The following is a 72089-nucleotide window of genomic DNA, read 5'->3' as shown; positions in this document are numbered from 1 at the left end:
GGTCCCCAGGCCCCATTTTTAGCACCACTGCTTAGACCCTCCAGAAAAATGCGATTTACCGCATAATCAGCAAAATGACGCATAATTATGCGGGGGTAATGTTTTTTCAAAAAGGCTGCATCGCATGATATGCGCATGTTTCAGTATTTCACATATTGCCGCATATTTCACAACTTTCCGCATATTTCGCAACACACACACACACACACACACACACACACACACACACACACACACACACACACACACACACACACACACACACACACACACACACACACACACACACACACACACACACACACACACACACACACACATACACACACACATACTCACACACACAGTGTGTCAGAAAATCAATGCTTCGATACCATAGGCCAGTGATTCTCTGCTTCTCAAAGTGTGGGCCGGGGACCACCAGGGGTCCCTGAGGGGGTTCCAGGGGGTCCCCGGCAAAACAAGTTAATACAGCATCACAATCAGTTTAACCACTTTAACCCTATTTTATACTTCAGGATATTCAAAAAGAGCAGATCTACAAGCTTGATTTTCAACAACAAAAAATTATCTTGAAAAATGTGGAATATCTTTAAGCACAGTATACTGTACAAGCAAATAATTTAATTATTTGGGGGGGGGGGGGTTCAAAGTGTAGAACTGTGTTGGACACATCATCAGTGCTGATAGTGTGTAAACATGTTGATATAATATTGATCTAACTTAATGGATCTATATTTGTATTCATGAGCTGGTGACATGTCTCTGCTTTGTCCTGTGGGTCAGGGGTCAACACTATTATTATGCATTATAATTACACTAACACTATTACATCATTATTATATATTGTCACTGTTGGGCAATATACACATTAATGGTCAAAAACCTTGGGTACATTTCGGTAAAGTGATGATAATATAAGGACACGTTCAAGTATCTGACAATGTCTAAAGTCGGGTTCCTAACACCAAATCAAATGGGTTCAGATCCCTGAGGAGGCGCGTCTGAAGCCTGTCCTGGTCAGAGGTCTCCGGACGTCAAAACGCATGATTGCAACATTGTGATTGTATAGCAATGATTTGTATACAAAGGTCAACAAAAATGTAAATAGTGCGTGCGTGTGTGCGTGCATGTGTGTGTGCATTTATTGTTTATTGACGACAGACAGACAGAGACACAGACACACTCATCAATCATCAAACCTACAGCATCACGTTTGATGATTGATGATTTAATTGACAAAAATGCATAAATGACTCACAAAGAGTTGTCTAAAACACTCATGCTCTGTGCAAAACAATTACACAACAACACTAGAGTCACATTATAACGTCATTTGCATTGTTTATATAGGCTAGGGCGGCTACTCTTAAACAACTTTAGAAACGACATCTAGCAAAAGCACAGGACAAACCTCATCTCCCCCACACAGTCTGGAGGGCTGTCACGATTACAAAAGTTGACGATTAAATGTCCTACAATTGCGATTATCGATTTAAATTGTGTTTTTGGCATTGAACATTTGAATACATACATTTTATTCATATTATGAATATTTTTTCTATTTCTGTTTGCCTTTTAGGCTTTGTAATCAAAAATTGTACAGGGCAGATGTGACAAATAACTTAAATGATACAAAGAAATAACTGTACATAACGTGTCACTAAGTGACACGTTATAAGCTTGTAGATCTGCTATTTCTGCTATTTTTGGAAAATGTTTGAAAATGTATGAACTTTTTTCAACATGGAAACTAATATGACGATTATGGAAAATAATAATTGCGATTATCTCAAATATTTGCGATTAGGCGGTTATGTAATAATTGTGACAGGCCTACAGTTATAGGTATGCTATATGACTCCAAAATAAACTGGAATAAAATAACATACTGTATGCATGTGTAGCAGGATGGGCGTTGGTTCCCATTCTACCCACGGCCCATCCTCCGCCCACTCATCAGTGGGCTGATTGACAACAGTATTAAAGCCACGCACCTCCAAACACAGTTAGCTGTCTGTCCCCACACTGCTCATACCATTCTTTCCAGGCTGGCCTGTTGGGCTCGCCTGTGTGTCTGCATCGCGCATCAGCGCAGGTATGTCTCTCCGTCTTGCTGTTTATGCTATTGTTTTATGCTGCGTAGGGCATGGTCTTGAACTTGACCATGACCGTTTGTGTCTTTGTAGCCCCGGTGTGTCTACCCAGCTGGTTGATGTTTTGCACTGGGCGTGCGTGTTGCTTCATGCTGCACAACTGGTATGTGGTGGTCCTCCTTCTCCGCAGTATAACCAATTAATTCTATGTCATAGCGGCACTATAATAATCATGGCCTTTATATTACTACAGTTATTCCTACCAGTGTCCGCCGCTGCAAGCGGGCCATCAGGGCTTCCGCCTTTGCTGCATAGCGGTACGTCCCTGTGTGTCTCTCTGCTCCTGTCTTAGTGAACATTAGTATTATAAATTGGTAGAGTGACACGGCCACTTATCGTTTCAGGCACTGTGATACCACCTGCTGCTCTGCTGCTTTTTGATTCATCCACGCCTGTATTACAACCCCTTCCTATTGACGCTCCTCGCTGAGGTTCTCCTCTCCCCGTTTCTAAACGGCGTGGACCAACTGGCTCAGCTGAGCGTACACCCTCATACGGGTTTAGACTAGAGTATTACTTCCCGACGCAAATGTCCCCGCTCAGGCTCTCAGCCAGCCTTATTGTTTATTTGTTTATTATTTAGCGTTATTGCCTTTTCTGTTTATTTGCTTATTCTGTGTATTTGTTTATTATTACTTATTTGGTTATCTGCTTTTGTTTATTTGTTTATTATTACTTAGTTTGTTATTTGTTTATTACTTTTGTTATTTATTTTGTTTATTTAGTGCTTTATGATTATTGTTTCTTTTGGGTGAGACTAGGCCTACAGACGGCATTCCATTATAATATAATAATATATATACGATATAGTAAATATATATATATATTATATATTATACATAGCTCCCCTAATCCAAGTCCAATGTTAAACTATAATTGTCCGACACCACTAAAACCTACTCTCCGTCTTGCAGGCCTTTTGCTGGGGACCTCTTGGTGTGTGGAAGCAGGTGGCGGCCGCCCAGTCGGGTTGTGGTAACCCCCCCCCTTTGCTGTGCTTTGAGTGTGAAACCGTGTGCTGTGCCGGGGTGCCCTTCCTCTGGGTCGGTCGGCCTGCTCCTCCTCCTCCTCCCCCCCCAGCATCGGCCCTACCGGCACCTAGGTTTTATTATTGATTGCATTGTTACTTTGTTTTAGCTATTAATTGTTTTGCCCTTTTTATTATTGATGCATTTACACTGTTCTTAATTATAATAAAGCTTTTTGTAGATTTGCCTATAGCACTGTTTCTGCCTTTTAATTATTTGATCTTATAACGAACTTGTGTGAGGAGCAATCTTTGTTCAGGCGATTGGTTTACACTGTAATCATTTCCTGGGGTGTAATTCCCCAGGTGGCGTAGTTGGCTATAATACATATTTACCCATACCGCCCTGCTACAAATTGGCGTGGGTCGGCAGGACGTACAGATCAAAGGCAGAGACGTGTTTAGTTTTATTTTTGTATTTTTCTGTTCTGTTGTTAACTTGTTGTTTCTTTTGTTGTAACTTGTGTTTCTTTTGTGTTTTAAGGCAAAGCAGAGCAGCAGTGGGTATCAGTGGACGTGAGAGGACCCATTGGTCGCCTAAACGGGGCTCCCTGGTTTCCACCTCAGTACCTGGGTCGTGTTTTCAATTTGGTTGTAAGTGTGGAAATTGTCTGTCCCCGCTATGGAGGCTGAGCTGCAGGAGCTCAGGGAGCTAGTGGCTCAGCTAAGGGCAGATAGTTGTTCATTGAGACAGGAGCAGAGAGATACACAGCCAGGTACTAGTATAGTTCCCTCTGACGTGTCAGTCCCACCTTCTCCGGTACCCCCGTTGGGTGGGGCCAGGGTTATTTCACCAGGAAGATTGGTCTTTGTGCCGCGAGATAGAAAGTGCCCATATTTCAGTGGCAAGTCTGGTGTAAGTATAAATGAATGGGTGGAGGAGGCACAGGCTTGCATGCGCACTCGCTATCTCTCGGCCATAGACCAAGCTTTCTTCCTATTTGACCATCTAGAGGGACAGGCACGAGAGGAGATAAAATATCGCCCTGCTGCGGAGAGGGAGGATCCCAATAACATCATTGGCATTTTAAAAGACCTGTATGGGTGTTCACAGTCCTACGTAGTGTTACAGGAGGCATTTTACAGCAGAAAACAGCAGGATGGAGAGACATTGCAAGAATTCTCTCTCGCTCTGATGAGCTTGATGGAGAAAGCCAAACAGCGGGCTCCGGCCAGCATGTTTAATGCAGAGGTTGTGTTGCGGGATCAATTCATAGAGCACGTCATGGACCGAGCCCTTCGACGGGAGCTGAAGCAGCTGGTACGCTGTCGTCCCGCCATGACGCTGCTGGAAATTAGAGAGGAGGCTGTTCATTGGGAACGGGCAGGCAGGCCCGTTTGTACAAAGCGTGGTAACGATTCCGTTCCATCGACGCATGGTACCCAGTGTGTGATTCACGGCAGGGCACACCCGGCGAGCGGTGACTCGCCGCAGTGTTCAGAGTTGGGTGCGATAAGAGAGATGCTAAAAGGGCAACAGGATCAATTGAACCAGCTAATGCAGGTTGTGGCTCTCGTACCAAGTACTCGTCACCCCCCCCGTGCTGGTCCTGTAATATGCTGGAGGTGTCAGCAACCTGGACATTTAGCCAGGAAGTGTAGGGGTCGACGGGTTCCCCTCTACCCGGTACACATAGCAGTCCCACCAGAGCCAGTAGCTCTTGCTACTCAGGCCACCATCACAGCACTGCCAGGCCATAGCTTGTCTGACTTGCAGACTTTACAGACTGGGGACGCGGTCATCCAAGAGGTTCTCGGGTACTGGAGGCAGGGGACACGTCCAAATCCTACGGAGCGTAAACAGCTGTCAAAGACAGCGTTAACACTGCTTGGTCAATGGGACCGCTTGGTGGAGAGGGAAGGCGTACTCTACCGTAAAGTTTTCCGCCCGGATGGAGCGGCAGAGTCATTCCAATTGGTCTTGCCTATCGTCCTGAAGGACACTGTCTTGACGCAGCTACATCAGGAACATGGGCATCAGGCAGTCGAGCGCACCACCGAGTTAGTGCGTCAGCGCTGCTATTGGCCCGGCATGTCCGCTGATGTGGCCCGCTGGTGCCTAGAATGTGAGCGGTGTCAGGTGGCAAAGGACGCCCGACCGCCTGCAAGAAGTTACATGGGTCCCTTACTGGCTTCCCAGCCCAACGAGATTGTGGCTGTTGACTTCACAGTGTTAGAAAATTCTCGGACAGGGTTTGACAATGTTTTGGTTATAACCGACGTGTTTAGTAAATACACTTTGGCGATCCCCACTAGGGATCAACGGGCGTCCACTGTTGCTCAGGTCCTTGTAACAGAGTGGTTCTATAAATTGGGAGTCCCTGGGCGCATCCATTCTAGTTGGGGCCGAAATTTTGACGCGTCTCTATTTCAACAGCTGTGTAGCCTTTATGGAATTGAAAGATCCTCCACTACTCCGTACCACCCTGCTGGTAACGGTCAGGGCGAGCGCTTCAATCGAACTCTACATAACCTCTTGCGCACTCTGCCCTCTTTCCGTAAGAGGGACTGGGTCGATTATCTTCCCCAGATGCTATTCTGCTATAACACCACCCCCCATCAGGCCACAGGTGAGACCCCTTATTACTTACTGTTCGGGCAAGAACTGCGTCTACCCGTGGACTTCCTGTTGGGGAGGGAACCGGTAGCGGGTAGTGTAAATGCCTGGGTCATCGAACATCAGACCCGGCTTCAGATAGCTTTTGAGGGGGCCCAGGACCGTTTGACGGTTGCGGCAGACTGCCGAGAAGCACATCATGGCCGCAGGGTAGTCAGAGCTCCCAGGCCCGGTGGCGCCATGTACACCATGGCACCGGTGAGCGAACCAAGCAGAGTGAAGCATGTTCATCGCACCTTCCTCAAACAACGGGTTGGGCGAGAGTCTCCGGTCGGGACCTCCCCAAATGACCAACGGGTCGAGAGGTCACCACCCTTGGTGGGCGAAGACCAGAACGAGGGTGACTGGTTCGTTCTTCCTTCAGAAATGCTCCAGTCCCATCTGGCTTTGCCTGCAGATCCACTTCTAGCGGGGGCTCCCCTGCGTCCCTCTGGCCATCCAGACTACGCCTCGGTTGGGCCTGTGAACCCAGATGAGCACCCTACTGCACTAGCAGTTTTACCTTCGGGATCCTCCGTTTCTCGGTTGGATGAACCACCCGGCAACAGAGACAGTGATCCACAGATGAGTCCAGAGTGTGGGGAATCTTGCGATGATGATTCGGTCCCCATTGTGCTGGTGGCTCTTCAACCATCTGCGGTAGTGCCGGTGGACTCGTACACCCCTGGTCAAAGGGACCATCCCTTGATCATACCTTCCATCTTAGTCGAGTCCAGCATGGTACTGCCACTCTCTACATCACTGGTCTCTCAACCTGATGACACATCCGGTAGTAGTGAAGTTGTCCAACGGAGAACTTCGAGGTCTACAGCTGGCCACCATTCCAACCCTTACCATCTCCCACAGGCAGTAGAAAGGGGGCTTAATGATTCCCCTAGTTTGGCATTGAATGCGGTCTCGGCCTTGTATAGACCCTGGAATCAGGGTTTGGATGTAACTTGTCATCGTCGGGCCGATGATGCAATTGGGGGGGATGGATTGTAGCAGGATGGGCGTTGGTTCCCATTCTACCCACGGCCCATCCTCCGCCCACTCATCAGTGGGCTGATTGACAACAGTATTAAAGCCACGCACCTCCAAACACAGTTAGCTGTCTGTCCCCACACTGCTCATACCATTCTTTCCAGGCTGGCCTGTTGGGCTCGCCTGTGTGTCTGCATCGCGCATCAGCGCAGGTATGTCTCTCCGTCTTGCTGTTTATGCTATTGTTTTATGCTGCGTAGGGCATGGTCTTGAACTTGACCATGACCGTTTGTGTCTTTGTAGCCCCGGTGTGTCTACCCAGCTGGTTGATGTTTTGCACTGGGCGTGCGTGTTGCTTCATGCTGCACAACTGGTATGTGGTGGTCCTCCTTCTCCGCAGTATAACCAATTAATTCTATGTCATAGCGGCACTATAATAATCATGGCCTTTATATTACTACAGTTATTCCTACCGGTGTCCGCCGCTGCAAGCGGGCCATCAGGGCTTCCGCCTTTGCTGCATAGCGGTACGTCCCTGTGTGTCTCTCTGCTCCTGTCTTAGTGAACATTAGTATTATAAATTGGTAGAGTGACACGGCCACTTATCGTTTCAGGCACTGTGATACCACCTGCTGCTCTGCTGCTTTTTGATTCATCCACGCCTGTATTACAACCCCTTCCTATTGACGCTCCTCGCTGAGGTTCTCCTCTCCCCGTTTCTAAACGGCGTGGACCAACTGGCTCAGCTGAGCGTACACCCTCATACGGGTTTAGACTAGAGTATTACTTCCCGACGCAAATGTCCCCGCTCAGGCTCTCAGCCAGCCTTATTGTTTATTTGTTTATTATTTAGCGTTATTGCCTTTTCTGTTTATTTGCTTATTCTGTGTATTTGTTTATTATTACTTATTTGGTTATCTGCTTTTGTTTATTTGTTTATTATTACTTAGTTTGTTATTTGTTTATTACTTTTGTTATTTGTTTATTTTGTTTATTTAGTGCTTTATGATTATTGTTTCTTTTGGGTGAGACTAGGCCTACAGACGGCATTCCATTATAATATAATAATATATATACGATATAGTAAATATATATATATATTATATATTATACATAGCTCCCCTAATCCAAGTCCAATGTTAAACTATAATTGTCCGACACCACTAAAACCTACTCTCCGTCTTGCAGGCCTTTTGCTGGGGACCTCTTGGTGTGTGGAAGCAGGTGGCGGCCGCCCAGTCGGGTTGTGGTAACCCCCCCCCTTTGCTGTGCTTTGAGTGTGAAACCGTGTGCTGTGCCGGGGTGCCCTTCCTCTGGGTCGGTCGGCCTGCTCCTCCTCCTCCTCCCCCCCCAGCATCGGCCCTACCGGCACCTAGGTTTTATTATTGATTGCATTGTTACTTTGTTTTAGCTATTAATTGTTTTGCCCTTTTTATTATTGATGCATTTACACTGTTCTTAATTATAATAAAGCTTTTTGTAGATTTGCCTATAGCACTGTTTCTGCCTTTTAATTATTTGATCTTATAACGAACTTGTGTGAGGAGCAATCTTTGTTCAGGCGATTGGTTTACACTGTAATCATTTCCTGGGGTGTAATTCCCCAGGTGGCGTAGTTGGCTATAATACATATTTACCCATACCGCCCTGCTACACATGCACCCCAAAACGATCTATTGATGAAACCATTACAAATAAAGGTGACATTTATTTTTACTTAGTAATAATTAATAATAATAGTTTTTGGTGGAATGCATTAGATATTATGAGTATGACTATACCTATTAACATATTTTGCTGGGGACCCCCTGGACCCCTGAGGTGTCCCCGGACCCCACTTTGATAACCACTGCTCTGGTTCTGTTCACATATCTACCACCAACATGCACTCATTCTGCTGGGACAATGCATATATGGACACATTACCACACGTAAATGTCAGATGGAATCAAGAATGTATTAATTGTTTTATGCCAGGTTGATGCATGTACACAATTTCATACTTTCACAACTTTTCAAAAATAGCGAAAATAGCCAAATAATTTTGCCTCTGTATTGGGAAATGAGTTTAAAGTAATGATATAGGCCTAGTAAATGCATACATATTTCATATCAATGTGTAATAGTAGCATACAGTATATTGCAATAATAATGCATGGTTTTACACATGGACCTGTTGTCATTCCACAAGTCCCTTTTCAGCTGAAAAAAAGTATATAGCAATAAATACATAAAAATCAATAATAAATAAAGAAAAATAAAACATTTGTGTCTCTACCAACTCTACGGGACCCAAATGTTCAAAATTTAAAAAAAAACAATGTGAATGAAATTCTTTTGAAAAACGATTGACAATTTATTTCTTCTTCTTTTTCTAATTGTTTTACAATATTTTAGAAATAATGTTTCAAAATGTTATATTTACTCGTGACCCATCAGAATAGAATAGTAGAATAGTAGAATAGAATTGTTTAATTGGCATCAACAATGGGTCAGTGTTTGGGAAAAAGTGCCAAAGTGCACTACACTACACTACAGAACCCAAAGTACCTGTACTCAACTCCAGTACTTGAGACAAAGTATAGATATTCCTAATACAAATATTACTTCATTGCAAGTGAAAGTTGTAGAGTGAGTTAAAGTACTGGAGTACTTGCTTTAAAGGTTTCATGACATTCAGTTTTACAACACATTAAAAGTATTTATCATGGTCCTTCAAACGTGTATTAAAAGTTTTAACTGAAACATCCACTCCAGTGATCCATGACAGGATTTTTTCTCTCTGATTTCTAAAGCCTTTTCAACTGCAATGAAAAAAAAAATCTTTGCCTGCGGGTGTCGCTGTTGAGGAATTTTGACTGTCAATCATCACCTCTGTCCCGCCCCCCCCCCCCCCCAAAGGAATGGATAGTGGAGGGGAGGGGCGGAGAGGAGAGGGGGCGGGATTAATGGACTGTGACATCAAAGTCCAGGGGCCAATCACAGATTTCTTTTCAGCCTAATTATTCAGAAAACCCCAGACCACAGAAAATCCACTGAATGTTCAAAGTTTAGTTTTTTGGGGTCAATTGAGGTCATAAAACCCCCCAAAAAAACATTAAAAATAAAAAAAAGTGAAAATGAATGTCATAGAACCTTTAAAAAATAAATACTTGTTTAAAAACTGCAGATCTACTAGCATTGCGAATTGCGATGTGTTGTGAGCTTGTAGATCGGCTATTTTCACTATATATTTGAAATAGGTTAATTCACAATGTACTTTTTCCCTTCCTAGAAATGTATTGGAGTGAAATTTGTCTCTAAAATGTAGTGGCGTGAAAAAAGTCATACAGTAGGCTATCCGAAGAATACAGTACAGATACTCAAAATTCTTTACTTAAGTACAGTACTCAAGTAAATGCACTTTGTTTCCAGATGAGCACAGCTCAAAACATGTCAGCTTGAGCCAAGAGGAGCATTTTGATTGGCCGGTAGCACTGCGTAGACGGGAAGTCACTGAGCACGTCGCAGCATTCTGACGACCCTCTCGTACAACTGCTGGACGATCGACATTAAGTTCCTGAAGAGAGAGAGTGAGAGAGAGAGAGAGAGAGAGAGAGAGAGAGAGAGAGAGAGAGTGTTTTTATGTTTTTACCAAATCTTTATTCAAACAATCTCTCAACAAACGTTTTACAAAAAGATCAAACCGTCTTTAAATATGGATAAATATTCCAATAAATAAAATCTTAATACATTACAGCATTTCCAGTGAGAAAATAAGTTAATCATATATTACAGAATACAACACATCACCATAGGTCCAAATCATACTGAATTGATCAATATCCTTCGATGCTTTATAAAAATTAAAATTAATCATTATTCTCGCTTTCACCATCCTATTAAACAATAATTCTACATCAATGTCCACTGAGTCATCAATCTTCTTCTTTCTACTAACATAGATAGCTTGTCCCAAAATAATATTCAAGTTGAGACTTTTGTTTTGTATTCATTCTGTATCTGAACCCCAGAATGAACATTTGCATAGAGAAAACCTCTCCCACCCTACTAGATGACTGGCCTGGTTCCAGACAAATCTGCCATTGCAAAAACAATTAGTCTGGCCATGCCACGCTACTAAATAACCTCTCCAGCAACATGAACAAAGACACCAGGCGTTTACACTTTTAAAAAAAAGTGGAACACAGTCTCTCTGAAAGGACAAAAAGGACATTTATCAGTTACATCTTGATTCATGACAAATAAAAGCATTGACAGCTATTATCCCATGTAAAACTCTCCACTGTAGGTCAGCTATACTTTTTTTTAATTTCAACCCGTTGTGTGCCAGTACTGCTCCCGATTCGGCTACAATGGGAAAACATGGCACAGGCTGACTAAATAAGCGATTTAAACTGGGTTTTTTTCAACCCCGTCGTAAAAAATATAACTTTCCGGAAAAACCTCAAACATCTGTAGGTGTCTGGAACTAACTTTACTTTTTGGATGCGATGTTGCGAAAAAATGTGATCGTCACTGCGTTTAGATGGACTCTACCTCTGCCGGGATCCGGTATAGCGGGACCTCATCTCGGAGCTATCGTGGAGAGTGAGGTTCCAAACCAGGACAAGAACGAATTAAATGCCCCTCAACTCCACAACCAAAGTATTTTAAAGCCACCGACTTTGAAACTAAACGTCAAATTCAAATCATTGTTTTCCTTCAAGATCATATAAACCTGCCTTCTGTGACACACAACATGTTTTAACCATGGTGATACAACCCAATAAAACCATTTTAACTGGAGACACCAACCGTGACAATTCTTTGCCCAAATCCAAATTTTTAATGAACAGAGGAGAGTTTGAAATGAGAATCTTTTTAGCTGGACTCACCAGCGGAAGAACAGGTGTGAATGTATCACAGACAACAATCCCATTCTCAATAACTGTCTCAACTTTAGTTACATCGTCCAAGAATATAACAACAGTGCCGTTCATGCGAGAGGCAGATTTCACACTTTGAAATCCTACAACCTCTCCAACAGCATAACTAACCTCCTCCACCGACACGCCAACATTGGCCATAATAACTTTAATGGCATGTTGGCGTGTCAGCCTCTCAAAATCTTCATGGCCACTAACCACGACACTACAACACTATAACAGCAATGGGAGGAACTAGTTGGTAAAAAAATTGGTTAGATCTCGTGAGAGTGTGTTGCTGGGACAGATGCTGGGGAAAATTGTGTGGCTTGTGACGATCGGGTCCAATATTTAGTTCAGTGACCATGGGGCTAAAGAATGGTTCATATAGAAGGCGTGTTCATGTCAATGAATAGACTCCAACCTGCTTCAGATCTCCTAAAAAGGCCGGCCAGCTCCGTCACGCAGATACGGGAAGTAAAGTAAAGTAATTTCTCTATGGAGAATAACATTGGGTCATCTTAGAATCGTCTCATATAAGAATTGTGGTCCAAAAATAAACAAACTGTCTCAGCGATATTGTCAGGGAGGAGGTTCTGTATCGTTTATGATAGTCAGTCACTTATATTTGATACAGTCTGTTTCTGGCGAAAATTTTACTAATTCGGTGGAAGTAACATTATCGTTTTCTCACCGTCAGTTGATGCTTCATATCCATAAGAGTCAAACCGCCGGGGTCATTTGTTTATTTTTGGAACACAGTTCTTATTTGACGCGATATTAAAGACGTCTATGGGAATTCAGAACGGGGGTGGAAAACCGCAAACCAGGTAGGATGTGTAAATTACGCCAGACTTCGTGCTCTATGCTTTCACTAGCCTGGTCTTAATGAATGAATCACTCTGTCTTTAGCCACCCAACAAATGTCGATCAGTAAATACATGTACTGTGGGTGTGCTGAATAGGTGACTATAGGTGACCACCAAAAGTTCTGAGACAACGCAGATTGACATTGTCGTGGTCATTTTGTAGTTATCACCTAACCCATACAAAGTTTGGTCAGTGGATGGGAGTATGGAGCCCCACTGACCAAACTGTGTTCTTATGGGTTAGGTGATAACTACAAAATAGACAACTTGGTTCTATTGGTCCAGTCGAGGTGGGTGTGGTTAACTCACCTGGTTCTATTGGTCCAGTCGAGGTGGGTGTGGTTAACTCACCTGGTTCTATTTGTCCAGTCGAGGTGGGTGTGGTTAACTCACCTGGTTCTAATGGACCAGTCTAGGTGGGTGTGGTTAACTCACCTGCTTCTATTGGTCCAGTCGAGGTGGGTGTGGTTAACTCACCTGCTTCTATTGGTCCAGTCGAGGTGGGTGTGGTTAACTCACCTGGTTCTACTGGTCCAGTCGAGGTGGGTGTGGTTAACTCACCTGGTTCTAATGGACCAGTCGAGGTGGGTGTGGTTAACTCACCTGGTTCTAATGGACCAGTCGAGGTGGGTGTGGTTAACTCACCTGCTTCTATTGGTCCAGTCGAGGTGGGTGTGGTTCAGACAGCAGAGAGAGGACACACAGGACACACAGCACAGGAACAACGACACCAGACGTCTCTTCAACCACATCTGAACAGAAAACATTTAATATTATATCATAAATATATCTGAATAGAAAACATTCAATATTATATCATATTTAACTATATCTGAATAGAAAACAACATTATATCAGATTTAACCACCTCTTCAAAACAGATCTACAGAAAGAACAAATAGGTTCCCATGCTAAATGGTATATTATTTAGAATTTACAATGTAGGCATCCTGAGTGACTTACAAGGTAAACACATACATAGAATGCAGAGAGACAGTGTAATGCCTCAGTAAGAATCACAGGTCAACCAAGAACCTAGCATCAGTAAAACAATATACTATCAAAATAATAATCTGTACATTGAAATGATAGGATACCAGGTGAACTTGCCTTGACGACTATGCAGTCTTATGTAAAGGTTACAATGTTATGTTGAGTTGAAAATATTTCAGCTCAAGCGTCAAGCAGATAAACAACAGTCACACGTGAACAAACACGCCAGTGCTAAAATAATTACACTCAGACCCTCCCGTCGTGAACAACTGAAAACATGCACTGCATTATTAATTAAAAATAAACATCTTGGTGGACACGACACCTGTGTTAATTTTGTCGACTAAGATTATGATGAATGTCGCTCTACAAAAACAAAACAACAAAATAAAAACTAAGCTTTGATGACTAAAACTATGATTAAATATATTATTATAATGTATTATCATAATTTCGTCAACAAATAAAAACTACACTAGATTTTAGGGAAGGACTATTGGAAAAGAGATCCAGTCTCTGTGAAGAAAGAAAAATGTTCTAAGACAAGTCATTTTATGCTTGATTATTTGCGTGTGAGTGTCAATCTACAAGTTAATAGATCTGCTATTTTTGGCATACAGCTAAGTATAAATCGGGCATTGCAACGCCATCAAGGCCCGCCAAAATACAATTTAGTAGACTAAATTAACTGTAGACTTAATTAAGTAAAACTACACTAAAACTAAAACATTTCAAAAGACTATGAGACTAAAACTAAATCAACATATTGCTGTCAAAATGAACACAAGCCTGAGATAAACTCCCATAACAAAAACAAAACATTTCCTCACTTCCTCTTTGCTCTACTTCCACTTCCTGTGGGTTGCTGGTCAAATGTTAGGTGAATGCTGGTGTGGGTGGATGCAGGGTGGATGCTAGCAGTGTTGTGGCAGTATCATACCGGACACACTGTGTGTGTGTGTGTGTGTGTGTGTGTGTGTGTGTGTGTGTGTGTGTGTGTGTGTGTGTGTGTGTGTGTGTGTGTGTGTGTGTGTGTGTGTGTGTGTGTGTTGTGCCTCGTTGACAGTGAATCATCCAGAGCTGCGACCTCAGTGACCTTTCACATTGTCCTCTGTCGCTCTAGATAATGCTGACCCACGGCGGGTCAGTGTGTGTGTGTGTGTGTGTGTGTGTGTGTGTGTGTGTGTGTGTGTGTGTGTGTGTGTGTGTGTGTGTGTGTGTGTGTGTGTGTGTGTGTGTGTGTGTTGTGTGTGTGTGTGTGTGTGTGTGTGTGTGTGTGTGCGCGTGTGTGTGTGTGTGTGTGTGTGTGTGTGTGTGTGTGTGTGTGTGTTTACACAGGAGAGGACATTAATCTGCAACACAATTTTATACAATATGTATAGCATATCCCTCTGCTAAGGGGTCCTTGACCTGAAAAACATTGACGACCCCTGATGTAGATTGTATGTAAAGTGGGGTCCAGGGGATCCTCAGGGTTCCTTGGGGGGGTTCCAAATGCACCCATCATCATCATCATCATCATCATCATAACCTTTATTTCAACTCGGAATACAGTTGAGGGGCAGGCCCTCATTTTCAATGTAGCCGAGATACAACAATAATATCAACAGAGATACATTTATATACATCAATATTAAATATATTAAATAATCAGAAGACAGAGAATACTCAAAATGTTTTCAAATAACTAAAACAGATACCCAGGAAGGCAGTGATCTAATTGTTAGGGACTTCTAGAGCTCATTCCAAGCAGATGGAGCACTAACAGAAAATACTGTCTTGCCTAGCTCTGTATGAGCAAATGGAACCTTGAGCGTCAGGAAGTCACTCGAGCGAGTCTGGTAGGGACTAGGGTTCTGATCCAACATAGCACATATATAAGGGGGGGAGTATTCCTGAGATGGCTTTGAAAATAAACAGATACCAGTGCTTATCACGCCTCTCAGAGAGAGAGGATAAGCCTGCGTTCCCATAGAGTGTACAGTGATGGGTACCAAAACTGTCACCAGTTACCCACCTTAAGGCAGAGTGGTAAACAGTGTCAAGGTGCTTTAAAACTGATGGCGCAGCAATCCTATAAATAGTGTCTCCATAATCTAGGAGAGAAAGAAAAGTGGCTTCAATAAAGTTTTTTTTTACAAGATACAGGAAAGCATGCTTTATTTCTATAAAGAAAGCTAATTTTCTGTCTTGTTTAGTGACAAGGTTTTCAACATGAAATGTATTTACAGTTCTATAACACTGAGTGTGTACAAATAGAACCAAATGGACCCGTAAGGGTCCATTTGGTTCTATTTGTACACACTCAGAGTTATGGGGGTCCTTTGAGAACAACTGTTCTAGAATGTGAGCACTGTGGCTGGATGGACAGGGTCAATTGTTTGCACTGTGAAGCAGTTTACAATCCAGTCAGTAGATGGCGGTAATGGCACATGAGTCTTTGTTTACCACGTTATGGTGCCTTTCATACATGAATCATGTTAGATCAAAGTGATTCACTGTAAAATGAATCAACTAATCAATCAATCAATCAATCAATCAATCAATCAATCAATCAATCAATCAATCAATCAATCAATCAATCAATCAATCAATCCATTAATACAAATCCAATAAAAGCAGGAAAACAACACTGACACTGTTAATCACCCAATTATGATCAATAAGCTCAAAGCAATAGGTTTTCATGATACGTCAGTGAACTGGATGAGATCCTACCTGGAAGGGAGGGAGCAAGTGGTGGAAGTAAACGGCACCCAGTCCCCCCCCCCCTCCCTGTGACTTGTGGTGTCCCACAAGGAAGCATACTAGGACCTTTACTGTTCCTGATATATGTGAATGACATGTCATCAGCCTGCGACTGCAAACTGTTCCTGTTCGCAGATGACTCGGCCCTGCTAGTCTCGGACAGGGACAGGCTGCAGGTTGAGAAAACTCTCAGCTCCGAACTCAACAAGATCTGCATCTGGCTCTCTGACAACAAACTTTCATTACACCTGGGTAAAACTGAATCCATCCTCTTTGGGTCCAGTCCTAACCTTAGCAAGGTAGAGAGTTTCACGATCAAAGTGGGTGATGATGTCATCAAAAGAAAGGATGAAATTACCTACCTGGGCTCCATCTTGGAGGCAAACCTCTCTGGTAACAAAAACGCCGAAAAAGTGATAAAAAATGTCAACCAAACAACACGCTATTTGTGGAGGATTGATCGTCTAGTCAGTAAGAATACTCTGAAAATTCTTGCAGGGACCCTCATTCAAGGTCATTATGATTATGCATGCACCTCATGGTATCACAACACCTCCAAGGCCTTAAAAACAAGGCTCCAAACATCCCAAAACAAACTTGTAAGGCTACTTCTTGGCCTCAATCACATAACCCATCTAACCCCTGCTCATTTTGCTAGGATTGGATGGCTTAGGGTTGAGGACAGAGTAGAGTACAGCAACTTGCTATGGGCCTGGTCTTCAAGATACACCACAACATTGGGATCCCCCTGTATTTGTCAAAATACTTCCAAAATGTTAATGCAGTCCATGATCATAACACCAGAGGCAGCTCCACAAATCATGTTCAACCCAGATTTGGCTCAACTAAGGGAATGAACTCGTTCTCATGCTATTCATCGAAAATGTGGAATGCCCTACCAAAAGGAGTAAAGGAGTGTAAAACCCTACTCACTTTCAAAACTGCCCTAAAGATACACCTTCAGGAGGCTGCAATTCGAAAATGGCCCCTGTCTAAGTCTTAACCTACCCCCCCTACCCCCCCCTCCTTCATTTTCCTCTTTTGTATATATATATATATATTTTTTTCTCTCTCTTCATACCAGTAACCTGAAAGCTGATTGTATGACATTCTGTATAGTAGTGTGTATATCTATCTGCCTTATATTTCATCATGATTTGTGTGCATGGGGGTCTCATCTTAAACAAGCTTAGTGCTTAATGAGAGTTCCAGTTTAGTAGACCTTGTATTGTGAATTTGTACTTCCATGTACTGTCATGTACTATTCTCATGTCTTACTAAATAAACTACATCAATCAATCAATCAATCACACAAAATAGGTCATCCTTCCATGAAACTACAAACATAAATACATTTTCACCCAACTCAATCATAATAATAATTTCAATAGATTTTTGTAACTCTCTATGTTCAGGATGTTTGTTACACACACATATTTTGGGTGAATCCATCATTTCAAAGCGCTGCATCTTCCTTATTATTTCTGTGCTAATTCTGTCGACTAAAACTATGCCGAAACATGTTCGTCGACAACCTTGTTTCACTGACCAAAACTAAATAAAAACTAAATAAAATCTAAGCTAGACTAAAACTGTGACTAAATATATTGATCATTTGATCAACAAATAAAAACTAGACTAAAATGTTAGGGAGGGACCGGTAGAACTAAAAGACAAGTCATTTTATGTTTGGCTGTGTGTGCGTGACGGTCACGCTCCGAAAATAGCTGATCTACAAGCTCACGGGTTAGCTCAGGGGTGAGCTTGTAGATTGACTATTTTCGGCACACATCTAGGTATAAATCAGGCATTACGCCGGCATCAAGGCCAGCCAAAAATATTTAGTCGACTATTTCAACTAATTCAACGTCTGCGCGACATGCGGAAAGATCCGCTCTTGCGTGAATCCACGCATTTACATTGACAAAGCATTGGCAGATTCTGCCCCAGAGGTAAAATAAAAGTGCGGTGGGAGCGTGCCCTTACAAGTAAAAGTCCAGAATTAAAAATGTATTTGAGTAAAAGTACAAAAGTATTGGCATCAAAATGTACTTAAAGTACCAAAAGTAAAAGTATTAGATGTTTGAAAATAGCCGATCTACAAGCTCACAACACGTCACGATGCGACGTGTTCTGAGCTTGTAGATCGACTATTTTCAAATAGCCTAGGTATAAAATAGGGCTGAAAAAGTAACTAGTAACTAAAGCTTTCAAATAATTGTAGTGGAGTAAAAGTACCATATTTGCCTCTGAGATGTAGTGCAGTAGAAGTAAAAGTACTGAAAATGGGAAATACTTAAAGTAAAAATTCCTCAAAAGTGTACTTAAGTACAGTACTTGAGTAAATGTACTTAGTTACTTTACACCACTGGTAATTGATAGAAAATAAGTCATTTTTGGGGTGAACTACTCCTTTAAGGTGCCAGTAGGTGGTGCTAATGCTACATAATGGAGACTCACTAAATTTAACAGAAGAAGAAGAAAATGCGCGGGAGCTTCCGGTCTCCTCTGTTTTTGCGGAAAGGAACAGTTTGACTTTTATCTTCAGCTTTTTATTTTAATATTTCTGTTCATTTATGAAAGACTAAAACGTCTACAGCCGCCCGCCGAGTCCTTTAAACACCACAGCAGGTAGGTGACGTGTGTTTTTATTGACGTTATGAAGCGTGTTCTACAAATTAACCTGTTTCTTTTCTAAACTAAACCGGTTGATTTTAATGTGCGCACCGACCATAGGACGACGATACAAGGATGCGACGGTGACGTCACTAGCCACTTCCTCTCTGAGGACCCAATGGAAACGAGGTTTAAAATCCTCTTAGCAGACGTTGTATTGAACTGTTCTTTCCTATGCTTTTTTTTGTGCAAACTGCGAATAAAGTATTCAATCAATCAATCAATGAGGAGGTTAAAATGGTAGCCGTTAGCATTAGCCACATCCGGTTGATTTATTTTCTTTCGTTTTTAATGACTCTTTATTATTATTTTCAGTGGTGGAATTGGAAAAGGTACTATAAATAATCTGTTACAAGTACAAGTCCTGTATTTACTTGAGTAAAAGTATTGGTATCAAAATGTACCAAATGTTGAAAGTAATAATACAGTATTTATGTCCATGCAATGCTTCATACTTTCCAAATATAATAAGAAGAAGGAATAAAAATTTTTGAACGTTTTTGTGTTTTCACAAATGTAAAAAAAATAATAATAATAATCTTTCACGACGTTACTGTAGCTGTCAATCATGCCTTGTTTCCCCCGCCCTCCCCGAAATATCAGCCAATGAGCTGTTAGAAGCCCCGGATGTGTCGTCGCTGCTTAGCAACAGGTCTGTTTTTTTCCCCTTGATTTGTTTGTGTAAGGCATAATAATAATAATAATAATAATAATAATAATAATAATAATAATAATAATAATAATAATAATAATATTAAAAAACGGAATTTACAGTTTTAATGATAAAGAAGGGGAATTGGTCAAATCGGTCTTTATTTTGTACACAATTCAGCATAGGAGGTGTCTAGCTCTAGCAGAGTGTTTCCTGTGTATTGGTGAAAAACAATGCTCATTTATTAAGTATACAATTTGTATTTAATCAGTACAATTGTATTTTAAACTTACAGGGGGCATATTTCAAGACTGTCAATTTAACACTCAAATAATTGTGATTAACAATTTAATTACATTTCTGTTGTTGTTGAACTTTAATAACTTTCGACTTGAGAAAGCAAAAACATCCTCAAAAGTTTAAGCTTGTAGATCTGCTATTTCCACTATTTTTGAAAATGTTTGAAAATATTTGAAAAAAATAATTAGGACGATTGAACAGAACAATTATTGCGATTATGTGATCATTGTGATAAGTCTATATGGCCTCTATAGCAGTGGTTCTTAAACTCATTTGTCCTCGGACCCCCATCTGAAAATATGTTGTGCCAGCGACCCCCCCCACCCCCCCATACAAGATTAGTGTTGTTAAAATGTTTAAAGAATATATAATTATTACAATGTACATCCTGCTATCAAACTCATTTAGCTGGGGACCCCCTGGAACTCCCTCAAGGACCCCTGGGGGTCCCCGGACTCCACTTTGAGAACCGCTGCTCTATTTTATTTCTATTTACAGTGCTGCAGGATAGCCTAGCCTGCCCTATAATGTGTTATTAAAATTATGACATTTTTTTTTATCGACTACCTTTTTTCACTGAAAACAAAAAAAACGAGACACATTTTGTTAGGGAGGGACTAGTGGAGAAGGGATCCAGTAGAACTAAGACAAGTCATTTTATGCTTGGTTTTACGCGGGTGTCACGCTCCAAAAATAGCAGATCTGCAAGCACACAACACAACGTGTCTGACGCGTTGTGAGCTTGTAGATCGGCTATTTTTGGCATACAGCATAAATTAAGTATAAATCAAGTATTGCGATGCCGTCACGGCCCGCCAAAATACATTTTAATCGACTAAATCAACAGTAGTTTTAGTTGACAGAATTTAGTCGTCTAAAACTAGACTAAAAACAGAAACATTTTAAATTACTAAAATATGACAAACTAAATGTTTATTCAAAAGACTATGACTAAAACTACAAAAAAAATTGCTGTAAAAATGTACACAGATTTTTACTACTACTAAAGAAAATACTACTGCTTTTCGATTAACAATTAAAAAAAAAATCTGCATTCCTAGTGGCTGGTTGACCTCAAGAAAACACTGATTTCCATCACAAAAGGTTGTCTGAGAAAAGCGGGACACTGAAAAAAAAAAAACGTGGCTTTGAGTTTGGCGAACTCAAGGCAAAAACAGCTACCCTATGCGTGCCTTGTGTTTATAGCCAGTGGGCTGCGAGCGTCTGTCCGCAGTGCTGCTGAGATGCTGAGGCTGAGCGCAGCATCCATACATCCATCCATCCAATCATACAGATCCAACCAGGAGGCTGATTCTTTCATTTTGATTTAACCTTAAATCTATTTTATTTCACATTTTAGTTGACCCGGCAAATCAAATTCAGAGCAGATCTCTCCTTTACAATCTGCAGAAGACCACCAAGGCCTCTAGAGGAGACAGGGGTGGGTGGTGGGGGGCTCATAGACGCAACATTCAGGATAGGAAAAAAAAACTGATAAAAACTGTTAGACGTTGATGCAAGATGTTGGGTTTTTCTCATCATGTGCGCCTCCCAGGTAGGGCCGCCTGCTAAGTATCGCTTATTTCCTTAATAGCGATTGCTCTATCGATTTACTGTTTCGATTCGTTATGCGAAAAACAGTGGCTCATTGTTTACCTGCTATCCTAGTTTCAATGTACAGATTATTGATTCGATAGTATAGGCTATTGTTACTTTAGACTGATGCTAGGTTCATTGCTTACCTGGTATCCTATAGTTTCAATGTACAGCTTATTATCTTGATAGTAGATTGTTTAGACTGATGCTAGGTTCTTGGTTTACCTGTGATCCTAGTTTACTGAGTTAACACACTGTCTTTTTGCATTCTATGTATGTGTGTAACTCTGGATAAAGAGTGTCTGCTAAATGCCTACATTGTAAATGTGTTAAACTATGTATTATTAAACTATGTTGCAGCCAGGCCTATAGCTGTCCGGCTTGCAGCTGGTCTACTGGGATCTTTCAGGATTTTAAAGATTCCTACTATTTCCTATATATAAGTGAGGTCCAAGGACCCTCTCGGTTACTTGAGGGGGTTCCAAATGGACCCTTAAAGGTCTGCAACTCTGAGAGTGTACAAATGGAACAAAATGGACCCTTACAGGTCTGTAACTCTGAGAGTGAACACATGGAACCGAGTTATGGTGGTCCTTGTAATGAATTATAAAGTTAGAGAACCACTGGTATTGTAATTGTATAGCAGACGTGAAGTCCACACACCAGCTCTGACAGTACGTTTTAACAGCGGGTGACTCTCCGGACGATCGCCGGACGACATCGTCCAAAAGATAATTAAAATCCATCTTTTCAGATCAACATCGCCCCCCCGCCCACTTCGCCTCTTCGCCCAGCTATCGCCAGTAGTTGCCGGCTCTCAGAGACATATAATGCACTTCCGGAGAATACTATCCTGAATCGCCCGCTGTTAAAACGCACCGTCACAGTGTGATAAAAACCGATTCCGGAAACCCAACCCTAAGCTTGCTGTCTTTTAGGCGTGCTGTGTGGTATTAGTTGATAGTTTTATTCAACTATATTGTATTAAACTGTCTTATATTAAACTGTCTTTTAGGTGTGCTGTGTGGTATTAGTTGATAGTTGTATTAACCCATTAAAACCAGGAAAGCATCTGTGTCATTTTAGATTTTAGCTAATATACAGTATATATATATATATATATATATATATATATTAATTAGCTATATGTATAGTTTTTCTGAAAACTCTCAGGATTTAGAACAGTGTTTTAGAACAGTGGTTCTCAAAAATAGCAGATATACAAGCTCACAGCGCATCACTTCGTGCCACGCTACCATAGACAGTAAAAAGAATGGGCAAAGTTACGCCCAGAGACTCTACAGACCGTAAATGAAGCCTATTTTTCAGCAATTTCAAATGCGCCATCTTTCTATATCCAGAACACGGAAATTAATGCTATTGGTTGGGGCCAGAGCGGGGGTGGGGAATTAATGCTATTGGTTGTGTAGCTTGTCAATCAAATCATCACAAGGTAGCCCCTCCTACAGCATACCCTACTTTATCATCAATTTTAAAATAAATGCGTCCATAATTTACCAAAACGCATATCATGGTGATTGAAAGAAGACTTTAAACTAGCCACTGGAAGCATATAGTATTTATGACAATGTTTATTAAGGCAATAAAATCAATTGTAAAGTTCGGCAAAAACCCATCCGTTTGAATGGAGAGTAATTCTTTCTGACACCAGCAGGGGTGAAACGGCAAAACTACAGGCCATTCATATAAACTGTCACTTCCTATACAGCCTCAATTTACAACTCTTGGCCCCTTGCACGCTACAAGCTACATCTGCAATTTTTTAACATTTCTGAAAAATCTTGAAAACGTTAGAAAAATGTTGAGTCATTTAGAATTTTTTAACACAAATCTTCTCTGAGGGTCCCTGGCACAAAACCTTTTTCAGAAAGGAAGGGGGGGGGGGGTCCGTGGCTAAATACATCAGCTAAATACATCATTTTGGGGGGCCTTGGCACGAAAAGGTTTGAGAACCACTGATTTAGAATGCATTTGTAGAATCGACCTCAGGTCTTCATTGTCAACTATGTTGTACAAGGCATGAAATTCCTGGGAAATATTTTGAAATTAGAATAACAGTTTTCCAGGCCTGGAAAAGGTTTGGAATTAATCAAATGGTGTTTTGGAAAATGTTTGAATATCGTCTCTGTTGGGTGGAAACCTCATATGTCCAAAACTGTTACTTTTCAGGATTCAAAGTCAAAAATAGTAAAAGTAGATCTACAAGCTCGAAACGCGGTGCAAAGCGGCGTAAAGCGTTTTGAGCTTAAGTTAATATGGAGATAAGAGTATTCTTTCTATTAATATGGAGATAAGAGGTTTCTGTCCGACAGCAACGAGACACAGTTTTTGTCAACATTACGTGAAAGATGTAGCATGGTAAAAATGCAGTGCTATGTGATACGTTGTTAGCTTGTAGATCTGTTCTTTTTGTCACATGACGCCCTCGCTCGGGTCTGTCTTGGTGCATTGATAGCACACTGGTCTAAGAGTCTCATTATTGCCCCGTATGATTGCTATAGGCTTGAAAAATGGGGTAAAATACTTTAGAAAGTTATGGAAAAGTTTTGAAAATTCATCAATACAAATTTGTGGGAACCCTGGTGGTAATTAAAGTGTATTTTATGAATGATGTTGTACTAAACTGTGTTCCAGGCGTGCTGTGCGGGGTGCAGCTGTTGTGCTGGTTGCTGCTGCTGCTCCTGCTCAGCATCCATCAGGTGCAGGGTGCCGTGGCTGCAGCTGCCGCTGCTGCCAGCGGGGCGGCGACAGAGATGAGCGGCCTCAACTGGAAGCCCTTCATCTATGGAGGAATGGCCTCCATAGTGGCTGAGTTTGGTACGTTACAATCTGAAAATTCTTCTTGCCTCTGGGGGCACCACCTCTTTTTTTTTGTGTGTAGAAACAGGAACTCGGTTTGCCTCCTCCCCTTTCTTAGGCTACTTCCCGAGTGTTTCTGTGTTTATTCCTACTAACAGCAATGCTACGTGTAGAATTAGCAGTATCTGTTTTGAAAATACGGTACGTTTACGATTTAGTATAAATCGTGTTTTAGAGACAAGTTAACACATTGAATGTCCGGACCGTTTTTGACCCAATTCTATTTTTATACGAGTGGCCCACGTGGGGCGCTAAAACGAAACTTTGACATCACCCAAGGAGTTTCAGAGAAGAAGAGGCTGGATGTGGCTCCATGTCAAAAATCCTCCCGGTCGGCGTTTTCAATGTTATCTCCTTGACTAAAAGCTTAATATCTCCATTTATTTTTAACATGGTGGAAACTAGCCGTTTTCGATCGGCGATCACGCTGCAATGGAGGATCGCGTTGGAAATATTATTGTTCCAGGCGTTAGTCGGGACCCTCCGCCGTCTCGCACGCACGCTTTGTTTACATGCACTTCCGCGTCGGGGCTTCCACAGCACGAAACGTATAACGCTAGTGGATGGAAGAAATGCAGGCACTCAACGTATAATATTTTAATAAACCTCTGGCACCCAATGTGTTAAGACTCTATGGAATTTGAATGATTGAAGTTTAATCTGTGTGAGAGAGATACTGTGAGTAATATGAGACTGAGAGAAAGACATGCTGTACCGCTTATACTGCTTTCTCTCTCTCTCTCTCTCTCACACACACACACACACACACACACACACACACACACACACACACACACACACACACGTTAATTTTGACAGCTAATTGTGATGTGGTTTTAGTTATAGGGCCTCATTCACTAAACTGGTCTTACATTTTGTGTATAACCTGTGTAACCTATATTGCATAAGTCAATTCTGACTTCATGAAAGGGGGTGCAGAGCCTTGATATGTGCGGCTCACAGGTGTATCTCATTTAAAACAAGAAGTGAATGGAGCAGCAAATCATCATATCTTGGGTTCTGAACTTAAAAAAAAAAAAAAAAAAAAGTAAATGTGTAAGTTTTTTTTTTTTTGACGTCGGCAACGTCATTGGCACTCTGGGCTTATGAAAAACGTGACGTCGGCGACATCAATGGCACTGAATGAGTTAAGACCATAAAAGGCAACCAGACACATCCAACGTCAGACAAAAAACGTCATCACTCATCAAAATAAACTCTACAAGCCTACAATGTGTCGGGACGCACCGTCTTGACAACTTGTAGATCAGCGTATTTTGGCAAAGGATTCCCCACTATTGTTGATTTTGTTGAATTGATTTTGCATGAAGAATAAGGCATTCTAATAACATATATGAAAGGTTTGAGGCATATAAGTTGAGCAGACGTGAGTTTGAGTGTACGTCCACCAAAATCCACGGACCAAAAAAAAAGGATGAATCATAGTCGTGGAACGGTGCTGATATGCGCATACAGCACATGTGCGGACCAAAGCTTAGTGAATGAGGCCCATAGTCTTTTGAATAAAATTCTAAATTCAAAGTCAAACTTTAGTCATCTGAACATTTTCTTAGTTTTAGTCTAGTTATAGTTGATTAAATCTACATTTGATTTAGTTAACAGAAATGTATTTTAGGCTTGTAGATCGGCTGTTTTCGGAGCATGATACCTGTGCACACCAAGCATGAAAATGACTTGTCTTAGTTCTACTGGATCTCTTCTCCACTAGTCCCTCCCTAACATTTTAACCTAGTTTTTATTAAAAAATCACTTGTTTGTCAATTAGTCATTTTGATTTGAACAACATGCATGATTAACTCATTCACTGCCACAATTATTGCTGGCCGCGTTTGCCCACTGCCAGAGATTTTTCATCGAAAAAAAAAAGTACTCAGGAGCCGAGATACAGATTTTTTAAGTTTTAAGTTAACAAGGAAGTGGATGGGAGTCTAGATCTTTAAACAATCATATCTCCTTGGTCTTTGGGTCAAATTTGAAAAAAAAAAAAAAAAAAAAAAAAAAAAAAAAATACGTTTTTTACGTCAGTGGCAGGATTGGTAAACGGGAGAAATTACGTCAATTACGTCAGTGGCAGTGAATGAGTTAACAGAAGCAAATAATTGAGAGAACTGCGATCTTTGCTTGTAATTTCAATTCATTGAATTGAACGACGATTTCGATTGGATTTATACTCAATTCGTATTGAAAATGGTGACGTCCTTACATTATAACTAAGTACTACTGTCTCTACCAGTGTGTCCATCTGGTCAACTCCTTTCATTTCGGGGGGGGGGGTCAATGACACTAGTGTCAAGCTGTCTCTGTCTGTCTCTCTTTCTGTGTGCGTGTGTGTGTGCGCAGTGAGAGCAGTGTAAGTAGTACAGCATGTCTTTCTCTCAGTCTCATATTACTGTCTCTCTCTCTCACACAGATTAAACAAGACTCAGATTCCATTCAGAGTCTTGGCTTGTCTCTAAAGCACGCTTTATACCTAGCCGTGTGCCGGTATCGCTCACAGAAAATAGCCGATCGACAAAATCACAACAGCGCGTCGCTTCGTGACACGGTGTGAGCTTGTAGATCGTATAGTATTTTCAATAGATTAATGACTCCGTGGCCCAGGGGAATAGCGGCCTAGTGATGTCAGACTTCGGCTCTCTATGTATTGCATGTAAATTCATGTGTAAAAACACATTCTTGCTGTACATTTAGATTCACTGTCTACAAAACACTATTGATTTTGCACTGTAGTTCAGTCAAATACCGGTAATTGTAATGTGATGTATTTGTAGCTACTGTGTTTATAGAGTACAGAAGTCCTGACGTCACTCGTTCACCCCCTGGGTCGCGGAAGTAATTTCTCTATGGAGAATAACATTGGGTCATCTTCGAATCGTCTCATATAAGAATTGTGGTCCAATAATAAACAAACTGTCTCAGCGATATTGTCAGGGAGGAGCCTCTGTATCGTTTATGATTGTCAGTCACTCATATTTGATACAGTCTGTTTCTGGTGAACATATAACTAATTTGGCGGAAGTAACATTAGCGTTTTCTCACCGTCAGTTGATGCTTCATATCCATAAGAGTCAAACCGTCGGGATCATTTGTTTATTTTTAGAACACAGTTCTTATTTGACGCGATTTTAAACACGTCTATGGGAATTCAGACTGGGGGGAAAAAAACACCCAGATAGGATGTGTAAAAGACGTCAGACTTCGGTGCTCTATGGTCGCACGGTCCAGGATGACAGGAGATACAGTCGGCCCTGAGGTAGTTTAATTAGAGTTGGGATGCGGAACCGAATCCAACATTGAGGAACCAGGCATCGCGGTTTCTATCCCACTGTCAGAGCTGCTATGTGGACCTCAAGTCTGCTATACAATTTTAATACCAGTGTTTCTCTAATTTCAAGGACCACCATAACTCTTGAGAGTGTACAAATGGAACCAAATTGACTCATAATGGATTTTTTTTTACACTCTCAGAGTAATAGACCTTTAAGGGTCCATTTGGTTCCATTTGTACACTCTCAGAGTAACAGACCTGTAAGGGTCCATTTGGTTCCATTTGTACACTCAGAGTTACAGACCTGTAAGGGTCCATTTGGTTCCATGTATTCGCTCTCAGAGTTACAGACCTGAGGGTCCATTTGGTTCCATGTATTCGCTCTCAGAGTTACACACCTGAGGGTCCATTTGGAATCCCCTATAGCAGTGGTTTTCAACCTTTTTCATCTCAAGGTCCATTATATATTTGGCATTTGAGCCACAGAACCACCGTTTGATGAGATTTAGCCTCTCAGACCCAAGACTTAGATTTTTTTTGTTGTTGTTGGATAAGATTTTGTCCACAATTCCATCCATGCTGTATTGATGTTGGTACCATAGGAGAGATAACAGGTAAATGTTGATCAAAATAAAAAATATTTTATTACGGGTCCATTTGGTTTCATTTTACGCTCTCAAGAGTTAAAGATCTATAAGGGTCCATTTGGTTACCAACTCTCCATCATTTAGCTGGGGACCACCTGGAACCCCCTCAAGGACCACTGGTGGTCCCCGGACCACTGGTTGAGAACCACTGCCCTATAGGAATGGTTAAAGGGAACCGCTAAGGAATGGGACCGTTGAGAGTGAATTAATGAACCGGAATCGTTAAAATCCTAATGGATCCCAACCCTAGTTTTCATAATGATCAAATATGGCCCCTTTGGGGGGCACGGTGGCGCAGTCGGTAGCGCTGTCGCCTCACAGCTAGAAGGTCCTGGGTTCGATTCCCGCAGGGGACGCTGTGGGCGCTGGGGGCGTGTCCTCTCCTCCGCGTCATCAGTGCCCATACCCTAGGTGGGGTTGGCGAAAGGGCCTTTCTGTGTGGAGTTTGCATGTTCTCCCCGTGTCTCCTAGGGTAGGTACCCTCACAAAAACATGCAGTAATCCTGGTCACTATACTGCCTCCCCCTGGCCAGCCGGGGCGCCTGATGGAGGGGAAGGGAACAGGTTGGAATAACGTGTTCCTTCCACGCGCTACGTCCAACCAGGGAAACTCTCCCCTGTCAGGTGAAAAGAAGGTCAGTTGGCTCTCATGCATTGAAGGAGGCATGAGCTCGGCCCTGGCCTCCCTAGGTTGGCAGAGGGAAGTAGCTAGGGGATTTTAGCAAAATGTTTGGACCATCTGTGAAAAAATGTACTACCAATAGCTTTCTTCACCAATGTGTTCTTATAGGTGTCTAGAATCACCTCTCAATTTATTTAAACCCAAATCCTCGTGGAAAATCCTGGAGAGCCAATCAAAGTTAAGGAGCCCAGAGGGCTTGGGTGAAAAATATGAAAATAAATAAAAGTCTTGTGAGGTGTCTAACTAGGGGTTTTCAGGGGTGCTGAATCCATTCCAACCATTATTTTTGAGTAAAAAATTCTCCCTGGCCATCTAATATTGGTATATTGGTTATTGTTAGTGTATAATCAGTGTATAATCAATGGTAGGGGATTGGGGTGTTGTTGAATTGATTCTATTCTGAAAAATAAAATAAGAAAATATTGCTAAACACTTGATAAGAGTGTACACCTACTGTGCACATGCTCAGTGGGATACACTGTCTGCATGTGGAGAAGGAGCGGGAGTGTTGCATCCTGGCAAATATGTCTGGACGATTTTAAGGTACGGTAGTTTATCTACTTTTTGGCATTTATTTTCCTCTGCTGGCAAAACTTTTGATTACTGTGAATTTAGATGTCAATTTTCTCTAGCCTATTGCTTACATTGAACAACCATTAGTTAAACAATCATGACACTTGTCTTTTAGTAGACAACATGGAAGAGGATTCTGTAGCTTGTGGCTTAAGGTGCTTCATCTGTGGTGGTCCTGAGACTGAGATTCAAAAGCTCTCAAAAGTCACCCAAAGGCTATGCACAGATTTTGTCTTATTCTGAGAGTGTGGATGATGCAGCATTAATCAGAAGACTACATGAGGACTGGAAAAACTGAGATGACCCCAAACTAAGATACAATTTGGAATGCAAAACCGAGCTATACAGTCGTGCAAGAGGTATATCCACTGGAAATCGTACGTTTTTTTCACTGTGATGAAAGTTGCCACTTGCAGATTTCAATCCTATTCTATGTTGTGAGTGACATCATAATTTAATACAAACTTTAAACATAATCTATTCTTTAGAGCAAGATGAGCAAGACCAACGGCCAGACAGGAAGAAAAGACGCAGGGCATTGTCTGGGTCAAGTAGTTCAAGTGCTAGCTGGCACACTTGATCTACCATAATACTTGCATCCTTTGCAATGAAGGTATCAATGTTGGCACATTGAAAAGAAACCCTGGTAAGTCTTTTGTATGTAAGATTCAAATGAATTTTGATAATTGTTTTTCTTGCTCCTCATTGTAGGCTTCCAACTCAAAGTAAAATAATTTAATCATGCACATACTGTATGTGGCTACCTTTTATCCAGACAGATCTCAGCAGTTGTATCGTGCACCTGATAATGTCTACCAGGACCAACTGAAAAGGAGTTTGATGTAGTGAGCAAAGCGACGAGGTGATGACTGGGGACTTGAAGTCGCTGGTCGCCTGGTGGCAGAAGAGGCAGTATATCATATTCGATGCAGAAGAGACTTTGAGAACCCTGTTACAAAGTCTGAGGTAACATTATATGGATACACAATACAGCTGTACAATACAACTCACATTTCTTATCCTGAGGGAAGAAATATAAATTTTAATAGTGAAACTTTTGACTTAAAAATAATTTATTCTGCAAGATTGATATGGGTCCAGGAATGAGGGGGACTAATAAAGGATAAGAAATGTGAGTTGTATTGTACAGCTGTATTGTGTATCCATATAATGTTACCTTAGACTTTGTAACAGGGTTCTCAAAGTCTCTTCTTCATCGAATATGATATACTGCCTCTTCTGCCACCAAATCTATAATACCAGACAGGCGACCAGCGACTTCACGTCCCCAGTCATCACCTCGTCGCTTTGCTTTCTGCATTAAACTCCTTTTCAGTTGGTCCTGGTAGACATTATCAGGTGCACGATACTGCCGAGCTCTGTCTGGATAAAAGGTAGCCACATACAGTATGTGCATGATAAAATTATTTTACTTTGAGTGGAAGCCTACAATGAGGAGCAAGAAAAACAATTATCAAAATTCATTTGAATCTTACATACAAAAGACTTACCACCATGATTTATTTTCAATGTGCCAACATTGATACCTTCATTGCAAAGGATGCAAGTATTATGGTAGATCAAGTGTGCCAGCTAGCACTTGAACTACTTGACCCAGACAATGCCCTGCGTCTTTTCTTCCTGCCTGGCCGTTGGTCTTGCTCATCTTGCTCTAAAGAATAGATTATGTTTAAAGTTTGTATTAAATTATGATGTCACTCACAACATAGAATAGGATTGAAATCTGCAAGTGGCAACTTTCATCACAATGAAAAAAAACGTACGGTATCCAGTGGATATACTTCTTGCACGACTGTATAGCTCGGTTTTGCTTTCCAAATGGTATCTTAGTTTGGGGTCATCTCAGTTTTTCCAGTCCTCATGTAGTCTTCTGATTAATGCTGCATCATCCACACTCTCAGAATAAGACAAAATCTGTGCATAGCCTTTGGGTGACTTTTGAGAGCTTTTGAATCTCAGTCTCAGGACCACCACAGAAGTCACAACCTACAGAATCCTCTTCCATGTTGTCTACTAAAAGACAAGTGTCATGATTGTTTAACTAATGGTTGTTCAATGTAAGCAATAGGCTAGAGAAAATTGACATCTAAATTCACAGTAATCAAACGTTTTGCCAGAAGAGGAAAATAAATGCCAAAAAGTAGATAAACTACCGTACCTTAAAATCGTCCAGACATATTTGCCAGGATGCAACACTCCCGGTCCTTCCCCACATGCAGACAGTGTATCCCACTGAGCATGTGCACAGTAGGTGTACACTCTTATCAAGTGTTTAGCAATATTTTCTTATTTAATTTTTCAGAATAGAATCAATTCAACAACACCCCAATCCCCTACAATTGATTATACACTGATTATACACTAACAATAACCAATATACCAATATTAGATGGCCAGGGAGACATTTTTACTCAAAAATAATGGTTGGAATGGATTCAGCACCCCTGAAAACCCCTAGTTAGACACCTCACAAGACTTTTATTTCTTTTCATATTTTTCACCCAAGCCCTCTGGGCTCCTTAACTTTGATTGGCTCTCCAGGATTTTCCACGAGGATTTGGGTTTAAATAAATTGAGAGGTGATTCTAGACACCTATAAGAACACATTGGTGAAGAAAGCTATTGGTAGTAAATTTTTTCGCAGATGGTCCAAACATTTTGCTAAAATCCCCTAGCTAAAGGTAGTGCCCAGGATTACATAGACAATTGGCACTGGGTGTAAAAAATAGGGTTACAAAATCGTGGGATAAAAATTTAGAAAAAAAAACTAATAATATGGCCCCTTTGGACACCGCTGCCCTTAACCCATGTGGCTGCTAAAGTCAAGCCCTTCAGTAGTGATAATCCAATTGAATTTAATTAAATTCATTTTTTTTTACAGTGCCAAATCACAACAAGTTTTCTCAAGACATTTTACATGTAGAGCAGAGAGCCGACATTGTCCCACCATGAGCAAACAATTAATGCGAGGGTGGCAACTGAAAACTGGAAGAATCGTCAGGAAGACTCGGGCGCTAGCGTGGGCAGCCATCTGTCTGGGGGTAAAGCGAAAGAGAGAGAGGTTTACACATTATAACATCAGACCCTTCCTCACTCAGGAGACTGTCCAACTCCTTATACAGGCCTCAGTCTCCTCAAAACTTGACTACTGTAACTCCCTCGTTACTCCACACGTTCTAGACTCTCCCTTCTCTAAAACACCCTGGACAACGCTCCACATGTCCTAGACTCTTCTCCCTTCTCTAAAACACCCTGGACAACGCTCCACACGTCCTAGACTCTTCTCCCTTCTCTAAAACACCCTGGACAACGCTCCACACGTCCTAGACTCTTCTCCCTTCTCTAAAACACCCTGGACAACGCTCCACACGTCCTAGACTCTTCTCCCTTCTCTAAAACACCCTGGACAACGCTCCACACGTCCTAGACTCTTCTCCCTTCTCTAAAGCACCCTGGACAACGCTCCACACGTCCTAGACTCTTCTCCCTTCTCTAAAACACCCTGGACAACACTCCACACATCGTAGACTCTTCTCCCTTCCCTAAAACACCCTGGACAATGCTCCACACATCCTAGACTCTTCTCCCTTCCCCCATGTGGCTTGTTGCTTTATTGTATTAACTACAATCAGTTTTAACGTGTTTGAATGTGTGTTTGTGTGTTCAGGTACGTTCCCCATCGACCTGACCAAAACCCGCCTCCAGGTTCAAGGTCAGGCTCAGTACACAGAGGTCAGGTACAGAGGAATGTTTCATGCTTTGTTCCGCATCGGAAAGGAGGAAGGAGTCAAAGCTCTCTACTCTGGGTGAGTCACAACTCACTGACTCATAACTCACTGACTCAAACCTCACTGACTCACAACTCACTGACTCATAACTCACTAACTTATAATTCACTAACTCATAACTCACTGACTCATAACTCACTAACTCATAACTCATTGTTCCATGTGTATTGTGTACCCTCTCAGAGTTGTGGGGGTTTGACATTTAAGTGTGTGGATGTTTTTGTGTGTCCAGGATCTCTCCTGCTCTACTGAGACAAGCCTCCTATGGAACCATCAAGATAGGGACCTACAACACTCTGAAGAGAATGTTCGTTGACAGACCTGAAGGTACCTGTCTGTCTGTCTGTCTGTCTGTCTGTCTGTCTGTCTGTCTGTTGAATGTGTGTTTTATAATGTGTGTAGTTGTGTGTATTTGTTTTATAATGGGTGTCTGTTACAGATGAGACCATGGTGCTGAACGTGTTTTGCGGAGTCATTTCTGGAGTTCTGTCGTCTTCTCTTGCCAACCCTACGGATGTCCTGAAGGTACACACACACACACACACACACACACACACACACACACACACACACACACACATACACACCCCCCCACACACACACACACACACACACACACACACACACACACACACACACACACACACACACACACACACACACACACACACACACACACACACACAGAGTTATGTCCCGCGAGACCCACAGCATAGTACCATTCTATGATAGTCCGCCATCATAGAATGTTTGCGATCACAAGATATTTTGTCTTTCGGTGAGGAAGTTAAACTCAAGACGTGGTGAAATGAAAAATGTGCTTTTTCACACTTTTAGAGCATATCCATGGTCATAATATGGACATGAAAAGAAAAAAAACTCCTGCACACTGTCTTCAAATGCAAGGAAAACAGTTTATTGCATTTGAAGACAGTGTTTTTTTTCTTCTTTACAGTACGTTTTGGCCTTTGCCTGGTCTTCTCCTACGCACTTGTCGCCTTTGAATGACTTGCTTTTTACCTAATATGGACATACCTAACAATAGATGCCAAAAAAATAAATATTGCATATCTTTTTTATTAATATCATCCTATAATTCTTCAAAGCTCTGTCTGTCCCCGTCTGTTTGTTTGTCCCCAAAATCAATTCTGCCCGGTTCTCCTCAGTGGCTGGAGCAATTGATCTGCATTTGCACACAGCCATTGACCATTACCATGTGCACGGAACACCGAAGCCTGTTTTTCACTTTCCCCCAATGTCAGCTGTTTATTAGCGTTTTTGTGTTCGCTGGCTCCCGGGTTGCCAAATCATGTGCGTGCAACAAACGCCGGTGTTGCCACATCCGTGAAACAAGCGGACCATGACGGACTTTGGGTGCTCATATCCGCCGACGGTTATGGTCTAGTTATTAGTCATTTATAATTTGATAATGCTGCCAGTTTGAAGACTATCCTGATAATGACTAAATGCTTAAAGGACAACTTCACCCATTTTTTACCTATCTTCATATACCGTAATTGGTCCTCACTAAGGCTCATAATATGGTCCAATGGGTCTGTAACTCTGAGAGTGTACAAATGGAACAAAATGGACCCTTATGGGTCTGTAACTCTGAAAGTGTACAAATGCAACCACATGGACCTGTGAGGTTCCATTTGGTTCCATGTGTACATTCTCAGAGTTACACTGACTGAGGATTTTACATGGGGTCTCATGAATAATAATCATATCAAATGGTGGTAGGTAGCCTAATGTAGCTATATCAAACAGGGGATCCTTGAAATTAAAAAGGAATTAAACTATAGAATATTTATTAACGTATACATACAATAACAATGTAAATTTTACTGTGCAAACCGTGCAAGCTTGGTTTACAATATATTTTGTGATCAAATATATATTGAATAACATCTACATGTAAACACACTCCACAAGACTAGAGGTGGAGGGAGATGATTGCTTCAGTTAACTTAAAGACAAGTGAATCTTGGTGCAACTCTCCTCAGCACTCTTCACACACAGTGCAGACAGTTGGAGTCCACCAATTGAATCCGTCTTTCTCCGCTGTACTCAGGGATTGTGTATTCTGTTATAAAGGGCGAAACTGCGCTCGCTTTCTATAGATAATTATACAGTGCATGTTGGATATTGTAGACACATTTTCATACACTTGGACCTAGGGGAACTTTAACCCATTAAGACCGGGAACACATCTGTGTCATTTGAAAAACAAAATTGGGCTATTCAAAAATCTACAATCTCATAGCGCGGCACCGAGTGCCATGCTGTAGAGCTGTTATTTTTTTGAAAAAAATCATAAATGTGTGCAAATATTTTATATCGTCAGTGTCCAGCCGGGACCAGCTAACTCCTTTTTCATAAATCAACGCTATTGAACCCCCTCTACATCTGTGTAATTTTTTTTTTAATAATAACATATGAAAAGTATTAAAAAGCGCCTCTGAAGAAAACTCCTAACTCCATTGGACCCTCAAACTGTCCGTCAAAAACAAACAACTCCCCCCTCCTCTCAGGCTCTCGAGAAGCTCTGCTCTGTATGAGGCAGACAGGGAGAAGATTTTTCAATGCTTTTGGGAGAACATAAACTGGGAAGAGAAGAGAATGTATGTGCAAGGTTAGATGTCACCCCAGTAAAGAGGAGAAGGGTGTCTTCACAAAGGTCATCTGCTCGTGTTTTCTTTTTAAATGTTAATGGACAGAGAATGAGTGTGTGCAGGAGTTTGTTTCAAACATCTCCAAGAGCTCAAGGAGATCATGCCAAAAGACTTTCACAGCTTTTATGACAATCTAAAGCACTAAGAAACACCCACCACACACACGCAACACACAACACACAACAGTGTGATAATAAAATGTTGATAGGTATATGATAGGTAAATTCAACTGTGGTTGTTATTGTTAGTGCAGTAGGCTACAGATTTGATAGGCTAAAGATTCTATTTTTCATGAATGTATTTTGTATTTATATGCCATTTTTTTATTGTTGGTGTGCCATGATCGCTTTTGTTAAATACATGATTGAGTATTGAGGCAGAATTGTTTGTTGCACTCAACTGTAGAAGAACAACAGTGGTAACAGTTAGATCCATGGTTGTTTACAATGCATGTTAAAATAAAAGTTGTTTAAGTACAGAATTCAGCTTGATCTATAGTATATAAGGATGGCGCTCACCATAAATAGCTGATCTCCAAGCTCACAATGCGTTTTGATGTGTTGTGAGCTTTGAGATCCATTGCCAGCTGTTCTTATCAATGATGGACAAAACCTCCTAACTCCACTTGCACTGGATTTGGGTAAAGTGGTGATAATATAATGACACATGCAAGTATCTGATAATATATAAAGTCACAATACCAAGTTTGATGAGGCAGTATTGCTTTGTTTTAAAAATATAAGGTTTTCTTCATTTTATGAAAAAAATATATTTTGTTTTTCATTTCCTGAACAATTACCATTTTGGATTTAGCTGGTTCCGGCCGGACAGCAGAGATATGTATGTATATATGTATATATGTATATATGTATATATGTATATATACATTTTCAACTCAAATCTTTGCCTCTGGGGGTCCCTGGAACAAAATATTTTCAGATGGTGGTCCACGGCCAAATACATATCATTTTGGGAGGACCTTGACATGAAAAAGTTTGAGCAAGTTTGAGCAATTTATATTATAAAAAACTGTTAGGATTAGAAGACATTTGTTGAATCCCCCAGAAGCAAAGATTTGAGTTACAAACGTTTTGCTCAAATTTTCAAGATTTTTCAAAAATAGCAGATCTACAAGCTCATAGCACGGCTATTTTTGAATAGCTAAAGAAATCCAAAAATGACACACAGATGCTTTCCCGGTCTTAATGGGTTAAAGCGAGAAATAAAAACATTTTATTGTGTTTCTCAAGTCTTGTTGGGCCGACTGACCGCTTTGCTTACCGCTTTGTGCTACGTGCGTCACTTATGAGATATCCAAACAAACTTCTTCAATATGATGGACGTCGTGTAACATTGTGTCAACAATCTCCTCAGCTTTGGAGGATTCTACAAGTTTACTTTGACACTTGTTTCATGTCCATCTCATGCCTGATTTAAGATTAATCGTATGACTAATGACAGAACATAGATCTCCAAGACTACAATGCGTCGCATCCGCGGCACGTTGTAGATCAGGCTTCAGTAGGAAATGGGCGTTTACTTTGACATGAAGACTAAAACAGTCTGTGACTGGTAGAGTTTACCGTTTGATATATAAAAACGGGTCTGTTGTCGTGGTTCCCGCTCCCATCTGCTCTCGTTGACTTTTTATTTCCGTCCTGTCCAAATCACGGGATACCTGTGTGATACCTATAAATACTGTAGGAACTTACAAATATACGCTCTTTATCCAGAGTGACCTACAGTAAGCAAGGTAAACGCATACATAGAATGCACAGAGACAGTGTAGTCTGTAGTGCCTCAGTAATCTAGGATCATAGGAAAACCAAGAAACCTAGCATCAGTCTAAACAATATACTATCAAAAATAATAATCTGTACATTGAAACTAAAGGATAGCAAGTAAACAATGAATCTAGCATCAGTCTAACATACTATCCTATAGTTTCAAATATACAGAATGTTGTTTAGATATCAGGTCAACAAATGAACCTAGCATCTGTCCCTTTGTATAAGACTGCAATAGTTATTTGAACTGACCATTAAAATAAACATGCTCTGAAAATGCACACGGCCCACCCATCTGACCACTCAATTGACATAGCCTACTCTGAGAACCACTGATATACAGGTACAGAACATAACAACATGATAAGAATATAAGTATAATGTATGTAATTCTAACAACGTACGTGTGTGTGTGTGTGTGTGTGTGTGTGTGTGTGTGTGTGTGTGTGTGTGTGTGTGTGTGTGCGCGTGTGCAGATCAGGATGCAGGCTCAAGGCAGTCTGCTACAAGGCAGCATGATGTCAAACTTCGCGAACATTTACCACACGGAAGGAACCAGGGGACTCTGGAGGGTGAGAACATCACTTAACTTAACTAATACTAATACATGGGCAACTGGGGGCCACGTGCGGCCCTCACCTTCACTTAATGCGGCCTGCAGGTTTATATCAGAATACTGATATATTATTGATTTCAGCTGTTACAATTCCAAACATGCAAACATGACCCGCTTTAATTACTTCAGTCTATATTGGTAGCTTAATGACTTTGTTAAGTCCAATGTATTTGTGTTCATAAAGTTATATCTAAATGCATTTGAAATTAAATACAAATGTTACTTTTCAGGATTCCAATTCGATTCCAAAAGTAGCAAAAATAGCTGATCTACAAGCTCAGAAAGGTGTCACATCGCGGCGCGTTTTGAGCTTGTAAATCAGCTATTTTTGCTACATGTGTGACATACTAGAATGACGAAGTACAGCATTAATTTACGCAAAAGAGTTAAAATATAGAGAATAGAGGTTTCTACCCGACAGCAACAATATGCAATGTGGCCCTCTGGACTGAGTGTGGGAATATAGTGGCCCTCTCCATCATCAAAGTTGCCCACCCCTGACTTAACTTAACGGAGTGGTTCACCCAAGAAATGACTTTATTTCTGTCGTTTACAGTACCTACCCGGTGTTGTCTTTGACTCGTGGAGAGTTTTAGTTTGTAAAACATTCCTCAACGATGGATCCAGAATCCAAAGAGGAAGAAGAAACTTGATGAATGGAAACATAGGTTTTTCAGAAAATTCTTAGGATTTAGAACAGTGGTTCTCAAAGATATCAGATATACAAGCTCACAGCGCGTCACTTTAAAAAAATAATTCAGAAGTTTTCACAAGTCTTCTTTTCTGGGGGTCCCTGGCACAAAACATTTTCAGATGGGGGGGTCCTTGGCCAAACACACGTCATTTTGGGGGTCCTTGACACTAAATAGTTTGAGAACTACTGATTTAGAAGGCATTTGTAGAATCGGCCTCACGTGTTAACGGTTTAAATCTAAATGGTAATAGGACTGGTGAATCTCACTATGTGTGCACCTGTGTGTCCGTCTCTTGTTATGTATTGCACTGTATGGCTGTGTGTGTTTATGGGGCTGTAGCAGGGGTGAAAGACCAAGCCAAACTTCCCTTGTAGACAATAAAGTTTACTTTGACCTTGAGCTTAGTCTTGAATAATGTAACATATGCAGTGGTGGAAAAAGTACTCAAATGTTTTACTTAAGCAAAAATATCAATACTGCAATGTAGAAGTACTCAGTTACAAGTAAAAGTCTGGAATAAAACATTTACCTGAGTAAAAGTACAAAAGTATTGGCATCAAAATATACTTAAAGTACCAAAGTAAAAGTACTAAAATGTTTGAAAATAGCCTGTGTATAAAATAGGGCTAAAGTGGTTAATGTGTGTTTCATAATATCATAATTTACATCTGAAAAGAAACTAGTAACTAAAGTTTTCAAATAATTGTAGTGGAGTAAAAGTATGATATTTTCCTCAGAGATGTAGTGGAGTTAAGAATTCCTCAAAAGCGTACTTAAGTACTGTACTTGAGTAAATGTACTTAGCTACTTTAAACCACTGAACATATGATTTGAACATACACACTACATCATTATCACACCTAAATTTACCCTTCAACTTGTTATGTCCAAAAATGCTAGATTCTGTTATTGAGTATCACTGCCATCTGCTGGCAGAATCAAAAATCACAAAGGTTTTATTTGTCACTAAAGCAGCCAAATGTTGTTGGGACTTGTTCTGCTAAACATTGTGCAACATCTAGACATAAGAAAATATAAATTAAGAAAATAAATACATATATACTGTATATATAATTTTACACCAGTGGTCCTATCTTCATCTCCCTCCTCTCCTCCTCTTCCTCAGGGCGTCATCCCCACGGCCCAGCGCGCCGCCATCGTGGTGGGGGTGGAGCTTCCTGTTTATGACATCACAAAGAAGCACCTGATTGGCTCTGGAGTCATGGGAGACGAGATACTGACGCACTTCATGTACGCATAAATTATACAAAATGGTCTGTCTGTCTGTCTGTCTGTCTACAACTACAACAACAGGGGGTGGGCAGCATTTTGTCGTTTGTCGTGGAAACCTTGTACGGTCAATGGATCCAATGTAGTTATAATTTAGACACACACACACACACACACACACACACACACACACACACACACACACACACACACACACACACACACACACACACACACACACACACACACACACACACATTTTAAGTAAAAGGCCTGTGTTCAAAATGTCACTTGAGTAAATGTACAAAAGTACGGTATTGGCATCAAAATATACTTAAAGCACCAAAAGCAAAAGTACTAAAATGTTTGAAAATAGCCGATCTACAAGCTCACAAGAGCGTTGTGAGCTTGTAGATCGGCAATTTTCAATGGCCTAGGTATAAAATAGGGCTAAACTGGTTAATGTATGTTTTATAATAATTGATATCTGCAAGTAACTAGTAACTAACGTTTTCAAATAAATGTAGTGGAGTAAAAGTACAATATTTGCCTCTGAGATGTAGTGGAGCAGAAGTAAAAGTATTGAAAATGGGAAATACTCCAGTAAAGTAAAAATTCCTCAAAAGTGTACTTAAGTACAGTACAGTACTTGAGTAAATGTACTTAGTTACTTTACACCACTGCATAAATGAGAGTATTACAAATATTAAAGGTACAGTTAAGGTTACTTTCACAAAATCATTGCACAAACGCACTTTCTGGAATGAAACCGTAATGAATGTTTTTTCTTTGTTGTTTTTTGCAGTTCCAGTTTCTCGTGTGGCCTGGCGGGGGCGCTAGCCTCCAACCCGGTGGACGTGGTTCGGACCCGGATGATGAACCAGCGGGTGGTGACGGTGGGCCCGCTGTACCGCGGCACGATGGACGGACTCATGATGACCTGGAGGAACGAGGGGTTCAGCGCTCTCTACAAAGGGTTCTGGCCCAACTGGCTCCGACTGGGGCCATGGAACATCATCGTATCCTTCCTATTTGTGTGTGTGTGTGTGTGTGTGTGTGTGTGTGTGTGTGTGTTACTATATTTGTGAGGGCAAAATGTCAAATTTGAGAACATTTGAGTGGCCCTCAGGCTTTGGCTCTGAATTTGGGAGTAAATAATAGAACACAGTGTGTTGACGGGCTAGTTTTGTTTCCAAGCCCATAGGCTACAACAATAGATATAAAATGTACACAGGGACCCCTCCAGTGTTAATTTACGGTGTTAATTTAACTTTGGGTGTGTAACCAAATGGACCCGACGGTTCCATTTTGTACCCCGGGGTTCCGAAAACACCCAAGACGGTAGTGATGCGCGGCCGACCCGTAGCCCGCAGGTCCCGCGGGTTGAACCGGGGATTACGACGCAATTATTACGGGGTGGACGAAGCGGGTCAACCCACGGAAGAAAAAAAAACACTCTCTCTCTATCTCCCTCCCTCTGTCCCCCTCTCTCTGGAAAGCAATTGAATGGACTTGCTTGTGTGTGTTTTTTTTTTTTTGGGCGGGTTGAGGGACGGGCTGGGTCGTTGATTTATATTCATTTTTGCGGGGCGGGTTGGGCTCCCGTGCTGGGCGGGCGGGCGGGTTATGAAAAAACCTGACCCGTGCATCACTACAAGACGGCTCTTTTAAGAGCCAAGGGAATTATGGTCAATACCTGGAAAAGAATCCCAGCTATACTACAGCATTTATGAGCAGCAACATGAGTTCCTATGTCTCTGCAAAGGGCTTGTACTGTATATTGTCTTTCCCCCGTGTATGGAGTTACATTTGTGTCTTTATTAACCAAACAAAAGAAAAACATCTGAGAGAGAAAAAATATAAACAGAGCAAAGAATAGTTTTAAATGAAAACGAATTAAAACAGCAAGCAAAAAATAATAATTTGTAAGCAAAGGAAATTATATAAACAGAACAAAAACATATTTTTAATTAAAACAAATTAAAAACGCAATAAAAAATATATATTTGCAAGCAAAAAAATATGAGATTTGAAAGAAAATAAAAAATAATTGAGAACAAAACTTAAAATTCAAGTGTAAAAAAATAAGGAAAAACTGTTTAAACTACATAAAACAAAATACTTAGTAAAATGTTTGGGTAATAAAATGTGTTGTGCTAAATAAAATGTTTTTAATGTTTTTTTTCCTCATTTGCGAATGAAAGTTATTTTTTTTATGATTGCAAAATGCCTTCTCTCTCAAAACCTATGTCTTTGGTCTCGATTTTTTTTTTCTCTCTCTTGGATTTTTTGTGTGAGGGGTTAAAGTTCAGAAGGCGGGTCCTACGCTGATAGATGTAAGACACCTCTCCATTGGTCACTTGGAGTCTGAGTGACAGCTCCCCCCCCCCTTCCTTATGTAGTTTGTTGAACGCAGGGATGGAGGTGTGTTACGGCCAGCATGGTTTTTTGATTGATTGAATTATTAGCAGTTTGCAAAAAAAACAAAAAAACATGAAAGCTTAATGCAAGGTCAGCTAAGAGTATTTAAAAACCAAGAAAGATGACTTGTTTCCATTGGGGTCCTTTGTACTCAATTCATAGAGACATTTAATGACAGACAGATTTACACTACTATGCAAAACATCATAAAAACAAAAGCAAAAAAAACATGTACAGTAAACAGTTTGAGTAAACAAATTGATGGAATACTTTATTAACAGTAGGATACAGAGGTACAATTGTACAATGATTGTTATAAGGATAACACAAAAAGGCTTGTTTCCATTGTGGTCCTCTGGGACTGAGGTCAGAGCTCCATCCCAGCTCTGGGCGCTACACTATTTGTTACAATATATTGAGCATTTTAGGCTATTAGCAATTCAGATGATTCCCTAATGTTAGGTTTCTGTTCTACAGTTTGTGATCTGTATTTGAAATTGTTGTATTGTTATTGTTACTGTTATAGTAGGCCAGTGGTTCCCAAACTTCGGGATCGGGACCCTCAGAGGGGGTCCCCAGATTAGCTTAATGGGCAACATTGTTTTGGGCAACAGTAAACAAACCAACCTATACAGTATAAGTGTATACAGGGTAACACATTTCTAAAGTGACAATTTAATGACTTTTAAGACCTTTTTAAGGCATTGTGCGCTTGTAGTTCGGCTATTTTCACAATATTTATCTGTGGAACCGAGTCAAACTAAATCTAATGCCTACAATTTCAAGTGCTTGTCAGGGTGGGTGGTCCCCAGTTCAAGTATGATTATTTTGGGGGGTCCCCAGTTCAAATATGATTATTTTAGGGATTCACAGCCTGAAACGTTTGGGAACCCTTGAAGTTATAAAATAAAGCTACATTTATTTTATGTTATATTCTTTGTTTATTCTAATTAAGGCAAGGCTGAAGTGACTGGCCTACTGGCCAGGCCCATTCCAGATAGACTGCCTTGGAAACGTTTAGTCTGATAGTGTGCTTACTTTATGATCCATCATCCAAGGCTTGAGGGTTCGAATCCACTGCGGGTCACTTCTTTATGATAGGTTAGTTAGTGTCAGGTAGGTATAGTAGTGTAAGGTATAGTTTTCTGTGAGGCTATGGAATTACACTGGCAGCATCACAAGAGCAGAGGTGAGGGACCCACATACCCATCAAGAGACTACTGACTCACTCACTGAAACTCATACCCTAGGGAAACCTGGTGGTAGACTTGGGTTGGATTTAGTTTGCCCCATTGAATTAAAAAGGTAATAGTACAGATTATTTAGGACTGTAGCTTTAAATGCCACATGCATATTTTCAACCTGCCAACCTTAAATCCTAACAAATGCAGTTCTAACTTAGTATGCAGAAGCATTTTTTGTTTTTGCATTCTCATCCAGCATTTCAGTATACACAGACAAGGCCTAAGTTGAGCAGAAATCTATTTATCCAACATTGACTTTCCTATAATTAGCATAAACTGCATTTGAAGGTCAAATTAACAGATATAGCAATTCACATTTCACAATGTATTCATACAACTAAATTTTCAGTGAATTGTTTATTAAAAGACATTTTAACCAAAATGTGGGCTATATCGTATGCCATCGTATGCTAACCCTAACATCGACAATTAACACCGATTTACAAATGGTCTGAGTTTATATTATATTTCCCCAAATCCATCTGTGTGAATGTGGTAGAAGCTGTTGTAGAACTTGTTACTTGGGTTCACATAAACTTTAAACACTGTGACACACTTGCCATTTGTAGAGCAGTTGTAGAGCAGATTTGAAAGAAGAAAAACATTTTAAACAGTTACACTGCCAGTGCCCTTAAAAGGTGCAATCATTTCAAACGTTAGGGAGGGTAAGTGATTTTCTTTTGTTAAAATAAGTGTTAAATAGCTCTAAATTCTGATAGTACTCATTGCTATAGAGTGTTTAGTAACATCTCTCCGGCTCTCTAACAGAAAATGCATGCTCAGGTTGGGATGCCAATTTTATCCAATCAGGATAGAGACCTCCAGTCAAGATACAGAAGTGAAATTGGAAGTGATGACACAAATAAATGAGCAGACAAAATTGGACCTGAAACACTTTTAAAATGGGTTAAAGTAAGAGGTTCATAATCTGCCAAGTTTTCCTTTAAGTTTGTATCCTTAACACGAGTAAAAATTGACAATGGACTGGAGTAAGAAAGGGACAATGTACAGTTATTTACAAGTTACACTCTGTCAAAGCTTGCACCGTTAATGTCCGAAAGCAAGTTGGTCTTAAAAGACTCGTAATCTTCAAGGTGGGCTGTTGGAAGTGTTACAAGCACTAACAATGGGATAACAAACAGTGTGGCCTGGCCTGCGGACTAGACAGTTGTGGTCAACTATTTTGAATTTCTTTCTCTCCGACTCCAGCAAATGCCTGTGTCCCTGCCCAGTCAGCCACTGCATCACCATGGGCACAGAGGGTCTCTCTCCTTCAGCCGCATCTTCTGGTTGTACATCTTAGAAAGGACAAAAGATCAACATCTGAAGTAACAAGTTTCAAAGCTTAAAAAAATATACCAATAAACGTAAAGAGAGCAATTATGTTAAACTCATTCACAAGAATCACCAATAAAATACACAGCGGACCAAATATGATTATGAACGGAAACTGTATTATTTGTCTGACAGTCCGATATCCAGATAATGAAATTGTGTTGTGCTACTGACAAGATACACTACGATCACTTGAGAACATTGCTTGCCCTGTACCCGGTTAGTTAGTGGCCCCACTTCTTCTCTTTATGAAAACAAACGAGAGCTTGCACAAAAACAAATTTCACCCCCTGTTTTACACCTGTAAACCTGTGATTTGACAATAAAGATGATTGTGACAAAGATTATTCTGATTCTAAAATCGGTTAAAATCTGGGTATATTATGTGCTGTATGAGTGTAGGACAGGGTTTCTCAAAGTGGGTAACGCAAGGGGTGCCGCAAAATACTTTGATAATGTTTGGAATGTATCAATATCACTTCAGTTTAACACTTAGAACCGCTACACTTAATAAAACGGACTAGAGGTGCACTGTACTAGGCTTACGAATGCTTAAGTCAGGGGTCTGAGGGTCCGTCACCGTAACCCCAAGGGGGCCCTCAGAGTTACCACGGGGGGCTACCAAATTCATGTTTTTTTTTACATTAACCACTTGAACCCTAGCATCCCTGCCTACACTGAAGAGAACTTTGGCCAAAAATAGCAGATCTACAAGCTCACAGCACCTCACACTGCAAGCTTGTAGATCTGCTATTTTTGGGAACGTTGTTTGGTGTAGAGGGAAAAAAGAGCAGACCAAGTACAGAGAAATGTACTGGGAAGTGCCGGAGTGGAATGTTGTTGTTGGCCGGGAGGGGAAAGTTGTCAAGCTGTCACTCAGACTCCGAGTGACCAATGGAGAGGTGTCTTACATCTATCAGCGTAGGACCCGCCTTCTGAACTTTAACCCCTCACACAAAAAATCTAAGAGAGAGAAAAAAAAATCGAGACCAAAGACATAGGTTTTGAGAGAGAAGGCATTTTGCAATCAGAAAAAAACAACTTTCATTCGCAAATGAGGAAAAAAAACATTAAAAACGTTTTATGTAGTTTAAACAGTTTTTCCTTATTTTTTTACTCTTAAATTTTAAAAGTTTTGTTCTCAATTATTTTTTCTTTTCTTTCAAATCTTATATTTTTTTGCTTGCAAATATATTTTTTTGATTGCGTTTTTAATTTGTTTTAATTAAAAATATTTTTTTGTTCTGTTTATATAATTTCCTTTGCTTACAATTTTTTTTTTTTTGCTTGCTGTTTTAATTCGTTTTCTTTCAAAACTATTCTTTGCTCTGTTTATATTTTTTCTCTCTCAAATGTTTTTCTTTTGTTTGGTTAATAAAGACACAAATGTAACTCCATACCCGTGTTGCTGGTTCTCAGTTGGTTAATAATAATAATAATAATGATAACAATAATGCTGATTGGCTGTCGGGATGCGATGGGTGAAGTGGGGGGCGGGGGAGCGAACGTCACTTCACATTTGGATTTTTTTCAACTGGGGCAAAGATAATGAAGCGACGGGTCGCTTCATTCTCATCGCCGTGTTCGCACTGCTTGATACACATGTATCTACTCCAAAAATATATATCGCAAACAAACTAATAAATAATAAATGATGATAATAATAATACTATAAAATTTTTCTAAAGGCATACATGGACTATGTTTTCTATGCCTAAACAAATATTTCCAAGTGACAACATACAAGCAATTAAAATTGGGTGATGAAAATAATCTATCATATTTACAATGTTATAAGTTAGGTGCTTAAAGGGATATTTCACTTTCAAAAAAACTTTTGGTAATTTTATCGTCTACTCAGGCTTTTGTGAGCCCCCCAGACAGTTTTTAAGTTGCTCGATTCAGTATTTAGATATTTGATATTCATTTTATCAGACACGCCCCCTTCCTATACAAACCCATTATAACTTCAAACTCCATTTTAACCATGATAGATTCATCAAAAACACCCGTCCTTGGTTCTGGTGACTCATACCGCCCCCCGGCCGTGTTTTTTCAATTATTTTTTTCATTTATTTTTTATATATTTTTTTGGAAAATGAAAAAAATAAAATACAATATTTTTTTTTTATAAAATAAATGAAAACATTAATCGGAAAAACACGTCCCCTCACGCATTAGGAGGGCAGGGTCAGTCACCAGAACCAAGGACGGGTGTTTTTGATGAATCTAACATGGTTAAAATGGAGTTTGAAGTTACAATGGGTTTGTATAGGAAGGGGGCGTGTCTGATAAAATTAATATCAAATATTGAATAAAGCATCTTAAAAACTGTCTGGGGGGCTCACAAAGGCCTGAGTAGACGATAAAATGAGCAAAAGTTTTTTTGAAAGTGAAATATCCCTTTAATCATTCACCCATTTAAACAAGTGCTTGAACAGTCAATCGGATCTAGACGATTGCAGATCTGTCCGTACGAGCGCCATGTGCACATGCGAGAGGAGTTTAGGGAGTCGAGATCCCTGGAATCTTTTCATGGACGGTGAGGTCTCCAAACCACAGTAGCTAGGTCCTCTGGAGTGATGTGCAAGCAGGGTTAAGGATATAGAAACCTGACGCTCCATTACGGTGCCCAGTGCAGGTGATCTTTACATTGTGGGTTTTGGCCACCGGAACCTCAGCAGGTCATAACATCAGGGTGAGGCGAGCATATTTAAGGGTGTGTTATTTAATCTGTTGCACCCACCAGATTTATGAACATCATTATTCATTCTGTGATTGACAGGATTACGACCCTTTGATAAATCACACGTGAGCCCCGTCGTACGATGATTCCTGGGCTCTAATCTGCGTTGGTTTGTACGTTCCATTGATAAATGAGGGACAATTGTGAGGATCATTGTCCTGGTCCTCGTAAGATAAATGGTTGTTTTATAGTTGGTGTGAACACTGTCATCCACTTGACTCAGAACGATTTTCAAAACTATATTTTTATAGTTATAGTGCACAGTGTGAATGGCCCTTTAGTCTTACAATTAGGAATAGATTCAGGTTGGGGTTAGACGATATTAGGGACGGTATTAGGCCTGAATTCTACTTTAGTTGTGTGCCAGGGTTGTGCACCAAAAATAGCCGATCTGTAAGCTCACAATGTATCGTGGCGCCACACGTTGTTAGCTTGTAGATTGGCTATTTTCACTACAACAATTTTATATATATATATATATATATATATATATATATATATATATATATACATATATACATTAATCGTGATCGAGGAAAAAGTTAGAAATAACGGTGATGCTGATATGAAGTCACATGTTTTCTTTAACGTCATCCTCAGTTCTTCATGACATTTGAACAGTTGAAGAAACTTCCCTTGTAACCATGGACCTTCAGTCTCTACCCGAAAATAATAATAATAATAATTATACACTTTTATTTGACTGTGTCTTTACGCTTTTCTACACTTTTTGAACAGGTTTGTTTGTTGTTTTTATTTTATCGTGCTTTCTTTGATCATTGATCATATTTGGACAAACCGCCCTTGAACGCACACTCCCTCCAAAAGTTATGGAATGTTTTTTTTATCACCTCGTCATGTGATCAGCTGGTCATGTGATCAAGCTGTGAACAATGTCAACGTATTAAAATGAAGCTAGGAGCCAAATTCCAATACCATAACCCATTAAGACTTGAGGCCGATTCAAAAAAATTCTTCTAAATCCTAACGGATCCTAACGGTTCTGAAAAACCTATGTTGCTATATATCGTTGTTGTCGGGCAGAACCAATCTCCATATTCTAACTTTTTGTGTTTTTTTCGTAAATTAACACCCTACTTGATCATACTACAGCGTCACACAAAAGCATTAAAAGTTCAAAACGCGCCACGGTGTGACGCGATTATACAAAAAAAAATTGCGATCTCAAATAATTGCGATTTAGGCAATTATGTACTAATTGTGAAAGACCCACTCCTCGCTCGGAGGCGGGACTAAGGCGCGAGTGGAGTCCGTGAGTGTGGACTAGCTAGGGTCAGGCTATGCTCCGTTGACACTAGGTGCACCCAGGGTGCAGCGCACTGAATCTTCAAACGGCAATGCACCGACTGCACTGAATACCGTCTCTTGTCGGGTGGAAACCTCATATATCCAAAACTGTTACTTTTCAGGATTCATATTCAAAAGTAGCAGATCTACAAGGTCAAAATGCTTGGCACTGCGTTTCGAACTTGTGGATCTGTTACTCTTGATGCTTTTGTGTAACGCTGTAGTATGATCAAGTAAGTTAATTTACAAATTATGAATTTGTAAGAGGGTTCTGCCATACAGCGACAATATACGAACGACCAGAGGGCACACTGTGATGTTCTTTGGTTAAAAGTGTTAAGTAGCTCTATATTGTGATAGTACTCATTGCTAGAGTGTTTGTTCAGTAACAGGAGTCTCTAAACAGAAAATGCATTTTCTACACCAATTTTTTCCAATCAGGATAGAGAACTCAGACAGGATACACATTAAACAAGTGAAATTGGAAGTGATGACACAAAGAAGTGAGCAGACACAATTGGAACTGGAACACTATAAAAATGAAGCTGATAAATGGGTACTCTCTCCTGATTGGCGCTCTTTAGCAATGTTTACTAACAGAATATAGAGCTTTAACCTTTTCACACAAAAAAAAAGACGTTTTTGTTTTAACCAAACAATATCACTTACCATTTAAAAGAAAAAGGAATGCCAAAATCCTTATTAGTGAGATTAGACTCATTATTATCTATTTATTATTTATTTGTGATGTCATCAAGTAGGTCAGTGATCTGAACCAAAGCCTTTTATCAATTGCTGTTTAATTAATGAAATATCATGAATTAATTAATTTATTGTTTTATGAATTAAAATATGAATTAATTAATGCAATGTTTTATTATTGAAATATTATGGATTAATTTAAAGTGTGTTGGTGTTGGCATCTGAACTTTGAACTACTGTAAACCTGGCATCCTTTGTTTAGGTCATGGCATTAAAGGAACACTTCACCCATTTTCAACCTTATCGTCTTAATTGGTCCTCGCTAATGCTCATTATAATATAATAATATATCTTATCTTCATATAATTGGTCCTCACTAATGCTCATTATAAGATGACACCATTTCTGTCTACTCACTGTGTGTCTCATTGGTGGACACACAGAAACCTGCCTACCAGTGACATCATCGATGGGGAATCCAAGCTAATTAAAAACACAGAGTGAGTAGATAGAAATGGTCTTATAATGAGCATTAGTGAGGACCAATTATATGAAGATATGGTTGAAAATAGGAGAAGTGCTCCTTTAAAGTTTTCAACAATAGCCAACATAGTCGATACATTGCACGTTGTGAGCTTGTAGATCGGCTATTTTGAGTTATTTCTTGAAAATTAAATGTCCAAATAGGGAGGCCAGGGTTAAATATGGTTAAAGGTGGTGGACGTGATAATTTTTTTTTGTTAAAATCAGTGTTAAATAGCTCTGTATTGTGACAGATCTAGATATAGTGATCATTCTGGTCAGGCAAACCCACAACTGGATCACTGCCCACTTGAAAATCTCAAAAGCGTCTGTTTTATCATGGTCTTGTCAGTAAAACAGTGTAATCAATAAATTAATCAATCAATCAATCAATCAATGGAAATGTTATTTATACAGCAGCTTCACTGTTTTGACAATAATGTTAAATATCAATGACAATGTCAACATGAATTACAATGCAACAAATTATTTATTTTTTAAAGGCTATTTCTCATATTTATGATAACTCATCTTCTGATTTGATGCATTATTTATTTTTCTTCCCATATTGATCTTGGTTTATTATAAGTTGAATGTTTTTTAAATTATTTCTGTAACTTTCTTATTTGTACTGGTATAGTTGACCGGTTTTGATCCATTTCTATTATTATCACAAACCTTCTCCAGATTGTTTCGTCTAAATGTTTGGGTGAAAAACTATATCTCTGCTGTCCGGCAGAAACCAGCTAACTCCAAAATGCTCAGTTTTCAGGAAATGACAAAAACAAAAAGTGGAGTTAGGAGGTTTTGTTCATCATTGATAAGAACAGCTGAATGGACCTCAAAGCTCACAATGAGGTTGGAGGTCAAAAGGGGGTGGAGCCTGGAGTTGGCAAAACCAGCTAACTCCGGTGGAGTTAGCTGGTTTAGCAGAAAGTTTGAGAATCCAATGGAGTTAGCTGGTTTTGTCAAAAGCGCTTTTTAATACTTTTCATTGGTTCAATATTCGTTTAATCAACATACAGACGTAAAGGGTGTTCAATAGCACTGATTTATGGGAAAAAAATTCAAAAGCGGAAAAATTATGTTAGCTGGTTTCTGCCGGACAGCAACAGATGTGGTTTGTGTCCAAATACAGTACATAGCCTACTATCAATTTGGGGGTCCTTGACATGAAAAAGAAATTAATTCCCATCGTATGAGTGGCTGCACTCGACTCGACATGTTTCTGGCATTGTTGGTTCTGTCGTCATAAACAATTAAACAAAAAAATGCATAACTGATTGGTGCTGCCGCTGTCAGGTGGAAACCTTGTTTGTCCAAAACTGTTACTTTTCAGATAATGTAAAAAAAAAATGTTACAATGGATCCATAGTTATTATTTAGTCACAGGCTCTAGTTAATACTTGTCTTTGGTTCAGTATTATAAAATACACACACACACACACACACACACACACACACACACACACACACACACACACACACACACACACACACACACACACATTCAACCTGGCAAACCTTTTTTTTCACAAGTAGCGGAAATAGCTAAAATTGCAAGTCAGCTATTTTGTGCAACACCGTCGTACAGCGATGTATGAAAATGTGTATACATGTATGAATAAAGATAGAATATGGAGATAAAGGGTTGCTGTCTGACAGTGATGATATTAAGGCCTTCGCTGATTATGTGTTCAATGAATTATTTTCAACGCTTTTAACATCAGGCTTTGGTGCCTTGAAATTGTTTAGTTTTTTTGGGGTTAAAACACGTTGCTCTGTTTGTCCTGAAATGCACTGGAAAAGAAAAGAAAACAAGTTTGTCCTTTTTGATGCACAGTATGTTAATGATTTATCCTCTTCTGTTGCTTTGAATTATTAAAAACATGACTGTTGTCAACATGCAAACGGTTAATTGTCAATTAATTATCATGGTGGCACCACATTTTGCAGATGTGTTGACAGATTTGTTAGGAACAACATTGGCCTGTGCCAGGTATGGTTTCATGAGGTTAATTGAAAGCGAACTCATTATTAGTTGTTTATATTGACACACGCACCAGGCCTGGGTCTTCACAGTCTCATTATCCAGTGGTGTAAAGTTACTAAGTACATTTACTCAAGTACTGTACTTAAGTACAATTTTGAGATATTTTTACTTTACTGGAGTATTTCCAATTTTCTGCACTTTTACTTCTACTCCACTACATCTCAGAGGAAAATATTGTACTTTTACTCCACAACAATTATTTGAAAACTATTTGCTAGTTGCTTTGCAGATATAAATTATTATATTATAAAACATTTAGCCCCACTTTAGCCCTATTTTATACCTATTTGAAAATAGCCAAAGGAGTTGCAATTTGATTAAAATGACTGGTGTTGTATTTTCTTTAACCCATTAAGATGTGTGTGTGTGTGTGTGTGTGTGTGTGTGTGTGTGTGTGCAAGCGTGAGTGTGTGCACGCGTGAGTGTGCATGTGTGCGTGCGCGCGTGAGTGTGTGCATGTGTGTGCATGTGTGCGTGCATGTAATGGGTTTTGTCAAATATTTATTTTCTACCCAGGAACTCAGCAGAAATAGGTCCAAAAAACAGCAGCAAGCTACCAATGCACAGAACTATGAATAAATTGTCTATGTTAATGTTCCATAAAAGCAACTCATTTATATCTGGTAACATCTAAAAACCCTTGAACAATTCAGGGTCAGGACATCCAAAAACATTTTTTTTACTGAGTTTTTGAACAAGTCAACAGATATAAATGAGTTGCTTGTCATAGGCAACAATAATATAAGAACGAGGCCTGCAGAAGAGACACTGTGACACTAATGAAGCATTAACTGATAACGCTCAAGGTTAGCTTTGTCAAAACTGCACTACAGTATGTGTACCGGTATGTACAACCAGAGGGAATGGATTTGGGACATGTGATCACAGTAAAACAGGGGTTGTTGTTTCTTGTTTGTTTACACTTTAGATTTTCTATTGTGTTTGATTCATGTTAATTATGTATTTTCAGAAATGTACAGTAACCACTTAAACACTCAATACTTGGTAAATTTGACTTTTGACTCTGTACTTGGTCTCGTCTTTTTCCCTCTACATAAATCGTATCTACAAGCTCACAGCGTGTTGCTGTCTGTCTGTCTGTCTGTCTGTCTGTCTGTCTGTCTGTCTGTCTGTCCTGCCTGCCTGTCTGTGTGTCTAACCTGTCTCTCCTGTCCTTCAGGTAAGACCAGTCCATCCAGCCCAGCCATGAGGGACTTGTTGGACAGACACCAGTCCAGTCTGGGACGCTCGCAGTCCTTCTCCCATCAGCATTCCAGTCGCTCTCACATCATGAGGTGAGACAGGCAGGCAGGCAGGCAGGCAGGCAGACAGACAGACAGACAGACGCTCTCCTCATAACCTTTAGGCCAGGGGTCCCCAAATTATTTTGGGGACCCCAAGATGATTAGCTTAATGTGCAACATTGTTTTCTCACTCAACAGTAAACAAACCAACATACAGTATAAGTGTACAGGGTATCTGCACATTTATAAAGTTGCAATGTAATGACTTTAAGACCTGTTTAATACCAAATTGGCCAAATTGTCAAATATTCTCTAAGAAAGAGGCAAATATTGTGAAAATAGCCGATCTACAAGCTCACAACGCCTCGTGGTGCCAGGCATGTTGTGAGCTTGTAGACCGGCTATTTTCACAATGTTTAACTGTGGAACCGAGTCAAACTAATGCCTACAGGTTGTCAGGTTGGGGGGTCCCCAGTTCAAATATGATTATTTTGGGGGGTCTCCAGTTCAAACATGATTATTTTTGGGGGGTCCTGAAAAGTTTGGAACCCTTGCTTTTTGCCACCACTGCCCCCCCCCCCCCCCCACCATCCTCCCACATACAATTACTTATAAACCCACACATCCATATCATACGGCATTTAGGACTCCCCACCCCACCCCTCCCCCACAACACAAGAAAGAGAGTGTAAAATGTATTGTGAAGAGGAAACAACGACCACAATACGTCTGTCAGTCACAGCATCGCTGACTACTCACACACACACACACACACACACACACACACACACACACACACACACACACACACACACACACACACACACACACACACACACACACACACACCTACACACACAGTATTGTTTTTTTTTTTGCACGAACAAGGATTATCTTTAAACCATCACATGCTGCCATTTTAGACATTTTAACCTGCGTTCAACCTCTCTTAAGCCCTTTATACTTGCCCTTTATACTGGCCTCTAACCTGAAACCTGCCCGGCTTGGTTGTACCTGCCGGGGGTATAACCCCCACCGGTATAGTCCTCAGGGTCACAGAGGCACACAAGCCTCCCCACCACGACAAGGTAGCAACAACAGGGGAGGTTCTTTTTGTGTTTTTTGTTTTTTTTGTGTTTGTTTCTCTTATTTGTTTTTTTTTTGTGTTTTTTGTTTATTTTATTGTTCAAACGTGATCCTCAACTCCTTTTGTATGATTCTTTGTTCTTGCACCCCCTATTTCAGTTCTTGGCGTGCTTAGTTCTTCCGCTCTGGATCATAGTTATCAGATAAATCAGGCAACTGGGAATTTGTCGCAGTTGGGTGGCATCTTTTATTGTTGGTTCGTCTTTGTAGCCATCAAAGACTATGACAGTAGCCATACCATATTTCTGTATGACATATCTGACATACATTTCACACACACTGTCATAAGTCGACCCTTTTGGCCATGGTATACGATGTAGTAAAGCATCCCCATCAAGGACATGCTGGACATCACCACTGGGTTGTCTTTGCTGCTGATCAATGGACTGCCAGAGGACATCGGCAAGGACTGCCTTGTTTGCCTGGAGGGGTAGGTGTGACGATTCAAACAAAGCAGTCGGATGACTGCAAAGTTCATACTTGAACAGTGATGGCAAATCTTCACAACGGTCTCTCACTGCTACGAGACGCTGGAATAACAGCTGTGGATCCACAACTACTGTCTCTCCTCTGATCTTGACAGTTGATCTAGATGCAAGAGTCATTGCTTGGTCAGCTTTCCTGAAGGTGAATTCTTCCACTGATTTCCCTACCATAGATTCCAAAATCTTGCACCCTATCTCCCTTGACTTCTCAACATTCACTCCCTGCTCGGCTGTCATGCCATTAGCAATGTTGTGCAGGGAATGGTTCTCAGTGAAAGGATCTCTCTCTTTCAGATAGGTGAGAAGGGTCTGCCTGGCCTTGGACAGGTCTTTATGTTGGTCGCTGGTCTCATATGAGACACCTGTGAATGACTGCATAGCATTGTTGATGTTTGCACACGCTGGCATTGAAAGGACCCACACTAAGCGTTGTGTCTCTGTGAATCCTTTTCCTCTCGTTAGGCCTCCATGTGTTTTTACATTTCTCATGAGCACTTGCTCAATAATGAGATCAGTGGACAGTCCAGCCCAATACCTGTTGCTTCGCCTCACTACGTGGAATCCCTCTTCAAATTTCTTGTGGACATCTGGGTGTGTTTCAGGTAGGGCTGTCATCATTTGCAGGTACACATAGGCTGACTTTGCATATAGTCGGTGTCCAGAAGCTGCAAAGTATGGTAACATATCGTGAACTCATTGAAGATGTAATCTCCAGTTGCCTGTCCTCTCAGCTCTGATGAAGTTTCGCAGAATTTCAATCATATTCATGTATTGCTGCCAAAGCTGTGCTGTCCTCGTATTCATGGTTTCCATCTTCCTGGCAAGAGTACTCTGGATTCTCTCCAAAACCTCTTCAGAACACAGTTCTCCTATCGGCAAAGAAGAGGACATGACTTTGTCATATAGTTCACTGGCTATGGTCAAGTCTGTCACATCTGTTTCTGGTAAAGTATTGAGTACTTCCTCATCAACTGGCTGAGTATCGGTGGCAGGTGCCATCTCCATCCGAGTTTCCTCGACTGTGTCTTTTGTTGGGACTGGCACATCGTACGCATCAGCCAGCAACATAGTGTTCAGTGCTGCATCAACAAGCATATGACCACGAACTGCCCTGGAGACCGCCTTGCCAGTCATCATGTGGCAAACTGTATTGCCAGCATACACCACCTCTAGTAGCTCCTTCAGTCCAGACCCTGCCATTAAGTGTCCAATGCTACCCAAGAAGCTCATTTGCATGTGGAACCCTCCAAGCCTGAGGACTATTCGCTTGAGTAAGTTCATTGTTGCTTGGCTGAGACTGGATAATGGTCAAGGCTTTCCAGTAAAGGGGTTGGTCGAACGTCAGGACAGGGGTCACATCGTACTGCTGAGCTTGAGTTGCCACAAACTTCAACGTCGAGTATATGCAGGATTCTTCACTGTGATCAAGATCAATCATTGGAAGGAATGTCACTGATGATCTCCCAGGGTGTTCACCTTGATGCAGCAGCTGCATCATACCGGACCATGATGGCCTTTGAGAGTGAAGGAGTAAGGATGTCTTCCACAACACATCCAGCTGTGATGTTTTGTTATCTGCTGTCAACAGAACCATGGCTGATACACAATAGGTTCACGCATAGGAGGAATTTTCAGAGGAATTTTTAGAGGCCAGCCAAAAGCAGCATTGCCATCAACCGTTAGCAGTAGGATGGTTGGAGGATGATTTGACGGATTTATGCATTTGTCATGCATATGAATGGTGTTTTTGATGTTATTCTATGAAGTCACAATATTTCGATGAAATGGTTCATGAAAGTCTGATCAGTGTGTTTGATATCATTAACAAACAACAATGTAAATATAATACATTTTGGGGGAAAGTTATTTTCGTGATATGCAAATGTGGGCATATTCAATATATATTAAGCTAATTTGCATATTCAAATTAAGTTTCAAATAAACTTGTAATACAAAAAAGTTTAGTTTTCATGTTAAGATTCATTGTGGAAAGTTTCATTGTGATAGGACAAAAGTAAAAAAAAAAGCCCATTAGGGTGTTTAGTTTTCTCGAGGTACTAGCACACATCTTGAATTGATGAGAATTAAACATATTTCCGCATATAGGATTTCTTAGGACTTTTAGTATGTTGTTCTGGACACCTCATAGTAATGATATCTGTTGAAAAAAAATCTCTTTTAATTAGTCTGACTTTTGGGTCTAAAATGGGCTAGATTGCCTGGACTAAAGTGCTGCACAAGAAATATGAAAAAAATACATAAATACAATACATTAACCAAAAGATATAAAACAGCAACAAGAAACACAGTACAGTAAGAATTAAAATCAACAAACAACAAAAAGAAACACATCACTATAGATACAAGACGTGCAGCAGCGTCAGTAGACCGTGAATAAAAGCAGAAACAACAGAACTCTCAAACGGTCAAAAGCCAAGGTGTAAAAGTGAGACTTAAGGCTTTAAGATTGAGGCTTAAGGCTTTAAGATTGAAATGAAGTGAAGGTGAAGGCCAGTTTGATATGGGAGGTCAGCTCATTCCATCATTTGGGGGCTTCTAATGAAAAGGCTTCCCAAATCCATTCCCTCTGGTTGTACATACAGTATACTGTAGTGTAGTTTTGACAAGCTAACCTTGAGCGTTATCAGTGAGGTGCTTCATTAGTGTCACAGTGTCCCTTTCTTCCCACAACTGTTCTAACATTTTCAAACGGTGTGAGCTTGTAGATCGGCTACTTTTGAATATACAAATATAAAATATGGTTAAACTGTTCCTCATTTTGCTGGGGACCCCCTAAAAAGATAAAATAGTGACAGTATAATAAAAGGTAAGATATTTGCCAATGTTGAGAGAGATTAATGTTTCAAATGGTTTATTCATGTTCTGCTAGAGAACACAACAGGTGCTCCATACTGTGTGTGTGTGTGTGTGTGTGTGTGTGTGTGTGTGTGTGTGTGTGTGTGTGTGTGTGTGTGTGTGTGTGTGTGTGTGTGTGTGTGTGTGTGTGTGTGTGTGTGTGTGTGTGTGTGTTGATCCAGCCTGATCGGGTTGGTTGATCTGTGGAACCGAGTCAAACTAAATGTTATGCCTCAACTCCTACGATTCCAAGTGCTTGTCAGGGTGGGGGGTCCCCAGTTCAAATATGATTATTTTGGGGGGTCGCGGCCTGAAAATGTTGAGAATCACTGCTCTAAACAGACTAAGATACAAATGTCCACGTGGTTATTCATCCTGTAAAAGATTATTTCTCTAGAGCAGCCACAGTTCCTTAAGCTGAGAGAAACCGAAGGTCCTAAGTTTGATTCCAGTGTCCCATGAGCAAGACACTTAAAGCTGCACTATGTAACTTTCCTCTTCTACCCAGGATATGAACCCGGTTTCAAGTGCTGACGTTTTTACCATTGAGCTAATAGAGCCTTCCTGCTTGCTCAGGGGATAAATTGAATCTTGAACTTCAGGTCAAAATTTGTGTCAGATCCTGTGTCTAGGTGAGACATGACCTTGACACGATCTAAATGGGACACAAAATACAACCACCCCAATTGTATAAGTTATATTGTATTAAGATTCTATACCATACAAATTGGACGAAATTACATTTTATTCATAAAAAAAAATGACATGCTGCTTTAAAGGAGAATTCCGGACAAATTAAGTGTTATCTTTGATGTCTCGTTACTCACCTACCGATGTGAAAAGTAGCGTTCTTTTTTTTCATATATTCCCCTGTCGTCATTTTTTAAACCCCCTCCGTTGTCATAATGGGAGCGCGTGGCTAAGGGAAATTCGTCTATTATAACCGACGCAAAGTTGTTTTTTTCACTACTAGTATTCATAGTAGAGTCTCATGATAGTCAAACATGCGTTGAAACTATCTGCGAGGCTGCCGTCAATGGCGAACGATTTAACACTGGTTGCTTGTTTCTTCCAGAACCTGGCAACTCGTGTTGCCAGAATCTGGAAACAAGCAACCAGTGTTAAATCGTTCGCCATTGACGGCAGCCTCGCAGATAGTTTCAACGCATGTTTGACTATCATGAGACTCTACTATGAATACTAGTAGTGAAAAAAACAACTTTGCGTCGGTTATAATAGACGAATTTCCCTTAGCCACGCGCACCCATTATGACAACGGAGGGGGTTTAAAAAATGACGACAGGGGAATATATGAAAAAAAAGAACGCTACTTTTCACATCGGTAGGTGAGTAACGAGACATCAAAGATAACACTTAATTTGTCCGGAATTCTCCTTTAACCACACGTGCTGGAAGCAAAGCCTCCGACATCCATTTTTTAACAATGATCTTCCTGTCCAGCATTAAGTGCATTAAAGGCATATTTCACTTCCAAAAAAACTTTTGGTCATTTTATCGTCTACTCAGGCCTTTGTGAGCCCCCCAGACAGTTTTTAAGTTGCTCGATTCAGTATTTAGATATTTGATATTCATTTTTATCAGACACGCCCCCTTCCTATACAAACCCATTGTAACTTTAAACTCCATTTTAACCATGTTAGATTCATCAAAAACACCCGTCATTGGTTCTGGTGACTCATCCTGCCCTCCTAATACGTGAGGGGGCCGTGTTTTTCAGATTCATTTTTTCATTTATTTATTTAATTTTTTTTATTGTATTTATTTATTTATTTTCCAAAAAAAAAAAAATCACACCCAGTGTGAAGTGGGCGGTGTGGTCACAGTGGTCATCACAGTGATGGAAGAAGTGATGGAAGAAAAGTAATATTGTGGACCAACCATTGTACACCCCTAACTTAAAAAAAAACAAATGTTTTTTTTAAGTGCATAGTCCTATTTATAGGGCTATGCACATGTGTCATGTTTCACTAGCCAATCACAGTCCTGAATAGACTGTGATTGGCCAATCACGGTGCAGGGTTAGGGGGTACAATGGTGGCCAATCACAGCGCAGGGTTGGGGGGGTACAATGGGTGGGGGGGTACAATGGTGGCCAATCACAGTGCAGCGAATGTCGATGTCCAAACCTCACATATAGGGGCGGTTTCACCGCCCAAAAATAAATGAAAAAAGTAATTGAAAAAACAGGGCCCCCTCACGTATTAGGGGGGCGGTATGAGTCACCCTAGCTGTACTGTGATTGGCTGACTCTATTGGCTGACTCTATTCAGCACTGTGATTGGCTAGCGAGACACATGATGACATTAATAAATAGGATTATGCACTTAAAAAAATTCATATTTTTTTGAAGTGAGCTTCCATCACTGTGATGACCACTGTGATGACCACACCGCCCACTTGATTTTTTTTTATTGTATTTATTTTTTCATTTTCCAAAAACAATATTAAAAATAAATGAAAAAAGTAATTGAAAAAACAGGGCCCCCTCACGTATTAGGGGGGCGGTATGAGTCACCAGAACTAAGGATGGGTGTTTTTGATGAATCTAACATGGTTAAAATTGAGTTTGAAGTTACAATGGGAGGGAGCGCGTCTGATGAAATGAATATCAAATATTCTAAATACAGATTTATTTTAAAAGTGAAATATCTCTTTAAATGCTGTATGTATGTATGGTGTGGGGGGGGATGTCATACTCCATTTCAACTGTAGATGGCACTATTGGTGTGAACATTCCAAATGCACTGTTTACACCAGGGGTTCTTAAACTTTTTCGTGCCAAGGACCCCAAAATTGATGTGTATTTGGCTGCGGACCCCCATCTGAAAATGTGATTCCATATTATGAAGAAGATGCTATGTACAGTATACTCGCCCCTGGGCTTTGTCTAAAAAACATAATAAAAAGATCTTGAATATAAAGGGAAACAAGCCCAAATAAACAACTACACTTTACAAACAAGCCCCAAAAAAACAATACAACAGACAATACAACATAAAAACAAGGCCGCTTATAATAAGCAGCATTGGCTTCATATTTATAACTGGTATAAAAAGTATAAATTAAACACACATACTGATGATTACAATAAAACACTTTATTATTGATGTGATGTCATCCAACATGCTGACATCTGATTGGTTATTTTTGTTTTATTTTATTCCATGACAACATTCACAGTGAGAATAGAGTATTGTAATCTGTCTGTTTGTCTGTCTGTCTGTCTGTCTGTCTGTCTGTCTGTCTGTCTGTCTGTCTGTCTGTCTGTCTGTCTGTCTGTCTGTCTGTCTGTCTGTCTGTATCGATTCCAGGTCCTCCAGGCTTTGTGTCCGTGGGCAAGACATTTAATCTCTCAGGTATAAGCTCCAGAAGTGAACTATGGTGTTGTTCATTAACCCATTAAAACCGGGAACGCGTGTGTGTCATTTGAGATTTTAACCATTTTAACAGAGACTTTAAGGATTGATTCACAATACAAGGTCTACTAAACTGGGAGGCTCATTAAGCACTAAGCTTGTTTAAGATGAGATCCCCATGCACACAAATCATGATGACATATAAGAGACAGACAGATATACACACTACTATACAGAATGTCATACAATCAGCTTATAGGTTACTGGTATGAAGAGTGAAAAAAATATATACAAAAGAAGAAAATGAAAAAAAAGGGGCGGGGGGGTAGGTTAAGACTTAGACAGGGGCCATTTTCGAATTGCAGCCTCCTGAAGGTGTATCTTTAGGGCAGTTTTGAAAGTGAGTAGGGTTTTACACTCCTTTACTCCTTTTGGTAGGGCATTCCACATTTTTGATGAATAGCATGAGAACGAGTTCATTCCCTTTGTTGAGCCAAATCTGGGTTGCACATGATTTGTGGAGCTGCCTCTGGTGTTATGATCGTGTACTTCATTTAACATTTAGGAGGATTAGGTTATCTGACACCTAGATACAGTATACTACAAAGAGCTATTGATCCTAAACAGTATAACAAACACACCAAGTTGTAGCTACTGTTGAGGCTTAAAGTCTCTAAAATACAGAGACATTAAAGTGTGTTCTGCATGTGAACTGAACGTTTTCACAGGAAACACTCAGCAGAATGTCATGTTACTGGTTTCCAGTCACACAGACACACACGGAGACACATGGACAGTGAGTGACCTCACAGAGAGACATAGAGACAGACTCAGAAACAGGAGACGGCTCAGAGAGAAAGACAAAGACAAAGAGACACCAAAGAAGAGACAGTTCAGATCAGAATGTCTGGGATCAAAGGGATTCAACTGGTTTTCATTCTGCTGCTTGGAGTCGACAACTCTCTAATGGACCGAGTCGACCTGAACCTGTACAAGAGATCTGGAGACACTGTCACTCTGCCATCTAACGTGTTACCTGGACATACTGGCTGTGAGTCAACTACTACGTGGAATTATGTCGGAAAATTAGACAGAGCTGTTGCTGTGTTTGAGCATGGTGTGTTTAAAAGTGATCTACACCAAACTACAGCAAGCAGAATGAGTTTGGAGTCTAACTGTTCTCTGACTGTTAAAGATGTCTCAGCTGAAGATGTTGGTATATATACCTGTCAACAATGGACCAATGAAAAGCCCCAGAACAAAACTGCAGACGATAAACATATCACTCTGTTTGTACTGGACATCACCAGAGACGAGACTGGACAGACACTGATATGTTCACTGTTTGGAAACAACATTAACTGTGATGATAACACTCTGAGCTGGATGAATAAGGACGGTACCCTGAAAACAGACGACTATCATAGACATGGATGTTCTATCACTCTGACCAGCAGCCAACACGACCTGACCAACAAGTTCACATGTCAGTTGGATTATAAAGTGAAGTTAAACATTGACTTCCCACCTGATGCTACGACTACTACACCAGGTAGGGAAAGGGAGTTCACTAAATCCATATTACATCATTACAACTGACCCCATACAGGCTTACTTTTTAACAACTTTTTTAAAAGCAATCCATAATTAGTGTGGTTGCCTATATAACTACACTACACTACTACTATTTAGTCAACTAAAACTAGACTAAAACTAAAACATTTCAGAGGACTAAAATACTAAATAGGATTTTAAAGACTATGACTGAAACCAAATCAAAATTTGCTGTCAAAATTAACACTGACGCGCACACGCACACACACACACTCAAAAGTGTAACAAATGACCTCCTCTCCACAGCAGCAGTCACCGTGGTGATCGTTGTGGTGGGTGTGGCCCTAGTAGTCATGGCAACAGTGCTGGTCATCTACTTCTTGGTAAAGAGGAAGAACACGCCCCCCCAGGACGTCGTTCCCCTGACCTCAACCAATCACAGCACAACAACAGCAGCAGCGAGCCAACCCGATCCATCTGCCAATCAGAACGACCCTGATGACTGCCTGACCTACGCCTCTGTCGTCCACACCAATCAGACGAGGGCTGCGGTGGAGGGAGGAGCCAAGACACATGCTGATGAAAATGATGAAGCTGAGGTGACCTACGCTACCGTCAAACCTTGTTCTTAAAACTAGTGGTTCTCAAAGTGGGGTCCGGGGACCCCCAGGGGCCCTTGAGGGGGGTTCCAAAGGGTCCCCGGCAAAGTGTGTTAATATAGCATCAACATCAGTTTAACTACTTTAAACCCTATTGGCTTTTTGAAAATAGCAGATCTACAAGCTCACAACACATCAAGATGTGACGCGCTGTGAGCTTGTAGATTTGCTATTTTCAAAAAAGTATATATTTTCATATAGGGGTCCACGGCCAAATATATATTTATATGGGGGTCCTAGACATGAAAAGGTTTGAGAACTACTGCTTAAAACGACCTCAATGCCAAGGTCAACAAAACCATAGAAGGTTGTACAAAAAATAGATCTCCTTTAAAGGAATACTCCAGCCATTTTCAACCATATGTTCATATAATTGGTCCTCACTAATGCTCATTATAAGATGACACCATTTATGTCTACTCACTCTGTGTCTCATAGGACAGTTGTTACATTTGTATTATAATGTTTTATTAAAGGCATACTAGGTAACGTTTTCAACAAAACAAAAGTTAAATTGTATATCTTTTGTGAGTGGCAAAAGTTTCACAACACCCACTCCATGAATTTCACCCCCGGAAGCCTTTTATTTATATATTTAATTTACTATTGAACGGTGAAGGGGGGGACTTTCCCGGGGAAATGACGTCATCTGGCCGGAAAACGGAGGCGGAAATGCACTGGTTTCCTGTTTGGCCAGGAACTAACGCAACGGTTTCCTGTTTGGCCAGGAACTACCGCGCTAATAACAAAGAGGAACCTCACGCTGATTTTAAGAGAATGTAGGATTGGAAGATCGAAAAAGAACAGAAAAAGAAAGCACAGCTCATGGTAACTAATGCTCCACTGGCTAAGAGAAACGATCCGTAGATAGTATAAAACAATTAAAAGATCGCTTTTTGAAACGCTTCCGGCTTCCGGTGAAAACGAATGGAATTCTGGGTAATCGAGGATTACGGAAATTGTATGCAGTGACGGTAGTGACCAGCAGAGGTTGCTAAAAATCGTTATTTGTGATTCTGCATTGTACAACTTTAATGTGAGAACAGTGGCTTCTATTGCATCATGCTTAACAGGAAGATAAAGGCTGTAGTTTCTAGTAGCTTGGATTCCCCATCGATGATGTCACTGGTAGGCAGGTTTCTGAACTGTCCACAGTCCACCAATGAGACACAGAGTGAGCAGACATATATGATGTCATCTTATAGTGAGCATTAGTGAGGACCAATTATATGATAAGGTTGAAAATGGGTGAAGTGCTCCTTTAATCTCCTTTAGGAAATCCTTGCAAAACTCTATATTGTCTGTTTATAGATCTACTGTCTATACCAGGGGTCTTCAACAGGGGGTCCGGGACCCCTAGGGGGTCCTCAGAGTTAGAGGGGGGCCACCAAATCTTTGTCTGATAGGAACTTTTTTTTACATTAACCACTTGAACCTATACTAGCATCCCTATTCTGGTGGGGACTTTTGCCAAAAACAGCAGATCTACAAGCTCACAACAAGTCACACTATGACACGTTGTGAGCTTGTAGATCTATTTTCAGCAAAGAAGTTTGCTGTAGAGAGGGAAAAGAGCAAACCAAGTACAGGGCCGAAGGTCAAGTTTAATGTGGTTAAATGTGTGAAAATACACACATTTTATACAATATGTAGTTCCTGCTTCATCTATCTGTCAGCAAAGGGGGTCCCTGCTTCATCTATCTGTATCGGGGGTCCCTGGCCTGAAAAACGTTGAAGACCCCTGCCTTATAACGTATATAGTATGTGTATATATCAGAGGTGGGGACTTGGACTCGAGACTCGAGACTCGACTTGACTTGAAGTCCCGATTTTGATGACTTTAGACTTGCTTGACCAAATCAAAAATAGACTTGGACTTGCTTGGGACTTGAATGCCAAAGACTTGAGACTTGACTTGACTTGAACGCTAAAGACTTGAGACTTGACTTGACTTGAGCCCTCTTGACTTGAAAATTCAAGTCTTTTCAAGTCACTTTCAAGTCACTTAAGCAAGCCAAAAATGTTTAAAAAGTGTGCATCAACTATAATGTTATTAGTCAGAAATCCCGGCCGTCAGTGACACCTAGTATAGTGTTGCCAAAGCTGCTTATTTACCCTAACTTTTGGACAAACTTTGGCTTGTTTTTGGAAGTCGGTTCGCTTGTTTCTCTCCCGATACTTGGCAACACTGGCCCACATGTTGCACATTACCAAACAAACAACACACCGGCTTCACTCCTGCCGTCGCTGCTGGAACTGAAGCCAGGTGGAATGAAATGTCAACTCCAGCAGTTATAGCTTTCGGTTTTAAAGATTACAAGGTGGAAGACAAGACGAGAAAAGCAGTATGCAAGGCAAGACCTATACTTCACATTAACATTACGGCGTGCTAAGAGCAAACTACAGTATAACCAGTGGTGGAAAGTAACTAAGTACATTTACTCAAGTACTTTACTTAAGTACAATTTTGACTTATTTTTTACTTTACTGAAGTATTTGCAATTTTCAGTACTTTACTTCTACATTAGTCATTTAGCAGACGCTTTTATCCAAAGCGACTTACAGTAAGTGCATTCAACATAGGTAGGGAACGAAACTACTAATCACCAGAAGTCCTAAGTGCATTTTCTGCAAAAACAAGCAACCAAGAGTATACCTAGCGCTAAGGTAAAAGTGCAATATATCAGCTACCTACTTCTACTCAACTACATACATATCAGAGGCAGATATTAGCCTACTTTTACTCCACTACAATTATTTGAAAACTTTAGGTACCAGTTACTTTGTAGATTTTGGTTATTAATACAAAACATACATTGACCACTTCAGCGCTATATACATTTCCTCTTCTACCCCGGATTTGAACGCGGTTTCCAGTGCAATTGCTGAAATTTCACCATTGTGATAATAGAGCCTGCCTGCTTGATCAGAGGATACACTGAATTTGTGTCAGATCCTGTGTCTAGGTGAGACATGGCCTTTGACATTATCTAAATGTCTCAATAGAAGAGCAGGGAGACAAAATACAACCACCCTGATTGTATAAGTTATATTGTAGTAACAGCCTCTCCAATGAATCATCACCTTACCGTGGTGGAGAGGTTTGTGTGCCCCAATGAACCTGGGAGCTGTGTTGTCGGGAGCCTAGTGCTCCTGGTAGGGTCTCCCATGGCAAAGTGGTCTCGGGGGAGGGGCCAGACTAAGAATGGTTCACTAAACACTTCATGGACAATTCAAGACGAAGTGATGCGACCCGGCCCGGAGGAAGCCCGGGGCCCTCCTCTGGAGCCAGGCCCGGAGGAAGGGCTCGTCAGCGAGCGCCTGGTGGCCGGGCTAACCACGGAGCCCGGCCGGGCACAGCCCGAAGAAGGAACGTGGGCAGATCTTCGCCGCCACGTGGGCCCACCACCCGCGATCGGAACCAGTGGGGTCGGGTGCACTGTCAGATGGGTGGCAGTGACAGCAGAGGTTCCAGACGGACCAATCAGGGGCAGCAGAGGCTGACTTTTGGGACGTGGAACGTAACTACGCTGGTGGGGAAGGAGCCTGAGCTGGTGCGGGAGGCAGAGCGCTACCGGTTAGACCTGGTGGGGCTTGCCTCCACACATAGCAAGGACTCTGGAACCAAACTCCTGGACAAGGGGTGGACCTTGTTTTATTCTGGAGTTGCTCAGGGTGTGAGGTCTCAGGCGGGTGTGGGGATACTCACAAGCCCCCGGTTGAGTGCCATCACGTTGGGGTTCACCCCGGTGGACAAGAGAGTCGCCTCCCTCCGCCTAAGGGTTGATGGGGGGAAAACTCTGACTGTTGTCTGTGCGTACGCGCCAAACAAGAGTTCAGAGTATTCGGCCTTTTTGGATACCCTGCATGGGGTCCTGCATGGGGCTCCGGTGGGGGATTCCATAGTCTTGCTGGGGGACTTCAACGCACACGTGGGCAATGACGGGGATACTTGGACTGGCGTGATTGGGAGGAACGGTCTCCCTGATCTGAACCTGAGTGGTGGCTTGTTATTGGATTTCTGTGCTAGTCATGGACTGACAATAACAAACACCATGTTCAAACATAAGGATGCTCATAAGTGTACTTGGTACCAGAGTACCCTAGGCCAAAGATCAATGATCGATTTTGTAATCGTATCAGCTGATCTGAGGCCGCATGTTCTGGACACTCGGGTGAAGAGAGGGGCGGAACTGTCAACTGATCACCATCTGGTGGTGAGTTGGTTCAGATGGCGGGGGAAGCCTCTGGACAGACCTGGCAAACCCAAGCGTGTAGTGCGGGTGAACTGGGAACGTTTGGAGGAGACCTCTGTTCGGAAGGAATTTAACTCCCACCTCCGGCGGGACTTCTCTGGCATCCCTGTGGAGGTTGGGGGCATTGAACAGGAATGGGCAATGTTCAAAGCCTCTATTGCTAAAGCTGCGGCTGTGAGCTGTGGTCAGAAGGTCTTAGGTGCCTCAAGGGGCGGTAACCCTCGAACACCCTGGTGGACAGCGGTGGTCAGGGAAGCCGTCCGACTGAAGAAGGAGGCCTATCGGGGTATGATATCCCAGGGGACTCCAGAGGCAGTTGCAAGGTACCGACAGGCCCGAAGGGCGGCAGCCACAGCTGTGACGGAGGCTAAGCAGCGGGTGTGGGAGGAGTTCGGGGAATCCATGGAGAAGGACTTTCGGGCGGCACCAAAGTTGTTCTGGACGACCATACGGCACCTCAGGAGGGGAAAGCGGGGAACCATCCAAGCTGTATACAGCAAGGATGGGGCTCTGCTGACTTCAAGTGAGGAAGTCGTAGGGAGGTGGAAGGAACACTTTGAGGAACTCCTAAACCCAATGACATCAGACCCACCCTCCCTGACAGGAGCAGAGCCTGAGGATGATGGGGGATCGGCGTCAATCTCCCGGAAGGAAGTCACTGAGGTAGTTAAACAACTCCACAGTGGCAAAGCTCCGGGGGTTGATGAGATTCGTCCAGAAATGCTGAAGGCTCTGGGTGTTGAGGGGCTGTCTTGGTTGATACGTCTTTGCAACATCGCGTGGAAGTCTGGGACAGTACCGAGGGAGTGGCAGACTGGGGTGGTGGTCCCACTTTTCAAAAAGGGGGACCAGAGGTTGTGTGCCAATTACAGAGGTATCACATTACTCAGCCTCCCTGGGAAAGTTTATGCCAAGGTACTGGAAAGGAGGGTCCGGCCGATAGTCGAACCTCAGATTCAAGAGGAGCAATGTGGTTTCCGTCCTGGTCGTGGAACAACTGACCAACTCTTTACTCTGGCAGGGATCCTGGAGAGGGCCTGGGAGTATGCATATCCAGTCTACATGTGTTTTGTGGATTTGGAGAAGGCATATGACCGGGTCCCCCGGGAGTTTCTGTGGGAGGTGCTGCGGGAATATGGGGTGAGGGGGACCTTGTTGAGGGCCATCCAATCTCTGTACGCCCAAAGCGAGAGCTGTGTCCGTGTGCTCGGCAGTAAGTCGGATTATTTTCCAGTGGGGGTTGGTCTCAGACAGGGCTGCGCCTTGTCACCTATCCTGTTTGTGATTTTCATGGACAGGATCTCGAGGCGAAGTCGTGGCGGAGAGGGTATACGGTTCGGTGAGCTAAGGGTTGCGTCACTGCTTTTTGCGGATGATGTGGTCCTGATGGCACCATCGGTCCGGGACCTTCAGCTCTCACTGGATCGGTTCGCAGTCGAGTGTGCGTCGGCTGGGATGAAAATCAGCATCTCCAAATCTGAGGCCATGGTTCTCAGCAGGAAACCGGTGGATTGTGCAGTCCGGGTAGGGAATGAGGCTTTGCCCCAGGTGAAGGAGTTTAAGTATCTCGGGGTCTTGTTCACGAGTGAGGGGAGGACGGAGCAGGAGATCAGCCGGAGAATCGGAGCAGCAGGAGCGGTATTGCAGTCGCTGTACCGCACTGTGGTGACGAAAAGAGAGCTGAGCCAGAAGGCAAAGCTCTCGGTCTTCCGAGCAATCTTCGTTCCTACTCTCACCTATGGTCATGAAGTGTGGGTCATGACCGAAAGAATAAGGTCGCGGGTACAAGCGGCCGAAATGAGTTTTCTCAGACGGGTGGCTGGCATCTCCCTTAGAGATAGGGTGAGAAGTTCGGTCACCCGGGAGAGACTCGGAGTAGAGTCGCTGCTCCTTCGCTTGGAAAGGAGCCAGCTTAGGTGGTTCGGGCATCTAGTACGGATGCCTCCCGAGCGTCTCCCTAGGGAGGTCCTCGCTGCACGTCCCACTGGGAGGAGACCCCGGGGCAGACCAAGGACCAGATGGGCGGATTACATCTCCACACTGGCCTGGGAACGCCTCGGGATCCCCCAGGAGGAAGTTGCTAATGTTGCTCAGGAGAGGAAGGTCTGGAGCTCTCTGCTGGAACTGTTGCCCCCGCGACCCGACTCCGGATAAGCGGTTGAAGATGGATGGATGGATGGATGGATATTGTAGTAACATACTCTACCATACAGATTGTACAAAATTACATTATATTCATTAAAAAGGGCCCTTTTAAACCCTGTCCTCAAGGAGGAAATTAAAAGTACAGTATCTGCGTTCTGTTGGCCTGGAAGAAACCTTGTTTTAAAACAAATGCAAATTGTGAAAAATGCTCATGATTTATGTAAATCTTTACATATCTTGAATTAACATTTTGACTTGTTTGGGACTTGAAAAAAAGGTTAGGACTTGTGTGGGACTCGAAACAAAAGGTTAGGACTTGTTTGGGACTTGAAACAAAAGGTTAGGACTTGTGTGGGACTCGAACCAAAATGCTAAGGACTTGTGTGGGACTCGAAACAAAAAGCTGAGAACTTGGACTTGACTTGGGACTTGGCTGTGTTGACTTGGACTTGACTCGGGACTTGAGAGCAAAGACTTGAGACTCGACTTGGACTTGCAACATAGGGACTTTGTCCCACCTCTGGTATATATCTAATGTTTGTATTATACAGAATGGAGGATGTGATATTTTATCTGTTATTTCATCCACTAGTTTTGTCATTAATATGAATATTTGTATTATGTCTCTTATATTACATGTTACAAGTAAAAGTAAAAGTGTAAAAGTACAAACATATTGGTATCGAAATGTACTTAAAGTACCAAAAGTAAAAAGTACTTATTATGCAGAACCCATTTAACAAGTTTTCAAATGGGTAAAATGGATACAAATAGCAGATCTACAAGCTTGAAAATAGCAGATCTACAAGCTCACAATGCGTCACATCGCGACGCCTTGTGAGCATGTAGATCGGCTATTTCAAATGGCTGAAATGTATTATGTAAGTAGTTAATGTATGTTTTATAATAATAATCAAAATCTGCAAATTAACTAAAGTTTTGAAATAATTGTAGTGAAGTAAAAGTACAATATTTGCCTCTGAGATATAGTGGAGTAGAAGTAAAAGTACTGAAAATTGGACAATAATTTATCATCATCATCATCACTGCCCAGTGCCCACTCCCCATGTGATGTCATGTGCGCACGCAAATACACACACACACACACACGCACGCGCGCGCGCGCGCACGCACACACACACACACACACACACACACACACACACACACACACACACACACACACACACACACACACACACACTCACACTCACTCACTCACTCACTCACTCACTCACTCACTCACTCACTCACTCACTCACTCACTCACTCACTCACTCACTCACTCACACACACACACACACACACACACACAGGGTTTTTTTGCACCAAGGATTATTTTAAACCAATTGCATGCTGCCATTTTCGACATTAACCACTCACTTCATCGTTCAACGAACAGTGAAAATAGCAGATGTACCTTGCGATGCAAGGTGTTGTGAGCTTGTAGATCTGCTGTCACTCTCCCCCTCCCGCCCATCATTTTTGATAGATGAATTGAACATTTGTTACTGTTTCCATCTATAATGAACCAGAACAGGAACTACAGTAGTACGTTGACAGTGATGTGAGAGACGTAGATAGAGGTGTTAACCACACACACACACACACACACACACACACACACACACACACACACACACACACAC

The 72089-nt window shown here is 41.2% G+C and overlaps 1 protein-coding gene across 2 annotated transcripts; it reads left to right on the top strand.

Annotated features, from left to right (window-relative positions):
* The first annotated feature begins 18786 nt into the window (after nt 1-18786).
* On the top strand, nt 18787-52563 carry slc25a14 (solute carrier family 25 member 14). Of its 2 annotated transcripts, XR_013933645.1 has the most exons (10): nt 18787-18911; nt 24160-24342; nt 33264-33402; nt 33617-33711; nt 33824-33909; nt 38323-38418; nt 40284-40408; nt 41193-41406; nt 48734-51429; nt 51599-52563. XR_013933645.1 is itself a non-coding variant. In XM_080435904.1 (9 exons), the coding sequence occupies exons 2-9, from the start codon at nt 24279-24281 to the stop codon at nt 48773-48775; spliced, it is 861 nt and encodes a 286-aa protein (XP_080292030.1). In that variant the 5' UTR covers nt 18787-18911; nt 24160-24278; the 3' UTR covers nt 48776-52563. The 2 variants fall into 2 exon arrangements, 1 of the variants encoding a protein (XP_080292030.1); XM_080435904.1 differs by having other exon boundaries at nt 48734-52563.
* The last annotated feature ends 19526 nt before the right edge of the window (nt 52564-72089 follow it).

This window comes from Gymnoscopelus braueri, assembly GCF_963280865.1.
Source record: "Gymnoscopelus braueri genome assembly, chromosome: 8".
Classification (NCBI taxonomy): domain Eukaryota; kingdom Metazoa; phylum Chordata; class Actinopteri; order Myctophiformes; family Myctophidae; genus Gymnoscopelus; species Gymnoscopelus braueri.
Note: the sequence above shows the minus strand (reverse complement) of the source record. Positions and strands in the feature narration are given on the sequence as shown.

Coding starts and splice junctions, on each gene's coding strand:
- slc25a14 (XM_080435904.1), top strand. CDS start 24,279: ATGAGCGGCCTCAACTGGAAGCCCTTCATCTATGGAGGAATGGCCTCC. Junction 33,712..33,823: donor GTTCGTTGACAGACCTGAAG/GTACCTGTCTGT, acceptor TGTCTGTTACAG/ATGAGACCATGGTGCTGAAC. Junction 40,409..41,192: donor GAGATACTGACGCACTTCAT/GTACGCATAAAT, acceptor TGTTTTTTGCAG/TTCCAGTTTCTCGTGTGGCC.